The sequence below is a fragment of the Hyla sarda genome, chromosome 3, assembly GCF_029499605.1.
Source record: "Hyla sarda isolate aHylSar1 chromosome 3, aHylSar1.hap1, whole genome shotgun sequence".
Lineage (NCBI taxonomy): Eukaryota > Metazoa > Chordata > Amphibia > Anura > Hylidae > Hyla > Hyla sarda.
The window spans coordinates 441,520,777-441,592,865 of record NC_079191.1 but is presented as its reverse complement, the minus strand read 5'-3'; the positions used below and the strand labels follow the sequence as shown (position 1 = coordinate 441,592,865).

Sequence of the window (72,089 nt, the reverse complement as noted above, 5' to 3'; positions counted from 1 at the left end):
AAGGTGCCCTCTGTACACTATTACCCACACGGTGCCCTCTGTACACTATTACCCACACGGTGCCCTCTGTACACTATTACCCACACGGTGCCCTCTGTACACACTATTACCCACACGGTGCCCTCTGTACACACTATTACCCACACGGTGCCCTCTGTACACTATTACCCACAAGGTGCCCTCTGTACACTATTACCCACACGGTGCCCTCTGTACACTATTACCCACACGGTGCCCTCTGTACACACTATTACCCACACGGTGCCCTCTGTACACACTATTACCCACACGGTGCCCTCCGTACACACTATTACCCACAGGGTGCCCTCCGTACACACTATTACCCACATGGTGCCCTCTGTACACTATTACCCACACGGTGCCCTCCGTACACACTATTACCCACAGGGTGCCCTCTGTACACACTATTACCCACACGGTGCCCTCTGTACACACTATTACCCACACGGTGCCCTCTGTACACACTATTACCCACACAGTGCCCTCTGTACACTATTACCCACACGGTGCCCTCTGTACACTATTACCCACAGGGTGCCCTCTGTACACTATTACCCACACGGTGCCCTCTGTACACTATTACCCACAAGGTGCCCTCTGTACACACTATTACCCACAGAGTGCCCTCTGTACACTATTACCCACAGGGTGCCCTCCGTACACTATTACCCACAGGGTGCCCTCTGTACACACTATTACCCACAGGGTGCCCTCTGTACACTATTACCCACAGGGTGCCCTCCGTACACTATTACCCACACGGTGCCCTCCGTACACACTATTACCCACAGGGTGCCATCCGTACACATTATTACCCACACGGTGCCCTCTGTACACACTATTACCCACACGGTGCCCTCCGTACACACTATTACCCACACGGTGCCCTCTGTACACACTATTACCCACACGGTGCCCTCTAAACACACTATTACCAACAGGTTGCCCTCTGTACACACTATTACCCACACAGTGCCCTCTGTACACACTATTACCCACACGGTGCCCTCTGTACACACTATTACCCACACGGTGCCCTCTGTACACACTATTACCCACACGGTGCCCTCTGTACACACTATTACCCACACGGTGCCCTCTGTACACGATAACCCACACGGTGCCCTCTGTACACACTATTACCCACACGGTGCCCTCTGTACACTATTACCCACACGGTGCCCTCCGTACACACTATTACCCACACGGTGCCCTCCGTACACTATTATCCACACGGTGCCCTCTGTACACTATTACCCACACGGTGCCCTCTGTACACTATTACCCACACGGTGCCCTCTGTACACTATTACCCACACGGTGCCCTCTGTACACACTATTACCCACACGGTGCCCTCTGTACACACTATTACCCACAGGGTGCCCTCTGTACACACTATTACCCACAGGGTGCCCTCTGTACACACTATTACCGACATGGTGCCCTCTGTACACTATTACCCACATGGTGCCCTCTGTACACTATTACCCACATGGTGCCCTCTGTACACTATTACCCACACGGTGCCCGCCGTACACACTATTACCCACACAGTGCCCTCTGTACACTATTACCCACAGGGTACCCTCTGTACACTATTACCCACACGGTGCCCTCTGTACACACTATTACCCACAGGGTGCCCTCTGTACACTATTACCCACAAGGTGCCCTCTGTACACTATTACCCACACGGTGCCCTCTGTACACACTATTACCCACAGGGTGCCCTCTGTACACACTATTACCCACAGGGTGCCCTCTGTACACACTATTACCGACATAGTGCCCTCTGTACACTATTACCCACATGGTGCCCTCTGTACACTATTACCCACATGGTGCCCTCTGTACACTATTACCCACACGGTGCCCTCTGTACACTATTACCCACAGGGTGCCCTCTGTACACACTATTACCGACATGGTGCCCTCTGTACACTATTACCCACATGGTGCCCTCTGTACACTATTACCCACATGGTGCCCTCTGTACACTATTACCCACACGGTGCCCGCCGTACACACTATTACCCACACAGTGCCCTCTGTACACTATTACCCACAGGGTACCCTCTGTACACTATTACCCACACGGTGCCCTCTGTACACACTATTACCCACAGGGTGCCCTCTGTACACTATTACCCACAAGGTGCCCTCTGTACACTATTACCCACACGGTGCCCTCTGTACACACTATTACCCACAGGGTGCCCTCTGTACACACTATTACCCACAGGGTGCCCTCTGTACACACTATTACCGACATAGTGCCCTCTGTACACTATTACCCACATGGTGCCCTCTGTACACTATTACCCACATGGTGCCCTCTGTACACTATTACCCACACGGTGCCCTCTGTACACTATTACCCACAGGGTGCCCTCTGTACACACTATTACCGACATGGTGCCCTCTGTACACTATTACCCACATGGTGCCCTCTGTACACTATTACCCACATGGTGCCCTCTGTACACTATTACCCACACGGTGCCCGCCGTACACACTATTACCCACACAGTGCCCTCTGTACACTATTACCCACAGGGTACCCTCTGTACACTATTACCCACACGGTGCCCTCTGTACACACTATTACCCACAGGGTGCCCTCTGTACACTATTACCCACACGGTGCCCTCTGTACACTATTACCCACATGGTGCCCTCTGTACACTATTACCCACAGGGTGCCCTCCGTACACCCTATTACCCACACAGTGCCCTCCGTACACACTATTACCCACAGGGTGCCCTCTGTACACACTATTACCCACACAGTGCCCTCTGTACACACTATTACCCACATGGTGCCCTCCGTACACACTATTACCCACAGGGTGCCCTCTGTACACACTATTACCCACACGGTGCCCTCTGTACACTATTACCCACAGGGTGCCCTCTGTGCACTATTACCCACACGGTGCCTTCTGTACACTATTACCCACAGGGTGCCCTCTGTACACACTATTACCCACAGGGTGCCCTCTGTACACTATTACCCACACGGTGCCCTCCGTACACACTATTACCCACACGGTGCCCTCTGTACACACTATTACCCACACGGTGCCCTCTGTACATTATTACCCACACGGTGCTCTCCGTACACACTATTACCCACACGGTGCCCTCCGTACACACTATTACCCACAGGGTGCCCTCTGTACACACTATTACCCACAGGGTGCCCTCTGTACACTATTACCCACACGGTGCCCTCTGTACACTATTACCCACACGGTGCCCTCTGTACACTATTACCCACACGGTGCCCTCTGTACACACTATTACCCACACGGTGGCCTCTGTACACACTATTACCCACAGGGTGCCCTCTGTACACACTATTACTCACAGGGTGCCCTCTGTACACACTATTACCCACAGGGTGCCCTCTGTACACACTATTACCCACACGGTGCCCTCTGTACACACTATTACCCACACGGTGCCCTCCGTACACACTATTACCCACAGGGTACCCTCTGTACACACTATTACCCACACGGTGCCCTCTGTACACACTATTACCCACACGGTGCCCTCTGTACACACTATTACCCACATTATGCCCTCTGTACACTATTACCCACATTGTGCCCTCCATACACACTATTACCCACACGGTGCCCTCTGTACACACTATTACCCACATTGTGCCCTCCATACACACTATTACCCACACGGTGCCCTCCGTACACACTATTACCCACACGGTGCCCTCCGTACACACTATTACCCACAGGGTGCCCTCCGTACACACTATTACCCACACGGTGCCCTCCGTACACAATATTACCCACAGGGTGCCCTCCGTACACACTATTACCCACACGGTGCCCTCCGTACACAATATTGCCCACACGGCGCCCCCCGTACACACTATTACCCACATGGGGCCCTCAGTACACACTATTACTCACAGGGTGCCCTCCATACACTATTACCCACACGGTTGCCCTCCGTACACACTATTACGCACACAATGCCCTCCATACACACTATTAATATTGAGAATAAACCACGCCCTGGCATCACGAACTTAATGCCATCTGCCCCTCGGGCCATTCCATCTGCCATCATCACACCCTCTACCACAATTACCCACACGGTGCCCTCTGTACACACTATTACCCAATACATCTCCCATCCTCCTGCACCTACTACACCACCCATCCTCCTGCACCTACTACATCACCCATCCTCCTGCACCCACTACATCACCCATCCTCCTGCACCTACTACATCACCCATCCTCCTGCACCCACCACATCACCCATCCTCCTGCACCCACCACATCACCCATCCTCCTGCACCCACCACATCTCCCATCCTCCTGCACCCACTACATCTCCCATCCTCCTGCACCCACCACATCACCCATCCTCCTGCACCCACCACATCTCCCATCCTCCTGCACCCACTACATCTCCCATCCTCCTGCACCCACTACATCACCCATCCTCCTGCACCTACTACATCACCCATCCTCCTGCACCCACTACATCTCCCATCCTCCTGCACCCACCACATCACCCATCCTCCTGCACCCACCACATCTCCCATCCTCCTGCACCCACCACATCTCCCATCCTCCTGCACCCGCTACATCTCCCATCCTCCTGCACCCGCTACATCTCCCATCCTCCTGCACCCACTACATCACCCATCCTCCTGCACCCACTACATCTCCCATCCTCCTGCACCCACTACATCTCCCATCCTCCTGCACCCACTACATCTCCCATCCTCCTGCACCCACTACATCTCCCATCCTCCTGCACCCACTACATCACCCATCCTCCTGCACCCACCACATCTCCCATCCTCCTGCACCCGCCACATCTCCCATCCTCCTGCACCCGCTACATCTCCCATCCACCTGCACCCGCTACATCTCCCATCCACCTGCACCCGCTACATCTCCCATCCTCCTGCACCCGCTACATCACCCATCCTCCTGCACCCGCTACATCTCCCATCCTCCTGCCCCCGCTACATCTCCCATCCTCCTGCACCCGCTACATCTCCCATCCTCCTGCCCCCGCTACATCTCCCATCCTCCTGCACCCACTACATCTCCCATCCTCCTGCACCCACTACATCACCCATCCTCCTGCACCCACTACATCTCCCATCCTCCTGCCCCCACTACATCTCCCATCCTCCTGCACCCACTACATCTCCCATCCTCCTGCACCCACTACATCTCCCATCCTCCTGCCCCCACTACATCTCCCATCCTCCTGCACCCACTACATCACCCATCCTCCTGCACCCACTACATCACCCATCCTGCACCCACTACATCACCCATCCTCCTGCACCCACTACATCACCCATCCTCCTGCACCCACTACATCTCCCATCCTCCTGCACCCACTACATCACCCATCCTCCTGCACCCACTACATCTCCCATCCTCCTGCACCCACTACATCTCCCATCCTCCTGCACCCACTACATCTCCCATCCTCCTGCACCCACTACATCACCCATCCTGCACCCACTACATCACCCATCCTCCTGCACCCACTACATCACCCATCCTCCTGCACCCACTACATCTCCCATCCTCCTGCACCCACTACATCACCCATCCTCCTGCACCCACTACATCTCCCATCCTCCTGCCCCCACTACATCTCCCATCCTCCTGCACCCACTTCATCACCCATCCTCCTGCACCCACCACATCTCCCATCCTCCTGCACCCACCACATCTCCCATCCTCCTGCACCCACTACATCACCCATCCTCCTGCACCCACTACATCTCCCATCCTCCTGCCCCCACTACATCTCCCATCCTCCTGCACCCACTACATCACCCATCCTCCTGCACCCACCACATCTCCCATCCTCCTGCACCCACTACATCTCCCATCCTCCTGCACCCACTACATCTCCCATCCTCCTGCACCCACCACATCTCCCATCCTCCTGCACCCACCACATCACCCATCTTCCTGCACCCGCTACATCTCCCATCCTCCTGCACCCGCTACATCTCCCATCCTCCTGCATCCGCTACATCTCCCATCCTCCTGCACCCACTACATCTCCCATCCTCCTGCACCCACTACATCACCCATCCTCCTGCACCCACTACATCTCCCATCCTCCTGCCCCCACTACATCTCCCATCCTCCTGCACCCACTACATCTCCCATCCTCCTGCACCCACTACATCTCCCATCCTCCTGCCCCCACTACATCTCCCATCCTCCTGCACCCACTACATCACCCATCCTCCTGCACGCACTACATCTCCCATCCTCCTGCACCCACTACATCTCCCATCCTCCTGCACCCACTACATCACCCATCCTCCTGCACCCACTACATCTCCCATCCTCCTGCCCCCACTACATCTCCCATCCTCCTGCACCCACTACATCACCCATCCTCCTGCACCCACTACATCACCCATCCTGCACCCACTACATCACCCATCCTCCTGCACCCACTACATCACCCATCCTCCTGCACCCACTACATCTCCCATCCTCCTGCACCCACTACATCACCCATCCTCCTGCACCCACTACATCTCCCATCCTCCTGCACCCACTACATCTCCCATCCTCCTGCACCCACTACATCTCCCATCCTCCTGCACCCACTACATCACCCATCCTGCACCCACTACATCACCCATCCTCCTGCACCCACTACATCACCCATCCTCCTGCACCCACTACATCTCCCATCCTCCTGCACCCACTACATCACCCATCCTCCTGCACCCACTACATCTCCCATCCTCCTGCCCCCACTACATCTCCCATCCTCCTGCACCCACTTCATCACCCATCCTCCTGCACCCACCACATCTCCCATCCTCCTGCACCCACCACATCTCCCATCCTCCTGCACCCACTACATCACCCATCCTCCTGCACCCACTACATCTCCCATCCTCCTGCCCCCACTACATCTCCCATCCTCCTGCACCCACTACATCACCCATCCTCCTGCACCCACCACATCTCCCATCCTCCTGCACCCACTACATCTCCCATCCTCCTGCACCCACTACATCTCCCATCCTCCTGCACCCACCACATCTCCCATCCTCCTGCACCCACCACATCACCCATCTTCCTGCACCCGCTACATCTCCCATCCTCCTGCACCCGCTACATCTCCCATCCTCCTGCATCCGCTACATCTCCCATCCTCCTGCACCCACTACATCTCCCATCCTCCTGCACCCACTACATCACCCATCCTCCTGCACCCACTACATCTCCCATCCTCCTGCCCCCACTACATCTCCCATCCTCCTGCACCCACTACATCTCCCATCCTCCTGCACCCACTACATCTCCCATCCTCCTGCCCCCACTACATCTCCCATCCTCCTGCACCCACTACATCACCCATCCTCCTGCACGCACTACATCTCCCATCCTCCTGCACCCACTACATCTCCCATCCTCCTGCACCCACTACATCACCCATCCTCCTGCACCCACTACATCTCCCATCCTCCTGCCCCCACTACATCTCCCATCCTCCTGCACCCGCTACATCACCCATCCTCCTGCACCCGCCACATCTCCCATCCTCCTGCACCCGCCACATCTCCCATCCTCCTGCACCCGCTACATCTCCCATCCTCCTGCACCCACTACATCACCCATCCTGCACCCACTATATCTCCCATCCTCCTGCACCCACTACATCTCCCATCCTCCTGCACCCACTACATCACCCATCCTGCACCCACTACATCACCCATCCTCCTGCACCCACTACATCTCCCATCCTGCACCCACTACATCTCCCATCCTGCACCCACTACATCACCCATCCTCCTGCACCCACTACATCTCCCATCCTGCACCCACTACATCTCCCATTCTGCACCCACTACATCACCCATCCTCCTGCACCCACTACATCTCCCATCCTCCTGCACCCACCACATCTCCCATCCTCCTGCACCCGCCACATCTCCCATCCTCCTGCACCCGCCACATCTCCCATCCTCCTGCACCCGCCACATCATCCATCCTCCTGCACCCACTACATCTCCCATCCTCCTGCACCCACCACATCACCCATCCTGCACCCACTACATCTCCCATCCTCCTGCACCCACTACATCTCCCATCCTCCTGCACCTACCACATCACCCATCCTGCACCCACTACATCTCCCATCCTCCTGCACCCACTACATCTCCCATCCTCCTGCACCCACGACATCTCCCATCCTCCTGCACCCACGACATCTCCCATCCTCCTGCACCCACGACATCACCCATCCTGCACTCACGACATCTCCCATCCTCCAGCACCCACCACATCACCCATCCTCCTGCACCCACTACATCTCCCATCCTCCTGCACCCACCACATCTCCCATCCTCCTGCACCCACTACATCTCCCATCCTCCTGCACCCACTACATCTCCCATCCTCCTGCACCCACTACATCACCGATCCTCCTGCACCCACTACATCTCCCATCCTCCTGCACCCACCACATCTCCCATCCTCCTGCACCCAACACATCTCCCATCCTCCTGCACCCACTACATCTCCCATCCTCCTGCACCCACTACATCACCGATCCTCCTGCACCCACTACATCTCCCATCCTCCTGCACCCACCACATCTCCCATCCTCCTGCACCCAACACATCTCCCATCCTCCTGCACCCACCACATCACCCATCCTCCTGCACCCACTACATCTCCCCCTCCTTCAGTCTCCTTCTTCCTCTGACCAGCTGGGCCTCATTCCCGCAGTCCTGGCCGTATCTCAGGGCATCTTTTTCCACTGGAATGTGACTCTATTAAAAAACAAATAAACAGTAAATTTTCTAAGCTGCAGAATCCAAAAACCACAGAGCAAAACAGGCGCAGACTGGGCTTAATATCAGCGAGCGAGCAGAGGGACCGGAGCCAGTGCCTAATAATCTGGGGGTCCTAGGACTGAGGCGCAAGACACACATAGTGACACCCGCTCCCTGTCCTGACCTGCTGCCTTCCCTGACCTGCTGCCTTCCCTGACCCGCTTCCTGTCCTGACCTTCTGCCCTCCGTGACCCGCTTCCTGTCCTGACCAGCTCCCTGCCCTGCTCTGACCTGTCCTTACTGGCTGCCTGTCTTGATCCCTTCCCTGACCCGCTCCCTGTCCTGACCTGCTGCCTGTTCTGACCTGCTGCCTTTCCTGACCCGCTTCCTGTCCTGACCAGCTCCCTGGCCTGCTCTGACCTGTCCTTACTGGCTGCCTATCTTGATCCCTTCCCTGACCCACTCCCTGTCCTGCCCTGCTGCCTGCCCTGACCTGCTGCCTTCCCTGACCCGCTTCTTGTCCTGACCAGCTCCCTGCCCTGCTCTGACCTGTCCTTACTGGCTGCCTGTCTTGATCCCTTCCCTGACCCGCTCCCTGTCCTGACTTGCTCCCTTCCCTGACCCACTCCCTGTCCTGCCCTGCTGCCTGCCCTGACCTGCTGCCTTCCCTGACCCGCTTCCTGTCCTGACCAGCTCCCTGCCCTGCTCTGACCTGTCCTTACTGGCTGCCTATCTTGATCCCTTCCCTGACCCGCTCCTTGTCCTGATCAGCTCCATTCCCTGACCCACTGCATGCCCTGATCTGCTGCCTGCCCTGCTAACAACAACATGTATTGGAAGAACTCAGTCTCTTCTGACCTTGCACCTCCTTATAGTGTGTGTGTTCCCCTTTAAGACACCTCAGTTTGTTTGCCCTTTTCTGACCTCAGCTGAAGGTAGATGATGAAACATTTTTGGAAATATGTGACGTTTCCAAGAACAGGAAGAAGATGGAGATGATCCTGATTTATATAACTTTTATTTCATCCCGTATAATTATCTGCCGGACGCCGCTATCCAGTGGGCAGCAAAACCGGAATAACAGGGGCAAACAAAGGGCGACTTGTGACCAAAATAAACTTCACAGGAGCAGCGTCCGGTCTTATCCCTGTCCAGAAATGGAAATAAAGTCCAAGAATGACCTGAAAGAAATGTTCTCTGCGCCAGAAACGTGACCCAGAAAAGCAGTCGCTAAATCTGATCTGTGGTTTCTGTCGCATCAGCTAAAAAAAGAAAACATGAAGCTCAAACTCAAACCCTTTCACCCTCCAAATATAAAAATGGCCTCAGAGCTTGAGCCAAGTTTTCTGTATGGGAGGACTGGAAGGGGGAGGAGCCAAGATGTGACATCACTGCTCTTAAGGTTCCTCGAGGGCGGGGCTAATGCAGGTGCAGGGATATATCGAGCCTCTCTGCTGCCGAGTGAAAATTTTCTATCTGTAACAATTTTGTGTAGTTTTGAATTTTTTATCAATTTTTTTTTTTTTATTTAACAAAAAATCAGCTATTTTGGCCTTTGGAGTTTATTTGCGTCCACTCTATTGACCGTGCGGGATCAGGGACGTAATATTTAATAATTTAGACAATTTTTTTAAATGTTTTTCTTAGCCTCCTCCTAGAGGCTATCAGATTAGGGCTCTGTGGATACAGCCTACCTATGCATTACATTACTCTATTAGATCAGGGCTCTATTAGTACAGCCTGCCTATGCTTTACATTAATCTATTAGATCTGGGCTCTGTGTGTACAGCCTGCCTATGCATTACATTAATCTTTTAGATCAGGGCTCTATTAGTACAGCCTGCCTATGCATTACATTAACCCCTTAAGGACCAATGACGTACCGGTACGTCATTGGTCCTGCTCTTCTGATATAACGCGGGGTTACACAGTAACCCCGCGTCATATCATGGCGGGCCCGGCGTCATAGTGAAGCCGGGACCCGCCTCTAATAGCGCGCAGCGCCGATCGCGGCGCCGCGCGCTATTAACCCTTTAGCCGCGCGCTCAAAGCTGAGCCGCGCGGCTAAAAGTGAAAGTGAAAGTTCCCGGCTAGCTCAGTCGGGCTGTTCGGGATAGCCGCGGCTAATCGCGGCATCCCGAACAGCTGACAGGACAGCGGGAGGGCCCCTTCCTGCCTCCTCGCTGTCCGATCGCCGAATGACTGCTCAGTGCCTGAGATCCAGGCATGAGCAGTCATGCGGCAGAATCGTTGATCACTGGCTTCTTATGAGAAACCAGTGATCAACATAGAAGATCAGTGTGTGCAGTGTTATAGGTCCCTATGGGATAACAATGATCAGTATAAGAGATCAGTGTGTGCAGTGTTATAGGTCCCTATGGGATAACAATGATCAGTGTGTGCAGTGTTATAGCTCCCTATGGGACCTATAACACTGCAAAAAAAAAGTGAAAAAAAAAAGTGAATAAAGATCATTTAACTCCTCCCCTATTAAAAGTTTGAATCACCCCCCTTTTCCAATAAAAAAAAAAACACAGTGTAAATAAAAATAAAAATAAACATATGTGGTATCGCCGCGTGCGGAAATGTCCGAATTATAAAAATATATCATTAATTAAACCGCTCGGTCAATGGCGTGCGCGCAAAAAAATTCCAAAGTCCAAAATAGTGCATTTTTGGTCACTTTTTATATCATTTAAAAATGAATAAAAAGTGATCAATAAGTCCTATCAATGCAAAAATGGTACCGTTAAAAACTTCAGATTACGGCGCAAAAAATGAGCCCTCATACCGCCCCATACACGGAAAAATAAAAAAGTTATAGGGGTCAGAAGATGACAATTTTAAACGTATTAATTTTCCTGCATGTAGTTATGATTTTTTCCAAAAGTCCGACAAAATCAAACCTATATAAGTAGGGTATCATTTTAATCGTATGGACCTACAGAATACATATCAGGTGTCATTTTTACCGAAAAATGTACTACGTAGAAACGGAAGCCCCCAAAATTACAAAACAGCGTTTTTTTTTCAATTTTGTCGCACAATGATTTTTTTTCCCGCTTCACCATAGATTTTTGGGCAAAATGACTGACGTCATTACAAAGTAGAATTGGTGGCGCAAAAAATAAGCCATCATATGGATTTTTAGGTGTAAATTTGAAAGAGTTATGATTTTTTAAAGGCAAGGAGCAAAAAACGAAAATGCAAAAACGGAAAAACCTCCGGTCCTTAAGGGGTTAATCTATTAGATCAGGGCTCTATTAGTACAGCCGCCTGCTTATGCATTACATTAATCTTTTAGATCAGGGCTCTATTAGTACAGCCTGTCTGTGCATTACATTAATCTATTACCTCAGGGCTCTGTGTGTACGGCCTGCCTATGCATTACATTAATCTTTTAGATCAGGGCTCTATTAGTACAGCCTTCCTATGCATTACATTAATCTATTAGATCAGGGCTCTATTAGTACAGCCTGCCTATGCATTACATTAATCTTTTAGATCAGGGCTCTATTAGTACAGCCTGCCTATGCATTACATTAATCTTTTAGATCAGGGCTCTATTAGTACAGCCTGCCTATGCATTACATTAATCTTTTAGATCAGGGCTCTATTAGTACAGCCTGCCTGTGCATTACATTAATCTATTAGATCACTGCTGTATTTGTTACACCCTGCCTATGCATTACATTAATCTTTTAGATCAGGGCTCTATTAGTACAGCCTGCCTATGCATTACATTAATCTATTAGATCACTGCTCTATTAGTACAGCCTTCCTATGTATTACATTAATCTATTATATCACTGCTCCATTAGTACAGCCTGCCTATGCCTTACATTAATCTATTAGATCACTGCTCTATTAGTACAGCCTGCCTATGCATTACATTAATCTATTATATCACTGCTCTATTAGTACAGCCTGCCTATGCCTTACATTAGTCTATTTGATTACTGCTGTATTTGTTACAGCCTGCCTATACATTACTTTAATCTATTAGATCAGAGCTCTGTTAGATTAATGTAATGCATAGGCAGGCTGTACTAACAGAGCTCTGATCTAATAGATTAATGTAAGGCATAGGCAGGCTGTACTAATAGAGCAGTGATCTAATAGATTAATGTAACACATAGGAAGCCTGTACTAATAGAGCAGTGATCTAATAGATTAATGTAATGCATAGGCAGACTGTGCTAATAGAGCCCTGATCTAAAAGATTAATGTAATGCATAGGCAGGCCGTACACACAGAGCCCTGAGGTAATAGATTAATGTAATGCACAGACAGGCTGTACTAATAGAGCCCTGATCTAAAAGATTAATGTAATGCATAGGCAGGCTGTGCTAATAGAGCCCTGATCTAAAAGATTAGAGTAATGCACTGGCAGGCTGTACTAATAGAGCCCTGATCTAATAGATTAATGTAATGCATAGGCAGGCTGTACTAATAGAGCCCTGATCTAAAAGATTAGAGTAATGCACAGGCAGGCTGTACTAATAGAGCCCTGATCTAATAGATTAATGTAATGCATAAGCAGGCTGCACTAATAAAGCCCTGATCTAATACCCTGGTCTAAAAGATTAATGTAATGCACAGGCAAATACACACAGAGTCCTGATCTAATAGATTATTGAAATGCATAAGCAGGCTGTTCTAATTAAGCCCTGATCAAATAGATTAATGTAATGCACAGACAGGCAGTACTATTTGATCAGGGCTTTATTAGTACAGCCTGCTTATGCATTTCATTAATCTATTAGATCAGGGCTCTATGTGTACAGCCTGCCTATGCGTTACATTAATCTTTTAGATCAGGGCTCTATTAGTACAGCCTGCCTGTGCATTATATTAATCTATTAGATCAGGGCTCTATTAGTACAGCCTGCTTATGCATTTCATTAATCTATTAGAACAGGGCTCTATTAGTACAGCCTGCCTATGCATTACATTAATCTATTAGATCAGGGCTCTATTAGTACAGCCTGCTTATGCATTTCATTAATCTATTAGAACAGGGCTCTATTAGTACAGCCTGCCTGTGCATTATATTAATCTATTAGTTCAGGGCTCTATTAGTACAGCCTGCCTATGCCTTACATTAATCTATTAGATCACTGCTGTATTTGTTACACCCTGCCTATACATTACATTAATCTATTAGATCAGAGCTCTGTTAGTACAGCCTGCTTATGCATTACATTAATCTAGTTTAGGGCTCTATGGGTACAGCCTGCCTATGTGTTACATTCATCTTTTAGATCAGGGCTCTATTAGTACAGCCTGCCTGTGCAATACATTAATCTATTTGATCAGGGCTCTATTAGTACAGCCGCCTGCTTATGCATTACATGAATCTATTCGTTTAGGACTCTATGTGTACAGCCTGCCTATGCATTAAATTAATCTATTAGATCCGGGCTCTGTGTGTACACCCTGCCTATGTGTTACATTAATCTATTAGATCAGGGCTCTATTAGTACAGCCTGCCTATGCATTACATTAATCTATTAGATCAGGGCTCTATTAGTACAGCCTGCCTATGCATTATATTAATCTATTTGATCAGGGCTTTATTAGTACAGCCTGCCTATGCATTACATTAATCTATTAGATCAGGGCTCTATTAGTACAGCCTGCCTATGCATTACATTAATCTTTTAGATCAGGGCTCTATTAGTACAGCCTGTCTGTGCATTACATTAATCTATTACCTCAGGGCTCTGTGTGTACGGCCTGCCTATGCATTACATTAATCTTTTAGATCAGGGCTCTATTAGTACAGCCTTCCTATGCATTACATTAATCTATTAGATCAGGGCTCTATTAGTACAGCCTGCCTATGCATTACATTAATCTTTTAGATCAGGGCTCTATTAGTACAGCCTGCCTATGCATTACATTAATCTTTTAGATCAGGGCTCTATTAGTACAGCCTGCCTATGCATTACATTAATCTTTTAGATCAGGGCTCTATTAGTACAGCCTGCCTGTGCATTACATTAATCTATTAGATCACTGCTGTATTTGTTACACCCTGCCTATGCATTACATTAATCTTTTAGATCAGGGCTCTATTAGTACAGCCTGCCTATGCATTACATTAATCTATTAGATCACTGCTCTATTAGTACAGCCTTCCTATGTATTACATTAATCTATTATATCACTGCTCTATTAGTACAGCCTGCCTATGCCTTACATTAATCTATTAGATCACTGCTCTATTAGTACAGCCTGCCTATGCATTACATTAATCTATTATATCACTGCTCTATTAGTACAGCCTGCCTATGCCTTACATTAGTCTATTTGATTACTGCTGTATTTGTTACAGCCTGCCTATACATTACTTTAATCTATTAGATCAGAGCTCTGTTAGATTAATGTAATGCATAGGCAGGCTGTACTAACAGAGCTCTGATCTAATAGATTAATGTAAGGCATAGGCAGGCTGTACTAATAGAGCAGTGATCTAATATATTAATGTAACACATAGGAAGCCTGTACTAATAGAGCAGTGATCTAATAGATTAATGTAATGCATAGGCAGACTGTGCTAATAGAGCCCTGATCTAAAAGATTAATGTAATGCATAGGCAGGCCGTACACACAGAGCCCTGAGGTAATAGATTAATGTAATGCACAGACAGGCTGTACTAATAGAGCCCTGATCTAAAAGATTAATGTAATGCATAGGCAGGCTGTGCTAATAGAGCCCTGATCTAAAAGATTAGAGTAATGCACAGGCAGGCTGTACTAATAGAGCCCTGATCTAATAGATTAATGTAATGCATAGGCAGGCTGTACTAATAGAGCCCTGATCTAAAAGATTAGAGTAATGCACAGGCAGGCTGTACTAATAGAGCCCTGATCTAATAGATTAATGTAATGCATAAGCAGGCTGCACTAATAAAGCCCTGATCTAATACCCTGGTCTAAAAGATTAATGTAATGCACAGGCAAATACACACAGAGTCCTGATCTAATAGATTATTGAAATGCATAAGCAGGCTGTTCTAATTAAGCCCTGATCAAATAGATTAATGTAATGCACAGACAGGCAGTACTATTTGATCAGGGCTTTATTAGTACAGCCTGCTTATGCATTTCATTAATCTATTAGATCAGGGCTCTATGTGTACAGCCTGCCTATGCGTTACATTAATCTTTTAGATCAGGGCTCTATTAGTACAGCCTGCCTGTGCATTATATTAATCTATTAGATCAGGGCTCTATTAGTACAGCCTGCTTATGCATTTCATTAATCTATTAGAACAGGGCTCTATTAGTACAGCCTGCCTATGCATTACATTAATCTATTAGATCAGGGCTCTATTAGTACAGCCTGCTTATGCATTTCATTAATCTATTAGAACAGGGCTCTATTAGTACAGCCTGCCTGTGCATTATATTAATCTATTAGTTCAGGGCTCTATTAGTACAGCCTGCCTATGCCTTACATTAATCTATTAGATCACTGCTGTATTTGTTACACCCTGCCTATACATTACATTAATCTATTAGATCAGAGCTCTGTTAGTACAGCCTGCTTATGCATTACATTAATCTAGTTCAGGGCTCTATTAGTACAGCCTGCCTATGCCTTACATTAATCTATTAGATCACTGCTGTATTTGTTACACCCTGCCTATACATTACATTCATCTTTTAGATCAGGGCTCTATTAGTACAGCCTGCCTGTGCAATACATTAATCTATTTGATCAGGGCTCTATTAGTACAGCCGCCTGCTTATGCATTACATGAATCTATTCGTTTAGGACTCTATGTGTACAGCCTGCCTATGCATTAAATTAATCTATTAGATCCGGGCTCTGTGTGTACACCCTGCCTATGTGTTACATTAATCTATTAGATCAGGGCTCTATTAGTACAGCCTGCCTATGCATTATATTAATCTATTTGATCAGGGCTTTATTAGTACAGCCTGCCTATGCATTACATTAATCTATTAGATCAGGGCTCTATTAGTGCAGCCTGCCTATGCATTACATTAATCTATTTGATCAGGGCTTTATTAGTACAGCCTGCCTATGCATTACATTAATCTATTAGATCAGGGCTCTATGGGTACAGCCTGCCTATACATTACATTAATCTATTTGATCAGGGCTCTATTAGTACAGCCTTCCTATGCATTACATTAATCTATTTGATCAGGGCTTTATTAGTACAGCCTTCCTATGCATTACATTAATCTATTTGATCAGGGCTCTATTAGTACAGCCTGCCTGTGCATTATATTAATCTATTTGATCAGGGCTTTATTAGTACAGCCTGCCTTTTTATTACATTAATCTATTAGATCAGGGCTCTATTGGTACAGCCTGCCTTTTTATTACATTAATCTATTAGATTAGGGCTCTATGGGTACACCCTGCCTATGCGTTACATTAATCTAGGGGCTATTAGATCAGGGGTCTGGGGGTACAGCTTGCCTATGCACTACATTAACCCCTTAAGTACACAGTTTTTCCGCTATTGATCAAGTGGTTGAAGCAGTTAACTGACCAGCATCGGAGTGAGGTGGGAGACCCTGGCAGGGCACTACCTAGATCTCCCCTATCAAAGTGTCTGCAAAGATTGGAGGCTTGACCAGATGCCAAGTCCTTGTACATGTATGAAGTGCCTCTGTGGGGCGCTCTATTATGCCTTCACCTTGTGGTCATGATTTGGACCACCCAATCTAGAGTTGGAAGGGGGTTCTAGGTGCTGAGACCTCCACCGATCCTTAGGGTCACCGGGCCGCCTCTCCGGTATTCGCGTGCAGTCCGCTCCGTCGTATAGAAGCAGATATAGGATTTGTGGTCTTCTGAAAACCATGAGGGATCGTGTTCTATAAAGGATCCATATATCATGTGGTCCTCACAGGGACCGGCTCCAAGCTCCAGTCATTTATCCTCCACCGCAAAAACCCCGAATGTAAATTTCCAGACGTTATTCCGACTTTTATGGCCGTTATTACATATCAAGATTTTGGCCGTCGGAGGAAATCTGTTCTGGCCACTGGCAAGAGCGAAGTGAGGGGGGGGGGAGCCCAAAACCCACAGATGATTCCTACATCGCGCAGGCGTGAGCGAACGGCATGCTCCACATCTACGGTGGTCTCCAAACTGCGGCCCTCCAGATGTTGCAAAACTACAACTCCCAGCATGCCCGGACAGCCGTTGGCTGTCCGGGCATGCTGGGAGTTGTAGTTTTGCAACATCTGGGGATCACAGTTTGAAGGCCACTCATGTATACTAAGACCCAACCACAGCTTATCTCCCTCAGGGGACATGAATTCGGGATGGTCACTATCAAATGATTCATATATTTGTAAGTCCCCTCAATAACCAAAAAATGGCTCCTTACCCCAGAAAAAAAAACAAGAAAAACTGCACTAAAGTCTTGGCCACCAGGTGTCTCCCTTCTTTGCAATCTGCTGTTCACTGTCGGCTGTCAGAGGAAATTTGTCTCTAGTAACAGCAAGACAGAACAGGGGCGGGTCTTAGCTTGTGCTCTGTGCAGGTTAGAGAGAGTAAAAAAAGAGTGAGTCTGGACTGCGTGCCTGCAAACTGAGCCAGTCTGCCTGCTGAAGAGGATCCACACTGTTTCTGAAAGGTAAATCAAGGCTTCCCTCTCATTCCGAAAGCGGAAATTCAGAAGGGTGAATGGGAGTGCTGAATCCGATAGAAGTCTATGGGCTTTAATCTGAAGCAGAAATTTTGCCGTGTGATAAGACCCTTAGAATCTTTCTCCAGTTTTGTAGGTTGAACCTATTCAATTTCTTCTCCATTTTCGAATGTTTTGTTTTAGTGAATGACCCCCGCCCCCCCCCCTCCCCGTGCCACCCACCACGTTCTTACCCACAAGTCCCATCATACTTCCATCTGTTCTCTTTCTAGGTGATCGGACACAACCCTGGAATCGCTCCAGGTAAATCCCCATATTTCACATTTTGGAAGGCGATATTTCGGGTTTTATGTGACGCTTCGCGGCTCAGGCTGCGTTATACATGAACATATATTGGTATTAGGCAGCGCAGACATCACGTCCGCGGCGGCCATGTTAACACACGATCATGTGTCTGTGGCTCCTGGCTTCAGAGCCGTATTATTCACCGTATCTAATGAACCCAAATCGTATTTCCTCCTGTTTGGATACCGAAGAAGGGAAATCATGATGCAGAAACGCTGCGGATCCAGACGGAAGGGTCTGAGGTGCGGAATTCTTTGGTGTTACCACAGGCCCCCGATTATTACTGATCTATTCTGCAGAGAGAGAGGCGGAAAATACACAAAAATGTTACAAGGAAGACGGGACTGCACCACTTCTTACCAATACGGCACTAATGGAGTTGGTGCCCGACTGTCTACAGACCGAGTTACATAAATCTTCAATAATCAACTGGTTAAGGACAAAATGCGCGTAGGCTCAGATGTCAGCGCTGATCAACGTTGTGTGTCCCAGTGGTTGGGAGATCAATGATGAACTGGAACGACAATGAGAAGAGCAGAGAGGAGAACAGGGGAGCAGAGAGGAGAACAGTGGAGGACAGAGGAGCACAGAAAACCGAGGAACACGGAGGAACACAGAAGCACAGAGGAGAATAGAGGAGCATAGAGGAGAACAGAGGAGGAGAAAGGACAACACAGGAGCGGAGAGGGGAACGGAGGACAGAGGAGAACATAGGAGCAGAGAGGAAAACAGAGGTGAACAGAGGAGCAGAGAGTACAACAGGAGCAGAGAGGAGAACAGATGAGCACAGAGCAACACAGAGGAAAACAGATGAGAACAGATGAGCAGAGGGGAGAACAGATGAGCAGAGGGGAGAACAAATGAGCAGAGGGGAGAACAAATGAGCAGAGGGGAGAACAAATGAGCAGAGGGGAGAACAGAAGAGCAGATGGGAGAACAGAAGAGCAGAGGGGAGAACAGAAGAGCAGAGGGGAGAACAGAAGAGCAGAGGGGAGAACAGAAGAGCAGAGGGGAGAACAGAAGAGCAGAGGGGAGAACAGAAGAGCAGAGGGGAGAACAGAAGAGCAGAGGGGAGAACAGAGGAGCCGAGAGGAGAACAGAGGAGCAGAGAGAAGCACAGAGAACAGAAGAGCAGAAAAAAGAACAGAGGAGCAGAGAGGAGCACAGAGAAAAGAGGAGAACAGAGGAGCAGAGAGGAGAACAGAGAACAGGGGAGCAGAGAAGAGGACAGGGGAGCAGAGAAGAGGACAGGGGAGCAGAGAAGAGGACAGGGGAGAACCGAGGAGCACAGAGGAGCAGAGAGGAGAACAGGGAAGCCCAGAGGAGAACAGAGGAGCACAGAGGAGAACAGAGGAGCACAGAGAAGCAGAGAGAACAGAGGAGCAGAGGGGAGAACAGGGGAGTAGAGAGAAGAACAGGGGAGCAGAGAGGACAGAGGAGCACAGAGGAGACAAGAGGAGAATAGGGGAGCACAGAGGAGAACAGAAGAGCAGGGAGGCGCACAGAGGAACAGGGAGGAGCACAGAGGAAAACAGAGGAGCAGGGAGGAGAACAGGAGCAGAGAGGAGAATAGAGGAGCACAGATGAGAACCGAGGAGCACGGAACAGAAAGGAGCACAGAGGAGCACAGAGAACAGAGGAGCACGGAGGAACACAGAAGCACAGAGGAGAATAGAGGAGAACAGAGGAGGAGAAAGGACAACACAGGAGCAGAGAGGGGAACGGAGGAGGACAAAGGAGAACATAGGAGCAGAGAGGAAAACAGAGGTGAACAGAGGAGCAGAGAGGAGAACAGATGAGCACAGATGAGAACAGAGGTGCAGAGAGGAGAACAGAGGAGCAGAGGGGAGAACAGAGGAGCAGAGAGAAGCACAGAGGAGAACAGAAGAGCAGAAAAAAGAACAGATGAGCAGAGAGAACAAATAACAGAGGAGCAGAGGAGCACAGAGGAGAACAGAGGAGCAGAGAGGAGAACAGAGTAGCAGAGAACAGAGGAGTAGAGAGGAAAATAGAGGAGCAGAGAGAACCGAGGAGCAGAAAAAAAAACAGAGGAGCAGAGAGGAGCACAGAGAAGAGAGGAGAACAGAGACGCAGAGAGGAGAGCACAGGAGAGCAGAGGAGCAGAGAGGAGAACGGAGAACAGGGGAGCAGAGAGGAGAACAGGGGAAGACAGAGGAGAACCTCTACATGGATGGGTCATCAGATGAGAAGAATAAAGCCTAGTGATCTATTCTGTCTTGTGAGTAAATTGGCATCATACACCAGGCCTAGGGTGTCACATAAACCATCAGAAGACCTGCACAACATTGGGCTATGACCCAGACGTCTATCTACAGGTGTCCTTTGACCTCACTCCTCCGATCTCACAGGCCATCATGGTGCAGAGCAAGACGGCAACGGAGGCTGGAATGGAGGTCTATCCTCTTCAGTGATGAAGGTTGGAATGGAGGTCTATCTTATTCAGTGATGGAAGATGGAATGGAGGTCTATCCTCTTCAGTGATGGGGGCTGGAATGGAGGTCTATCCTCTTCAGTGATGAAGGTTGGAATGGAGGTCTATCCTCTTTAGTGATGGAGGCTGGAATGGAGGTCTATCCTCTTCAGTGATAAAGGCTGGAATGGAGGTCTATCTTATTCAGTGATGGAAGATGGAATGGAGGTCTATCCTCTTCAGTGATGGGGGCTGGAATGGAGGTCTATCCTCTTCAGTGATAAAGGCTGGAATGGAGGTCTATCTTATTCAGTGATGGAAGATGGAATGGAGGTCTATCCTCTTCAGTGATGGGGGCTGGAATGGAGGTCTATCCTCTTCAGTGATAAAGGCTGGAATGGAGGTCTATCCTCTTCAGTGATGAAGGTTGGAATGGAGGTCTATCCTTTTCAGTGATGGAGGTTGGAATGGAGGTCTATCCTCTTCAGTGATGGAGGCTGGAATGGATGTCTATCCTCTTAGTGATGGAAGTTGGAATGAAGGTCTATCCTCTTCAGTTATGGAAGATGGAATGGAGGTCTATCCTCTTCAGTGATGGAGGCTGGAATGGAGGTCTATCCTCTTCAGTGATGGGGGCTGGAATGGAGGTCTATACTCTTCAGTGATGAAGGTTGGAAAGGAGGTCTATCCTCTTCAGTGATGAAGGTTGGAATGGAGGTCTATCCTCTTCAGTGATGGAGGCTGGAATGGAGGTCTATCCTCTTCAGTGATGGAGGTTGGAATGGAGGTCTATCCTCTTCAGTGATGGAGGCTGGAATGGAGGTCTATCCTCTTCAGTGATGAAGGTTGGAATGGAGGTCTATCCTCTTAGTGATGGAAGTTGGAATGAAGGTCTTTCCAGCTTCAGTAAAGGAGGCTGAAATGAAGGTCTATCCTTTTCAGTAATGGAGGCTGGAATAAAGGTCTATCCTCTGCTCTTGTCTCAGATCCAACAATAACTATAGATTGTTCTGGACACCATCACGACGAGGCCTTTACGAGGGAACGGTCCTACTCCTGGGATATTGGTGTGGAGTCAGATTTTATGTGCGGACATTCCGGACGTGTGAACATTACACAGGGTTACCTGTTGTACTATAGGAGATGTTTTTCAACACAATGCCACTTGTTGCTTGCTCCTCGTTCTACTGCGAGCAGCCTCCGAAACCTGCTACCATGGCCTGCATGTCTCTCCACTAACACAATTGGGACGTCATTGGTCGTGAATTGCACAGCGAGCCGCCAGCAAAGGATCATGATGATGTAAAGAAAGATATGAGTCTCAGGAGCCCAGATAACCTACGAGAGAGGTGGCACAGCTGTAAGAACCAGCAGAACAGTGATTACAGTGCTGTTACCCTCAGTGACTCACAGGTGACGTCTTCTCTCATTGGAGTTCTTCTCTTCCCTTTTCTTCTCCATCTGGCCCAGGCCGCCATGATGATTTTTTTTTTCTAGTCACGTTTTCAAATGCAATCACCTTTTCCCCAACTGCAATGTCCCAAATGGTAATGCCCACCTTGGTGGGTAGATGTCTACAGTAGGTAGTTGCCCCCCCCCCCCCCCCCCCCGAGGCTAGAAGGTTATCCCCCAGCAAGTACATAATAGCTCCCCAATGTGTGTAGAGAGTTATCCCTACTAGGTAGATAGTCCCCCACTAGGTAGACCAGTGTTTCCCAACAGTGTGCTTCCAGCTGTTGCAAAACTACAACTACCAGCATGCCTGTTGGAGAACACTGAGGTAGACAGATACCCCCAGTAACTAGTTGTTTTCCACTCAGTAGATAGTTGACCTCTAGGAGTCGGTTGTCCCCCAATAGGTAGATAGCCACCCCCTAAGAGTCAGTTGTCCCCCACAATGTAGTTGTGTCACCTTGCAAAAAAAAAAAAATAAAAATAAGGAAACTGCAAGGTGTGAGCGCTGTAGGTACGCTTACGAAAATCTTAGTTATTGTGCGCAGCAATTGTATCCAGAGGCCTCAAGTTCGACAGTCAGACTTTCACTTTCACCTCTAATCCCCGCAATTGCCTACAGTCACACAGGGCAGGTGCGATGGCGCAGCACTCACACTCTGTAGGTGAGTCAGTGCAGGAGATGTGTATGTGGTAGATGGGAGAATCATAGGCCCAAGGATGTGTTATAGTGGGGTCACTACTATCTGAGCTTGGCCCCCCAGGATGTTATAGTGGGGTCACTACTATCTGAGCTTGGCCCCCCAGGATGTGTTATAGTAGGGTCCCTACTATCTGAGTTTGGCCCCCCAGGATGTTATAGTGGGGTTACTATTGTCTGAGTTTGGCCCCCTAGGATGTGTTATGGTGGGGTCACTATTGTCAGAGCCCGGGCTGGGAGGACCTGTTATAGTCACTACTGTGAGGGCTCGGCCCCCGAGGATATGATATAGTAGGGACACTACAATGTGAACCTGGTCCCGAGAATGTTATAGTGGGGTCACTACTGTCTGAACTTGGCCCCCAGGGATGTGGTACAGTGGGGTCATTACTGTCTGGGCTCTGCCTCCGAGTATATGTTATAGTGGGGTCACCCCCAAGGGATGTGTTATAGTGGGGTCACTACTGTCCAAGCTTGCTCCCCCCAGGATGTTTTAGGTGGGTCACTACTGTCAGAGCCCGGGGCTGGAGCACCTGTTATAGTGGGGTCACTACTGTATGAGCCTGGCCCCCAAGGATGTGTTATAGTGGGGTCACTACTGACTGAGCCTGGCCCCCGAGGATGTGTTATAGTGGGGTCACTACTGACTGAGCCTGGCCCCCAAGGATGTGGTATAGTGGGGTCACTACTGACTGAGCCTGGCCCCCAAGGATGTGCTATAGTGGGGTCACTACTGACTGAGCCTGGCCCCAAGGATGTGGTATAGTGGGGTCACTACTGACTGAGCCTGGCCCCCAAGGATGTGGTATAGTGTAGTCACTACTGACTGAGCCTGGCCCCCGAGAATGTGGTATAGTGGGGTCACTACTGACTGAGCCTGGCCCCCAAGGATGTGGTATAGTGTAGTCACTACTGACTGAGCCTGGCCCCCGAGAATGTGGTATAGTGGGGTCACTACTGACTGAGCCGGGCCCCAAAGGATGTGGTATAGTGGGGTCACTACTGACTGAGCCTGGCCCCCAAGGATGTGTTATAGTGGGGCACTACTGACTGAGCCTGGCCCCCAAGGATGTGGTATAGTGGGGTCACTACTGAGTGAGCCCGGCCCCCAAGGATGTGGTATAGTGTAGTCACTACTGACTGAGCCTGGCCCCCAAGGATGTGGTATAGTGTAGTCACTACTGACTGAGCCTGGCCCCCGAGGATGTGGTATAGTGTAGTCACTACTGACTGAGCCTGGCCCCCGAGGATGTGGTATAGTGTAGTCACTACTGACTGAGCCTGGCCCCCGAGGATGTGGTATAGTGTAGTCACTACTGACTGAGCCTGGCCCCCGAGGATGTGGTATAGTGTAGTCACTACTGAGTGAGCCCGGCCCCCGAGGATGTGGTATAGTGTAGTCACTACTGACTGAGCCTGGCCCCCGAGGATGTGGTATAGTGCAGTCACTACTGACTGAGCCTGGCCCCCAAGGATGTGGTATAGTGTAGTCACTACTGACTGAGCCTGGCCCCCAAGGATGTGGTATAATGGGGGTCACTACTGACTGAGCCTGGCCCCCAAGGATGTGGTATAGTGGGGTCACTACTGACTGAGCCTGGCCCCCGATGATGTGTTATAGTGGGGTCACTACTGACTGAGCCTGGCCCCCAAGGATGTGGTATAGTGGGGTCACTACTGACTGAGCCTGGCCCCCAAGGATGTGGTATAGTGGGGTCACTACTGACTGAGCCTGGCCCCCAAGGATGTGGTATAGTGTAGTCACTACTGACTGAGCCTGGCCCCTAAGGATGTGGTATAGTGGGGTCACTACTGACTGAGCCCGGCCCCCAAGGATGTGGTATAGTGCGGTCACTACTGTCGGAGCCTGGCCCGAATTTCTCTTTAATTGACCCCCTCCCCCGTCATACATAATCTGTATACTCAGATAATTACTACATCATTTATTATTGTACAGAGTAACAATGTGGTTACAATGTATCCGATCATCATAGAAAAAGCAACATTATCATAAAAAAATAAGAAAACTGCTGCCAGTAGGAAAGTGAGGATGAGATGAGGTCGTGCCGGGAAGGCGGTGACGTCACAGGGAAGTCATGTAACAAGATTCTTCTGTCCTTCCACATTGCTCTAAGGTGAGGCTCACGTTTCAGTAACTTCACACCATAAGCTGCAAAGTCCAGTTACCTCCAGAGCTGTATTCACTATTCTTATACTCCAGTCACCTCCAGAGCTGTATTCACTGTTCTTATACTCCAGCCACATCCAGAGCTGCATTCACTATTCTTATACTCCAGTCACATCCAGAGCTGTATTCACTATTCTTATATTCCAGTCACCTCCAGAGCTGTATTCACTATTCTTACACTCCAGTCACATCCAGAGCTGCATTCACTATTCTTATACTCCAGTCACATCCAGAGCTGTATTCACTATTCTTATCCTCCAGTCACCTCCAGAGCTGTATTCACTATTCTTATACTCCAGTCACCTCCAGAGCTGTATTCACTATTCTTATACTCCAGTCACCTCCAGAGCTGTATTCACTATTCTTATACTCCAGTCACATCCAGAGCAGTATTCACAATTGATCCAGAGGCGGCTGAACTTACAGCAGTCGATCTCGCTCTGCTGGTTCAGTGTCTGTAGAGCAGTCTCTGCTGTGATGCATTCTGGGAAATGTAGTGTTTCTCAGTGCAGATTGATCCTAAGGTTTTCCATACACTTACTGTTGGCCAACTGACAGCTATTCCTCCCAACTCCCTTACATATGCACGCTCATATGAGCCAAGCATGCTTATATGTTACCAATGGGGGAGAAGACAGAAAGACGCTGCCAGACACCTATGGATCAGACATATTGAAATCCAATGGACTGGAAGGTTGGGACCCTGAACATAATATCTGGCAAAAAATTGTCGTTTGTAAACTTTCATCTTATGTGTATAAACAAGAAGACAACAACATTTTGTGCGCAGCTCCGGATGTGAATATAGAGGAATAAGGCGCTGCCAGATCCCAAAATTGGCGGGCAGGTTGGGCCGGCGTTCAGCTATCGTGTAGGGGGCATTACAGAAATCGCTGCCCCTTTCCTGGAGTTGATGGTGGCTGCCAAACTTATAAAATCTTCTATTTATTTCTTAGCCAAGTGTCTTGGAGGAGGAGCTGGGCTGCTCAAGTGCCACAGCCTGGCACGCCTCCTCACTCACCCTCACCTCCCTGCCCCTCCTAGACTGACATACAGGGCTTAGCTTATAATCAAAAAGGGTCCGAGAGGTAATGATGAATGAGGAGGCGAGACCGGTAGTGGCACCTGAGCTGCTCGGCTCCGCCTCCTCGACACTTGACTTAGATCAAAGTGGATTTTATAGTTTTGGGAACCACCATGGGTCACGAGGGGCGTGGTATGACATCACAACTATCACCCACACCCAACGTTCCCTGGAGAGTACCCCTTAAAAGAGGTCTTTCTTGTTCTATAATATTAATGGATACTCCTTAAATGGCTGAATTTTGAATGCAGCTCTGGAGGTGACTGGAGCAGTTTACATGATTGAGAATCCTTAAAGCGCAAAAAAAATTAATGAGTTATCGCCCTTCGCCGCGCTGAAAGTCTCCTCGCTGCCCCCCGGTTTTGCGGACAAGCTTGACCTCTTCGATCACCATATCGTGGGTGACAGCCTTACACATGTCGTAGATTGTTAAAGCCGCCACGCTCGCCGCGGTCAGCGCCTCCATCTCCACTCCGGTTTTACCGTGAGTGCGACACTCCGCCGTGACTACGGCTGCAAAATTGGGGGCATCAAGCTCCAGAGACACCTTGACCTGGCTCAGGGAAATGTTATGGCACAGAGGAATCAGCTGACTGGTCAGTTTGGCACCCTGGATGCCGGCGATCTGCGCCACGGTGAGAACATCGCCCTTCATGATTTGGTTGGACTGAACCAAGCTGAAGACTTTCGGCCCCAGGCGGATGACGGCCGTGGCAATGGCGGAGCGGCCGGTGCTTGACTTCTCCCCGACATCGACCATGTGAACCTTCCCGGCTCGGTCAACGTGCGTCAGGTATTCGGAGGCCCCCGATAAAGGGGAACCATTGTGCGTATCAGTTAAGGTCTCAGTGGAAGACGGTGGGGTATTAAGGCACTGTGATGGGGGGGCGGAAGGATCGGGGCCACTGCACAAACCGCGCAGCGGAAGCACCAAATTATTCACTATAGTTCTCCTAAAATCAAACACTAGGAAGTCCTTATATCCGCTCCTCGTGCTCCATAACGACCAGAGAGAACGCCACCCAGTGGCAAGTCTACGAACAGCAGCAAAGGATCGGATTTGTTCCTTATTATAGTAAAAGCCACGAGAAGTTCTCCCATATGGAAGGTGCAACGAGGGAGGGGAGTCTGGAAAATACGGAAAACAAGAGTTATAATCCATCATAACAAAAGGCAGTATTATAGTAGTTATATTCTTGTATATAGAGCAGTATTATAGTAGTTATATTCTTTTATATAGGAGCAGTATTATAGTAGTTATCTTCTTGTATATAGGAACAGTATTATAGTAGTTATATTCTTGTATATAGGAGACAGTATTATAGTAGTTATATTCTTGTATATAGGAGCAGTATTATAGTAGCTATATTCTTGTATATAGGAGCAGTGTTATAGTAGCTATATTCTTGTATATAGGAGCAGTATTATAGTAGCTATATTCTTGTATATAGGAGGCAGTATTATAGTAGCTATATTCTTGTATATAGGAGCAGTATTATAGTAGTTATATTCTTCTATATAGGAGCAGTATTATAGTAGTTATAATCTTGTATATAGGAGGCAGTATTATAGTAGTTATATTCTTGTATATAGGAGGCAGTATTATAGTAGTTATAATCTTTTATATAGGGGACAGTATTATAGTAGTTATATTCTTCTATATAGGAGCAGTATTATAGTAGTTATATTCTTGTATATAGGAGGCAGTATTATAGTAGTTATATTCTTGTATATAGGAGGCAGTATTATAGTAGTTATATTCTTGTATATAGGAGGCAGTATTATAGTAGTTATATTCTTGTATATAGGAGGCAGTATTATAGTAGTTATATTCTTGTATATAGGAGGCAGTATTATAGTAGTTATATTCTTGTATATAGGAGGCAGTATTATAGTAGTTATATTCTTGTATATAGGAGGCAGTATTATAGTAGTTATATTCTTGTATATAGGAGGCAGTATTATAGTAGTTATATTCTTGTATATAGGAGGCAGTATTATAGTAGTTATATTCTTGTATATAGGAGGCAGTATTATAGTAGTTATATTCTTGTATATAGGAGGCAGTATTATAGTAGTTATATTCTTGTATATAGGAGGCAGTATTATAGTAGTTATATTCTTGTATATAGGAGCAGTATTATAGTAGTTATATTCTTGTATACAGGAGCAGTATTATAGTAGGTATATTCTTGTACATGGGAAACAGTATTATAGTAGTTATTGTCTTGTATATAGGGGCAGTATTATAGTAGTTATAGTCTTGTATATAGGAGCAGTATTATAGTAGTTATATTCTTGTATATAGGAGCAGTATTATAGTAGTTATAATCTTGTATATAGGAGGCAGTATTATAGTAGTTATATTCTTGTATATGGGAGACCGTATTATAGTAGTTATATTCTTGTATATGGGAGACCGTATTATAGTAGTTATATTCTTGTATATGGGAGACCGTATAATAGTAGTTATATTCTTGTATATGGGAGACCGTATTATAGTAGTTATATTCTTGTATATGGGAGACCGTATAATAGTAGTTATATTCTTGTATATGGGAGACCGTATTATAGTAGTTATATTCTTGTATATGGGAGGCAGTAGTATAGTAGTTATATTCTTGCATATAGGAGTAGTATTATAGTAGTTATATTCTTGTATATAGGAGTAGTATTATAGTAGTTATATTCTTGTATATAGGAGCAGTATTATAGCAGTTATATTCTTGTATATAGGAGCAGTATTATAGTAGTTATATTCTTGTATATAGAAGCTGTATTATAGAAGTATTATAGTAATATAAAATAATGATAGTAACTACATTCTTCTGTATGGGGGAGCAGTATTTGTTATTCATTTATGCCATTTATTGGACAATCTAACCTAAGTGATCTGTAACATCTACTACATTTTGTACACGCACATGTAACCAGGCTGCACTTATCAGGTCTGACACCTCCTTAACAGCTAATTCCTATACTCTGCTATTAGACATTCTGGGAGATGTATTGTCATCTAGACCAGGATGTGAATACTGTGAAGCATCTTGTACAAATCACTACATTCTCCACCATACACTGCTAGACATATTTTCAACAAGAGTGCCATGTTTTTCAACCAGAGTGCCTCCAACTGTTGCAAAACTACAACTCCCAACATGCTGAGAGTTGTAGTTTTGCAACAGCTGAAGGCACTTTGGTTGGGAAACACTGCACTCGAGGAATTAAATTCTGTGATGATAAGAGACCCATAATATATATATATATATATATATATATATATATATATATATATATATATATATATACATACATACATTATATATATATATATATATATATATATATATATATATATATATATATATATATATATATATACACACATATACACACACACACACACACACACACAGTCATGGCCGTAAATGTTGGCACCCCTGAAAATTAACAGTAACACATGTTTTGCTATACACATGTTTATTCCCTTTGTGTGTATTGGAACTAAACCAAAAAAGGAGGAAAAAGAAGCAAATTGGACATAATGTCACCAAACTCCAAAAATGGTCTGGACAAAATGATTGGCACCCTTAAATTAATATTTGGTTGCACACCCTTTGGAAAAAACAACTGAAATCAGTCACTTCCTATAACCATCAATAAGCTTCTTACACCTCTCAGCCGGAATGTTGGACCACTCTTCCTATAGCCATTAATAAGCTTCTTACACCTCTCAGCCGGAATGTTGGACCACTCTTCCTATAACCATCAATAAGCTTCTTACACCTCTCAGCCGGAATGTTGGACCACTCTTCCTATAACCATCAATAAGCTTCTTACACCTCTCAGCCGGAATGTTGGACCACTCTTCCTATAACCATCAATAAGCTTCTTACACCTCTCAGCCGGAATGTTGGACCACTCTTCCTATAACCATCAATAAGCTTCTTACACCTCTCAGCCGGAATGTTGGACCACTCTTCCTTTACAAACTGCTCCCGGTCTCTTATTGGAAGGCGCCTTTTCCCAACAGTAATTTTAAGATCTCTCCACAGGTGATCAATGGGATTTAGATCTGGACTCATTGCTGACACTTCAGAACTCTCCGGCGCTTTGTTGTCATCCATTTCTGGGGTCTTTTTGACGTATGTTTGGGGGTCATTGTCCTGCTGGAAGACCCAAGATCTCCGACACAAACCCAGCTTTCTGACACTGGGCTGTACAGTGCGACCCAAAATCCATTGGTAATCCTCAGATTTCATGATGTCTTGTACACATTCAAAGCCCCCCAGTGCCAGAGGCAGAAAAGCAACCCCAAAACATCACTGACCTCCACCATATGTCACTGTAGGTACTGTGTTCTTTTCTTTGTAGGCCTCATTCCGTTTTCGGTAAACACTAGAATGATGGGCTTTACCAAAAAGCTCTATCTTGGTCTCATCTGTCCACAAGACGTTTTCCCAGAAGGATTTTGGTTGCTCAAGTTTATTTTGGCAAAATGTAGTCTTACTTTTTTTATGTCTCTGTGTCAGCAGTGGGGTCCTCCTGGGTCTCCTCCATAGTGGGGTCCTCCTGGGTCTCCTCCATAGTGGGATCCTCCTGGGTCTCCTCCATAGTGGGATCCTCCTGGGTCTCCTCCATAGTGGGATCCTCCTGGGTCTCCTCCATAGTGGGATCCTCCTGGGTCTCCTCCATAGTGGGGTCCTCCTGGGTCTCCTCCATAGTGGGGTCCTCCTGGGTCTCCTCCATAGTGGGGTCCTCCTGGGTCTCCTCCATAGTGGGGTCCTCCTGGGTCTCCTCCATAGTGGGGTCCTCCTGGGTCTCCTCCATAGTGGGATCCTCCTGGGTCTCCTCCATAGTGGGATCCTCCTGGGTCTCCTCCATAGTGGGATCCTCCTGGGTCTCCTCCATAGTGGGGTCCTCCTGGGTCTCCTCCATAGCGTTTCATTTCATTTAAATGTCGACATATAGTTCGCACTGACACTGATTCTCCCTGAGCCTGCAGGACAACTTGAATATCTGTGGAACTTGTTTGGGGCTGCTTATCCACCATCCGGACTATCCTGCGTTGACACCTTTCATCAATTTTTTTCTTCCGTCCTCGCCCAAGGAGATTATCTACAGGGCCATGTGTTGCAAACTTCTTGATAATGTTCCGCACTGTGGACAAAGGCAAATCTAGATCTCTGGAGATGGACTTGTAACCTTGAGATTGTTGATATTTTTCCACAATTTTGGTTCTCAAGTCCTCAGACAGTTCTCTTCTCCTCTTTCTGTTGTTCGTGCTTAGTGTGGCGCACACACAGACTCACAATGCAAAGACTAAGTGAACTTCTCTCCTTTTTATCTGCTTTCAGGTGTGATGTTTATATTGCCCACACCTGTTACTTGCCCCAGGTGAGTATAAAGTAGCATCACATGCTTGAAACAATCTTATTTATCCACAATTTTGAAAGGGTGCCAATAATTTTGTCCAGCCCATTTTTGGAGTTTGGTGACATTGTGTCCAATTTGCTTTTTTTCCTCCCTTTTTTGGTTTAGTTCCAATACACACAAAGGGAATAAACATGTGTTACTGCAATCCTTTTCTGTGAGAAATACTTCATTTTCTAGAAAAATTTCCGGGGTAACAACATTTATGGCCATGACTGTAGATTATATATATATATATATAGACAAATAATAAGTCAGCCAGCGCTTTAGTTGATACCAAACTATTATATGGACCTGGCCTACAGGTGCACGCTACTAGGCTAGATATACAGCAACAGAAGAATGCAGCAGCACACTGCCAGCACAAGGATATTGGTGAAACATGAACATGCAGATAAAACATGGAGAGCTATACAGCTATGGGGTAATAGATGCAAATGTGAAACTATGAAATAGTGAGGCACTTAGCTCGCAAATTTGTCTCTGCCGGCGGGTGGGACGGTCCAAGCTATTTGACCGCCGGCGGAGACAAATTTGCGAGCTAAGTGCCTCACTATTTCATAGTTTCACATTTGCATCTATTACACCATAGCTGTATAGTCTCCATGTTTTATCTGCATGTTCATGTTTCACCTATATCCTTGTGCTGGCAGTGTGCTGCTGTATTCTTCTGTTGCTGTTGCTATATTATATATATATATATATATATATATATATATACATATATATATATATATATATACACACACACACACACACATTATATATATACACACACACTCTGTATTTATACAGAGTCTCTACTACTAATCTAATTAGAGGCCTTGACACAAGGATGTTTCTAAAAATTGGATTCCTGGAATGATCATTCTTGGGGCCTCGGCGGCAGATTTACGAGCGTCCTCCGTGCCCTCAGCTAAGAGTAAGACAAGACAAGAATTCCAACCCCCCCTCTTATGGGTCCAATAAAAACATCTGACCAAAAGGGAGCACTGGCCGCCCCCCCAGAATGCATGAATGTAAGGAAGGAGGGGTGACCGTCCATTGACAGGGTGGAGAATCGCAGAAAACAAATAATTCCCAGTGATCCCCCCATTATCTTTCTTTATGGGCGCTGGTCTACGGGGATTTACTATAACCAGTTATCTCCACTGTTGTGGTCAGATGGCAGCCCGGGGGGGGGGGGGGGGGGGGGGAGATGGAAGCCGGGGGAGGGAAAAGATGGCAGCAGGGGGGGGATGGAAGATGGCAGCCAGGGGGAAAAAAAAGATGGCAGCCAGGGGGGAAAAAAAGATGGCAGCCAGGAGGGGGGCGGGAAAGATGGCAGCCGGGGGGGGGGGCAAAGATGGCAAAGAAAACAATATATATAATGAAAACATCCAAAGGTTACTCGGCCATGTGACATCCACATCATAACCTTACAGCTATGGCACCATTTGGACACCAGAAACACTTGACATTACCACCACTCACCAGGGACCTTAAAGGGGTACTCAACTTGCCAGCGTTCGGAAGTAAATGTTCCGAACGCTGTTTCCACGCTGCGGGGGTCGGCCACGCCCCTGGTGACATCACGGCCATGCCCCCTCAATGCAAGTCAATAGGAGGTGACGTGACGGCCGTCACACCCCCTCCCATAGACTTGCATTGAGGGAGCGTGGCCGTGATGTCACCAGGGGTGTGGCCAACCCCTGCGAAAACAGCGTTCGGAACATTTACTTCGACATGAGAATCAAAATAATTCCGTCCATCTTGGAATTTTGGCTATTGTTCCGCAATGTTTCTTCCTATACGGCAACATCAAGTGTTTCAGGAGCTGCGGTAATGATGCGATTATTGCAGAAATGGCGACCACCATAGTGTAAACTTGGATTCGCCATAATGTGATTCACATATGTATCAATCTACTAGGATGATAAATTGGCGCGATGTGTAATACGGCGCACTGCTGACCGCCCAAAGCGTTTGCCTATCCCCCCCCCCCCCCCCCCATGCTTCATTGACCACTTTATTTTTTGGTTTTGTGCTAGAGTTTACATTGGAATTTTTAGGACATTGGGCCCCACCCCTGTGATGCCCCGCCCCCTCCAACATCCCTGCGCCGCCCCCCAGTCTCCACCCTCCAAAATAATTTGTTGAGCGCTCGGCCGCGCTGATTCTGCTGTGAGATAATGGATTCTGGGACGTGTTTTTCATTCTCCAAGACCACAAGGTATTTTTAGTGTCAGCGCTGAGATATCATTAAGATAATTCGTGGTCGGGAGTTCAGCGCCTTTCCAAAATATTTAGAAATAAAAGTTTATAGCCCTGAAATTATTCCAAGTGACTGCGAGACTCCAAAGTGCTGGAGTGCAACAGATTACAATATATATGTGACCTGCAGTCCTATGTAACACCACAGATAACAGTGATAACTCTCTGACTACAGATAATGTATAGATGTGACCTGCAGTCCTATGTAACACCACAGATAACAGTGATAACTCTCTGAGTACAGATAATGTATAGATGTGACCTGCAGTCCTATGTAACACCACAGATAACAGTGATAACTCTCTGAGTACAGATAATGTATAGATGTGACCTGCAGTCCTATGTAACACCACATATAACAGTGATAACTCTCTGACTACAGATAATGTATAGATGTGACCTGCAGTCCTATGTAACACCACAGATAACAGTGATAACTCTCTGAGTACAGATAATGTAGTAGATGTGACCTGCAGTCCTATGTAACACCACAGATAACACAGTGATAACTCTCTGAGTACAGATAATGTATAGATGTGACCTGCAGTCCTATGTAACACCACAGATAACACAGTGATAACTCTCTGACTACAGATAATGTATAGATGTGACCTGCAGTCCTATGTAACACCACAGATAACAGTGATAACTCTCTGAGTACAGATAATGTAGTAGATGTGACCTGCAGTCCTATGTAACACCACAGATAACACAGTGATAACTCTCTGAGTACAGATAATGTATAGATGTGACCTGCAGTCCTATGTAACACCACAGATAACACAGTGATAACTCTCTGAGTACAGATAATGTAGTAGATGTGACCTGCAGTCCTATGTAACACCACAGTGATAACTTTCAGTACACTGATCTATGTGTTGCCGTCCTGGGTGTTCACACAAGTTATAATAAGATCTGCTGCTTATTGATTGTTTCCGTAAGTAATAAAATACATTAGATGTCAGATTCTGTAATGTAGCAGATAAGTATGTGACCCCCCCCCCGTACGTACAGGTTTTTTCACCCACCGATCAGGATCATTGGACGATTCTTCATCTGGGAGATGTTGAACATTCCTGCAGGACAGAAGAGGACGGCACCATTATTATTATCAGGGGGGGGGGGGGGGGGCCCTTCCCTGCAGTGTCTCCTCTGATACAGTTTTACCTGCACTAACACATTGCAACAAACCATCCGGACAATGCAGTGGACAGTCAGCTCACCCGCATGTTGCTTCTTCTTACGCCCTACAGCCGCCCCGATGACTTGTTTCAGCTCCTCCTCACTCGCCCCCATACGCAGCCGGTCTCTGAGAGACACCTCCGCGTTCCCAAAGAGACAAACCTGAGAGAGGAGAGTGTAATAAACCTTTACTTATCTCCAGGTATAGTTTATCTAATGCTCTAGATACATCCAGAGCTGCAGTAATATCCAAAGCTGCATTCATAATTTTTACTTTTCGTAGCATTACATCCACACTTACATACTTCTATCTGTTTCCCCAATAATATCCTATGCTCCAGTCACATCCAGAGCTGTATCCACTATTCTTATACTCCAGTCACATCCAGAGCTGTATTCATTATTCTTATACTCCAGTCACCTCCAGAGCTGTATTCATTATTCTTATACTCCAGTCACCTCCAGAGCTGTATTCACTATTCTTATACTCCAGTCACCTCCAGAGCTGCATTCACTATTCTTATACTCCAGTCACCTCCATAGCTGTATTCACTATTCTTATACTCCAGTCACCTCCAGAGCTGTATTCACTATTCTTATACTCCAGTCACATCCAGAGCTGTATTCATTATTCTTATACTCCAGTCACCTCCAGAGCTGTATTCACTATTCTTATACTCCAGTCACCTCCAGAGCTGTATTCACTATTCTTATAATCCAGTCACATCCAGAGCTGCATTCACTATTCTTATACTCCAGTCACCTCCAGAGCTGCATTCACTATTCTTATACTCCAGTCACCTCCAGAGCTGTATTCACTATTCTTATACTCCAGTCACCTCCAGAGCTGTATTCACTATTCTTATACTCCAGTCACCTCCAGACCTGTATTCACTATTCTTATACCCCAGTCACCTCCAGAGCTGCATTCACTATTCTTATACTCGTGTCACCTCCAGAGCTGTATTCACTATTCTTATACTCCAGTCACCTCCAGAGCTGTATTCACTATTCTTATACTCCAGTCACCTCCAAAGCTGTATTCACTATTCTTATACTCCAGTCACATATAGAGCTGTATTCACTATTCTTATACCCAGTCACATTCAGAGCTGTATTCACTATTCTTATATTCCAGTCACCTCCAGAGCTGTATTCACTATTCTTATACTCCAGTCACCTCCAGAGCTGTATTCACTATTCTTATACTCCAGTCACATCCAAAGCTGTATTCACTATTCTTATACTCCAGTCACCTCCAGACCTGTATTCACTATTCTTATACTCCAGTCACCTCCAGAGCTGCATTCACTTTTCTTATACTCGTGTCACCTCCAGAGCTGCATTCACTTTTCTTATACTCGTGTCACCTCCAGAGCTGTATTCACTATTCTTATACTCCGGTCACATCACGAGCTGCATTCACTATTCTTATACTCCAGTCACATCCAGAGCTGTATTTACAATTCATAAGAATATACAAAACACTAACTAAAAGTGCCCTCTCATGTAATAGTGAGTGGAGTAATAAACACGCCCGATCCCTGATGATGGTGAACGCACCTTGAGATTCCCGTCGGCCGTGATCCGCAGCCGATTGCAGGAGCCGCAGAAGTGATCAGACATGGAGGTGATGAAGCCGATCTGCCCCTGGAAGCCCGGCACCCTGAAGGCCTAAAACAGAGCACGGTACACAAATATTATCCAGCAATGCAAGAAGTATGAGATATTGGAAGGGGGGGGGGGGGTTATCCAACTTTCTACAGACCCTGACAACATATAAAGCTATGCTATGACATTGGCCCTGATTCTGCTCTGCCTGTAGAAGTGTCAGTCTTCACTGAATCATTATATTCATGAACCAGGACCCGCAATATATGCTCTATACCAGTGTTACCCAACTAGAGTGCCTCCAGCTGTGGCCAAACTACAACTCCCAGCATGCACGGACAGCCAAAGGCTGTCCGGGCATGCTGGGAGTTGTAGTTTGTCCACAGCTGCAGGCACCCTGGTGGGGAAACACTGCTCTAGGCCTTCTATGGGGAGAAGGAGAATAAACACCCCAGAACAATGTATACACTATAAAGTCACATATTATAGAGGTTACAGCGCCCCCTGTACCTTGGAGGTGCTGTCTATCTCAGTTGGGACCTTCTCTAGCTCCGGCCACTTCTGACGAATTGTGTCCAACATTTCCTGGTAACTCACCATCTTCTTGAAGTTCCACTTGTTGCCTGTAATAGAGGACAGGAATTATATCCTGTATTATACTCCAGAGCTGTACTCACTATTCTGCTGGTGAGGTCACTGTGTATATACATTACATTACTTATCCTGTACTGATCCTGAGTTATATCCTGTATTATACTCCAGAGCTGTACTCACTATTCTGCTGGTGAGATCACTGTGTACATACATTACATTACTTATCCTGTACTGATCCTGAGTTATATCCTGTATTATACCCCAGAGCTGTACTCACTATTCTGCTGGTGTGGTCACTGTGTACATACATTACATTACTTATCCTGTACTGATCCTGAGTTATATCCTGTATTATACTCCAGAGCTGTACTCACTATTCTGCTGGTGAGGTCACTGTGTACATACATTACATTACTTATCCTGTACTGATCCTGAGTTATATCCTGTATTATACTCCAAAGCTGTACTCACTATTCTGCTGGTGAGGTCACTGTGTACATACATTACATTACTTATCCTGTACTGATCCTGAGTTATATCCTGTATTACACCCCAGAGCTGCACTCACTATTCTGCTGGTGAGGTCACCGTGTACGTACATTACATTACTTATCCTGTATTGATCCTGAGTTATATCCTGTATTATACTCCAGAGCTGTACTCACTATACTCCGGCGCCTCTCCTTACCCCTTCGGTGCTTCTCCTCACCCTTCGATGTTTCTGGTGTCTCTCCCTACCCTCCGGTGCCTCTCCTCACCCTCCGGCGCCTCTCCTCACCCTCCGGCGCCTCTCCTCACCCTCCGGCGCCTCTCCTTACCCCTCCGGCGCCTCTCCTTACCCCTCCGGCGCCTCTCCTTACCCCTCCGGCGCCTCTCCTTACCCCTCCGGCGCCTCTCCTTACCCCTCCGGCGCCTCTCCTTACCCCTCCGGCGCCTCTCCTTACCCTCCGGTGCCTCTCCCTACCCTCCGGCGTCTCTCCTTAGCCTCCGGCGCCTCTCCTTACCCTCCGGCGCCTCTCCTTACCCTCCGGTGCCTCTCCTTACCCTCCGGTGCCTCTCCTTACCCTCCGGTGCCTCTCCTTACCCTCCGGTGCCTCTCCTTACCCTCCGGCGCCTCTCCTTACCCTCCGGCGCCTCTCCTTACCCTCCGGCGCCTCTCCTTACCCTCCGGTGTCTCTCCTTACCCTCCGGTGCCTCTCCTTACCCTCCGGTGCCTCTCCTTACCCTCCGGTGCCTCTCCTTACCCTCCGGTGCCTCTCCTTACCCTCCGGTGCCTCTCCTTACCCTCCGGTGCCTCTCCTTACCCTCCGGTGTCTCTCCTTACCCTCCGGTGCCTCTCCTTACCCTCCGGTGTCTCTCCTTACCCTCCGGTGCCTCTCCTTACTCTTCGGTGCCTTTCTAAAGATGCTGACTGCGCCATCTCTGGCCTAGAGTGATGGAAGCCGGCACGGCCTCCTTGTCCTCGGCGCCTCCGGTGACAAGAAGCCTCTGATCCTGACATTGCAGGAAACAGACCCCCGTTAACCCTTCAGGTGCTGTCTCCACTCGTTTACCCCATTAACCCTTCAGGTGCGGTCCCCTCTCTTTTCCCCCCTCTTCACAATGCAGTCCTTACTTCCTCCTGTTAACCCTTCCCTGGTCCCCTTACCCCGTATTTTTTTTTTTTTTTATCGGCTTCATTAATTATTCGTACCAACTAATCGATTTTTACAAATAATCGTTAGTTGCAGCCCTAAGTATGTTCATCTCTTGAACAGAATTTTTAAGGCCTTGTAGCAAAACACATTTAGGAGAAAAAGACATTTAGGAGAAGAAATAATGGCGCGGACTTGTGTTTGTTCCTGAGCCGCTGAAAATACGAAGAAGGATCCAGCTGATCCTCAGGGACAGAAGAGAAGACGCGGTACAACAGACACCTCCCATATCACTCCCTTCTGTATTAAAGGGATGCTCCATTTTTGGTTAAATTTACAACGTCATTGTAAAGAGCAAAACAATATTTATGTAACTGGAAACCATCAACAAGATAATGGAATATTCTAATCATGGACCTTTAGTAAGAATATGTGTATAGAATGGGCTGTGGGTCTGAGAAATTCATTAACCCCTTAGTATCCTCTGCAGCCCATTTAAAGGGGTTCTCTGCCCCTAGAAATCTTATATCCTATACAAAGGAAAGGGAATAAGATGTCTCATCGTGGGGGTCCTCGGCTGCTCACCCCAGACATCCGGTGCACGGAGTGAACTTCGCTCCCTGACGGCGATGCGGGGCGGAGGCTTGTGACGTCACAGCCATGCCCCCTCAATGCAAGTCTATGGGAGGGGGCGTGACGTCAGTCACGCCCCCTCCCATAGACTTGCATTGAGGGGGCGTGCCGTGACATCACGAGCCTCCAGCGCTGCACCCGATGCTGTAAGGAGATCGCGGGGGGTGAAAAAAATCCCACTTCTCTCTGTAGCAGCGGCAGACATTGACCAAACCTTAACTGTAACGTACACACCGCACTCACCATCAAAAGGCATGTACTCAATGAATCGCACGTCAAGCGGCTGCTTCTCCGTGAGCGCGACAAAGTCCAGGAGCTCATCTTCATTTAACCCTCTCATTACAACACAGTTGACCTGCGCCATAAAAAACAAACAAACAAACAGATCAGTCATCTGATCAGAGGTAACATGAAGCAACATGGACTCCTCCAATTATTTCAGTTCTCGGCTGCGGCACCACAGACATCCGGTGCACGGAGCAAACTTCGCTCCGCGCCGGATGACTGGCGATGCGGGGCTGAGGCACGTGACGTCACAGTCACGCCTCGCTCGTGACATCATGGCCACGCCCCCTCAATGCAAGTCTATGGGAGTGGGCGTTGCTGTGAGGTCACGAGCGGGGTGTGACGGTGACGTCACAACCCTGCGGCGCTGCACTCGACGCTCTAAACGAATGCCGGGTGCAGCAGGGAGATCACTGGGGGGCCCCAGTCGCAGGACCCCAGCGATGAGACATCTTATCCTCTATCCTTTGGAAAGGGGATAAGATGTCTAGGGGCGGAGTACCCCTTTAAGGGTGCGTTCATACGGCCGTCTGTCCCGTTTTTTTTTTTTATCCCCATTTCGGTTCCGTTCTTGCAGGCTGTAAAGAGATTAAAAACGGTTTTACAAAAAATCCCATTCATGTCAATGGGAATTTTTTTACAATCCGTTTACATCCGTTTGTACCCGTCTGCACTCATTTCCATTTTTTTGGCAGCAGAAAAAACGGCACATGCGGTATTTTTTCTTCTGTTAAAAAAACGGAAGAAAAAACGGATACAGTAAATTTAACATTGAAGTCTATGGAAAACGGATGAGCCTTTAATGTCATCCGTTTGCATCCACTTTTACTACTGAGCATGCTCAGAACAAAAAAAAACAAACTTATTTTTTGGTTAATTAACTGAACAATAACGGATACAAATGGATGACATCCATTTGCATCCGTTATTGCCCGTTTTTTATTTTTGACGGGAGAAGAACGGGACGGGTCTAGACGGCCGTGTGAACGCAGCCTAAGAGTCTACGTTTGGGAGATACATAGATTAATACAATGTAGCAAACGTGTTAAATAAATTAAAACTAAGAAATGACACACAAAAAATTAAAAAGGAAAATATTGCAGAAAGTGGAAACATCTGCCCGCAAGGAGCCGGGTTTACGAGCGACGCTCTTGGATTATTTATCTTAGCACGTAGTAAAAAAAGCCCTCATTACAGCAGACGGTATAAGGGGCTTGTGGAGAGGCCCCCGCTCTGCTCCCTGCGACGGACCCGAGCCAAGCGCCCAGGCTCCAGACGCGCACAGCGCACGAGGATTCTTGGCGCGAGGACGGATCTTACATTTTATCACATCGTATTGACCGAAAATAATAGCATTTCCAGAGCTTGAAGAGGAAGGCAATAAAAGCTGAGGAACCTATCAAAAAAAAAAAAAATAACAAAAAAAGAGCAAATGCTCCAAAAACAGTGAAATACAGAAATAGAATAAAATTGATAAAAAGAGTGAAAGTGTACCAAAAACAGCAAAAAATAAATAAATAAAAAAAAACAACCCAAAAACAATAAAATTACCCAAAGCTTAAAGAGGAAAGCAATAAAAACAGAGGAATTTATTAAGAAAACAAAAAGAAGCAAAGGGTCCAAAAACACTGAAATATAATAAAATAAAATAAACTGAATTAAAAAAAGAATTAAAAATGATAACATAGAAATAAAATACAATAAAAAAAAATACATAATAATAATTATAAAACACAGTGAATGCTCAAAAAGCAGCAAAAACAACCCAACAAAAAAACAGCAATAAAAAACCCAGAGCAAGAAAGACACAGTAAAAACAAAAGAACCTGAATAGTGAATTACAAAAAAAATTCAAAATATGCATTCAAAACAATAAAAGCAATTAAAGCTAAACAAAGAAAATGAAGTGAAAAAAAAGAGAAAAAAATTGACAAAGGCATAAAAAAAGTGTTAAAATGTTACAAGAAATGCACAAAATTAATATAAAAATAACTGCAAATGCTCCAAAAAACAGGAAAGGAACAAGAATAGAATAAACATAAGCAGTAATAAGATTTTTATAATAGTGCAAAAGCTCCAAAACTAGTCAAATTCCAAAAGAGAATAAAAAAAATATACTAATTAGAAATATAAATAAAATTGTGTAAACACTCCAAAAACTGCAAACTAGGGATCGACCGATATGGTTTTTTTTTAGGGCCGATACCAATAATCGGTGGAGGTTAGGGCCGATAGCCGATAACCTATACCGATATTCCGGTATAAGTTATGGGCTATTTATCCCCCGCGACACCGCTGCAGAGCATTGATTTAAAGCGGGCGCTTTAAATCCATGCACTGCAGTGGCTTTTGTGGTGCCATAGACAGTCGCGGTGCGGGGCATTATCGGCAAGGTAATTGCCAATACCGATAATGCCCAAAATCATGATTATCGGCCGATAATCGGTCGTTCCTCACTGCAAACAAATACAATACTTTAAAGCTTTAAAAAAAAAGGAAAAATATATTTAAAAAAAAGTGTAAAACTTTTAAAATCAGTGACTCCTCCCCTGCCCAGAAAATGTGCCGAAATACTGCAAGTCATAAAAAAATAAAATATAATAGATAACAGTATTAAAGGGGTTATCAAGGAATTTTTTTTTTATTATATATCAACTGGCTTCAGAAAGTAAAACAGATTTGTAAATGACTTCTATTAAAAAATCTTAATCCTTTCATCTTAACCCTTTCAGTACTTATGAGCTGCTGAAGTTGAGTTGTTCTTTTCTGTCTAAGTGCTCTCTGATGACACCTGTCTCGGGAACTGTCTAGAGTAGAAGCAAACCCCCATAGCAAACCTCTTCTACTCTGTGCAGTTCCCGTGACAAGCAAAGATGTCAGCAGAGAGCACTGTTGCCAGACAGAAAAGAACAACTCAACTTCAGCAGCTGATTATTATTGGAAGGATTAAGATTTTTTTAATAGAAGTAATTTACAAATTTGTTAAATTTTCTGGAGCCAGTTGATATGCATAAATTTTTTTTTTCCTGGAATACCCCTTTAAGGGGGCTTCTGGCGCCACCTACAGGTGACACAATGAATTCCTGTCAAACAACATTGCAGGACGCTCAGCTCACCTTCACAGGATTGTAGCCCAGCTCTACTGCTCGCTCAATGCCCTCCATGACTTTATGAAAACCTGAGACAGAGGACGAAAGGAAATAATATAGAAATAATAATTATTTATCATGATATCACCTGTGCCCAGTGACAAATTCGACTCTGCTACATCGAGGCAGGAGGCTCTAGGTCAGTGTTTCCCATCCAGGATGCCTCCAGATGTTGCAAAACTACAACTCCCAGCATTCCCGGACAGCCTTTGGCTGTCCGGGCATGCTGGGAGTTGTAGTCTTGCAACAGCTGGAGGCACCCTGGTTGGGAAACACAGCTCTAGGTCATAAGTTCCATAGAAGGAAGTCAGAGAATACAACAGAACTGCAGAGACCGGTATGTGACACATTGTGAAGCTGCAGTCTGATGCCGCCATCTAGTGGAGAAGAGCGGTACTGTCACAGCCAACCTGTGGTCACACTCACCAGGGACCGCATTGCTTCCAGGAGTAGTGTCATGTGACTCGGATCGGGTCATGTGTTTCGGGTCAGTCTCCTTCTTCCTCTCCCAATGACAATAACATTTTTGTGGAAGAGGAAATATTCTCTAATGTTGATTGACTCTAAGACATGTAGCAGAGTGCATTGTGCGTCTATAGGTCATATTGCTGTTTAATACCAAGCACCAATGTGGAGCAGAATTTGGTGTCTAGATCTTCCCTGACACAGAGGCCTCTTTGTGACACCTAGTGATCCGGCCACACACAGAATACCACCGCCACCTCCCTGCACTATAATAACACAGCAAGGATATCCTGCCATAGAGACCACAGTAACCAGATCACAGCACAGTCACCCGTCTGCAGAATAATGATCAGGCATCTGGAGCGGATCTGAGAAAAAGCATCGCTACAACATACAGTCCTCCTCGCTACACCCACACACTCCTCACCGCTACACCCACACACTCCTCACCGCTACACCCACACACTCCTCACCGCTACACCCACACACTCCTCACCGCTACACCCACACACTCCTCACCGCTACACCCACACACTCCTCACCGCTACACCCACACACTCCTCACCGCTACACCCACACACTCCTCACCGCTACACCCACACACTCCTCACCGCTACACCCACACACTCCTCACCGCTACACCCACACACTCCTCACCGCTACACCCACACACTCCTCACCGCTACACCCACACACTCCTCACCGCTACACCCACACACTCCTCACCGCTACACCCACACACTCCTAACCGCTACACCGCAGTCGCTACACGATGCCGCAGTCGCTACACGATGCCGCAGTCGCTACACGATGCCGCAGTCGCTACACGATGCCGCAGTCGCTACACGATGCCGCAGTCGCTACACGATGCCGCAGTCGCTACACGATGCCGCAGTCGCTACACGATACCGCAGTCGCTGCCACATTTTGCTGACACATATATTGGACAATAACATCCGTAGCCCGTACAGTCAGCGGTCAGCGTCACATGACTGATGAGATCTCCTAAATCCTCACATGACTACATTACACTGCTACCCCCAGTCCTCAGGGGACTCTGTAAAACTCTGGATATATAGAATCCTAATAATGTCAGACGGGGATGTCCCTATTATTTATTCGCCATGTATAACGCTGTGCTCACCTTTCCTGCGCACAATGAACTCGAACTTGGCGGGCACCAGTGTGTCCAGGCTGATGTTCAGGACGTCCAGTCCGGCCTCCTGCAGTTTGGGTAACAGCCGCCCCAGGTTAATGCCGTTTGTGGTCACCGCGATGGTTTTTAACCCTTCCAGTTTTCTCAGTTGTGCTATAAAAGAGGAGAAATAAACACATGGAGGTCGCGGGTTATTAACGGGATGTACAGGCGGTATGTGGCGGGTGATGATGGAGCTTTAATTCTTTATCTTTATTTCTGCTGTGATTGGCCCATTAACCCCTAACAGTCAGGTCAGGATAATTTTTATCATACCGCCAGCTGGTGCAGCAGATCCTCACCTATGATGTCCACCACGTCGGGTCGGATGAGGGGCTCCCCGCCGGTCAGACGGATCTTGTCCACTCCTTCCTGTACGAACAGTCTGGCCAGAGTGATGATCTCCGCTGCGGTGAGAAGGTCGTTCTTCGGGGTCAGCTTCACGCCTTCTTCTGGCATACAGTACTGACCTGCAATAGTGGGTGCATCCAAATATTACCGCCAAATACACTAGAGAAAAAGTATGTGAACCCTAACACAGGACATACATATATATCAGTGTTTCCCAACCAGGGTGCCTCCAGCTGCTGCAAAACTACAGCTCCCAGCATGCCCGGACAGCCAACGGCTGTCCGGGCATGCTGGGAGCTGTAGTTTTGCAACATCTGGAGGCACCTTGGTTGGGAAACACTGATATATATGTCGTATAATATTATAGGATTTTTTTTCTCCATTTTTTTGCCACTGCTGTCACTGTTATTATGTGGGCAGCGTATAGGACTATTATTATATTATGATGCCATTATGTAGGTAATGTGTAGTAATATTATATATGCACTATATGGCGCTATGGCGTGTTCACTGTATGGCCCTACAATGTAGGCAGTATATAGAACTATTATTTAATATCTTATGATGCGATTATGTAGGTACTGTGTAGTAATATTATATATGGATTATATGGTGCTGTGGGGTGTTCACTGTATGGCCCTATAATGTAGGCAGTATATAGAACTATTATTTAATATCTTATGATGCGATTATGTAGGTACTGTGTAGTAATATTATATATGGATTATATGGTGCTGTGGGGTGTTCACTGTATGGCCCTATAATGTAGGCAGTATATAGAACTATTATTTAATATCTTATGATGCGATTATGTAGGTACTGTGTAGTAATATTATATATGGATTATATGGTGCTGTGGGGTGTTCACTGTATGGCCCTATAATGTAGGCAGTATATAGAACTATTATTTAATATCTTATGATGCGATTATGTAGGTACTGTGTAGTAATATTATATATGGATTATATGGTGCTGTGGGGTGTTCACTGTATGGCCCTATAATGTAGGCAGTAAATAGGACTATTATTATATTATGATGCGATTATGTAGGTACTGTGTAGTAATATTATCTATGCACTATATGGTGCTATGGCGTGTTCACTGTATGGCCCTATAATGTAGGCAGAATATAGGACTATTATTTATTATATTATGATGCGATTATGTAGGAACTGTGTAGTAATATTATATTTGCACTATATGGTGCTATGGTGTGTTCACTGTATGGCCCTACAATGTAGGCAATATATAGTACTATTATTTATTATATTATGATGCCATTATGTAGGTACTGTGTAGTATTATTATATATGCACTATATGGCGCTATGGCATATTCACTGTATGGCCCTACAATGTAGGCAATATATAGTATATTTTGGTAATTTTGGAAGGTTTCGTTTTCACGCCGTACAATTTACGGTAAAAATTACGTGTGTTCTTTATTCTTTGGGTCAATACGATTAAAGTGATACCCATGATTATACACTTTTCTATTGTTGCGCTTCAAAAAATTGCAATCTTTTTAACCAAATTACTACGTTTAAAATCTCCCTATTTTGAAGACCTATAACTTTTTCATTTTTCCGTATAAGCGGCGGTATGAGGGCTCTTTTTTTGCGCTGTGATCTGTACTTTTTATTGATACCATATTTGCTTATATAAAACTTTTAATGCATTTTTTATAAATTTTTTTGGGAATAAAATGTTACAAAAAAGCAGCTATTTTGGCCTTTTCTTACGTTCACGCCGTTCACCGTACGGTACCATTAACAGTTTATTTTAATAGTTCAGATATTTATGCACGCGGCGATACCAAATATGTATATATAAACACTTTTTGGGGGTGAAATAGGGAAAATGGGACAATTTACGTTTTTATTGGGGGAGGGCGTTATTCAAATTTTTTTTTACTTAATTTTTTTACTTGTTTTACTTTTATTTTTACACCTTCATAGTCCCCATAGGGGACTATTTATAGCAATCATTCGATTGCTAATACTGTTCAGTGCTATGCATAGGACATAGCACTGATCAGTGTTATCGGTCATCTTCTGCTCTGGTCTGCGTGAAGGCAGATCAGAGCAGAAGACTCCCGGAAGGCAGCGGAACCAGGTGAGGGGACCTCTGGCTGCAATGCTGGATGATCGGATCGCCGCGGCAGCGCTGCAGGCGATCCGATCATGCATTTTAATGACCGCAATGCTGCAGATGCCGTGATCTGTATTGATCACGGCATCTGAGGGGTTAATGGCGGACATCCGCAGGATCGCGGATGTCCGCCATTACTGGCGGGTCCCCGGCTGCGATCAGAAGCCGGGACCTGCCGCGCATGATCCGAGCATCACTCCGATGCTAGCGGTTATGCACAGGACGTAAATGTATGTCCTGATGCGTTAAGTACCGGCTCACCAGGACGTACATTTACGTCCTGCGTCCTTAAGGGGTTAATGGTTGCTTCTACCACCAGCGAAGGGGCACGGCCATGGGGAGCCCCTGTGCCCCCACATATGCAAACCTGCTCCTGGGCTGGTGGGAGGTAAGGCTGGGTTCACATCACGTTTTTGCCATACAGTTTTCAATCAGTTTTTCTAAAGAAAACCGTATGGCAAAAAAAAAAAAAATAATAACTGATGGAACTGAATGGGAAAAAGTAAATCGTACGCGTTAAGTGCATAGGGTTCCGTCCGTTTTTATAAAAACCCATATGTTTTTGAAAATGTTGTAAATTTTTTATGGGAGGGGTGTTGGGTGGGGACTTTAGGATGCAAATGCGCATGTGCAAAGTAAAAACCGTATACATGTGCGTTTCCCATTGACGTCCATGTTAAAAAAAAAAACGCATACGGTTTACTTTTTCCCATATGGTTCCATTTGTTTTTTTGCCATACGGTTTTCTTTAGAAAAACTGATAGAAAATAGTATGGGAAAAAAACAAACGTGATGTGAACCCAACCTGAGGCTGGCTTCACATCACGTTTTTCCCCATACGGGAGCGCATACGGCAGGGGAGAGCTTAAAACTTGCGCTCCCATATCCTGCTGTATGCAGTCCCATATGTAATGAGACGACCGGAGTGAACCAGTCGGCTCATTTTTCCATGGTTGACTACGGTTTTAGGTACGGGTAGAAAACCGCATACGGGGAAAAATGAGCCGACCGGTTCACTTGGGTCGGCTCATTGAAATGAATTCTATACGGGACCGTATACAGCAGGATATGGGAGCGCAGGTTTTTAGCTCTCCTCTGCCGTATGCGCTCCCGTATGGGGAAAAACGTGATGTTAACCCAGCCTGACCCAGGTTTTAACACTGCTCTAAAGGGGCCACAAGTAACCGGTGGTTTAGGACCCCTCCTGCATTGTCTGGGCCTACGTCCATTGTTTTGCAACATAGTGTTGTTACTGCTGCTATGTTTATTTCAAACGGATAAGATGTAATATTTTGATTACAGAGGGATTGTGTAATACTGACGTGTGTAATCTAGTAAGAGGGTTTAAAGGGGTACTCCACTGGAAATTTTTTTTTTTTTTTTTTAGCAACTGGTGCCAGAAAGTTAAACAGATTTGTAAATTAGAAAGTTGCAACAGCACTCTTGGTCAAAAAATGGAGGCTGTTAGCACACTTTTTGATCAAAATGTGTCCCATTTTGATCAAAAAGTGCGCTAAGAGCCTCCATTTTTTGACCAAGAGTGCTGTTGCAACTTTCTTTTTTGTACATTTTGTATTTGCCACAGCAGCGGGCACCTGTGTATTAGGTTGTTGTGCTGGCTATTTTTCCTTTTGTTTTTAGATTTGTAAATTACTTAAAAATCTTAATCCTTCCAGTACTAATCAGCTGCTGTATGCTTCCACAGAAAGTTCTTTTCTTTTTGAACTTTCTGTCTGACCACAGTACTCTCTGCCGACACCTCTGTCCATGTCAGGAACTGTCCAGAGCAGGATAGATTTGCTGTGGGGATTTGCTCCTGCTCTGGACAGTTCCTGACATGGACAGCGGTAGGGCTGGGCGATATACCGGTTCATACCGAATACCGACATTTTTGTGGTGCACGATATGAATTTTAACCCATACCGCAATACTGGTTGGGCCCCTCCCCCTCGGGAATGAATGAATGAGCCCAGCACTGCGGTGTCCCCACATCGGGGAACTAGTCACAAGTCACCTGCGAGCGCTGTTCTGCCCCCCAATTAATTATCAGCCCAGCGCTGTCCCCATCGGGGTAAATACTGATATGTCACCCGCATGCGCTGCCCTCCTCATCCTCATGTTTGTTGCGGCCGCCGGCGCAGACACTCTATACCAGTGGTCTACAACCTGCCGACCTCCAGATGTTGCAAAACTACAATTCCCAGCATGCCGTGGACATCCTTCCAGTACTTATCAGTTGCTGTATGTTCCAGAGGAAGTTCTTTTCTTTTTGAATTTCTTTTCTGTCTGACCACAGTGCTCTCTGATGACACTTCTGTCTAGAGATGGGCGGTATGACCAAATCTGCGTATCACTGTATTTTTGCAACTTTCGGCGGTTCCACGGTATATAACGGTATTTCCTCCCCCCTCCCCCCCCCCCAAATTAATTATCAGCCCAGAGCTGCGCTATTCTGCCCCCCCAACAAAAATTAATTAACAGCCCAGCGCTGCCCCCATCGGGGTAAATACTCACGTCACCCGCTGCCCTCCTCATGCTGTTTGTTGCCGCCGCCGCCGGCGCAGACACAAGGTAAACAAAATAAACTCACGCATGTTCCGACGTCAGCCTTACGCTGGGGACGGGAACGTCGGACAGCCGTCAGCCTATCACCGGCCGCAGCGATGTTCCGCCTCGGCCGCTGATAGGCTGAGCCCACTGTCATGTAAGGAGCTCTGGGCGGCTTCTTACTAGGGATCGACCGATTATCGGTATGGCTGATATTATCGGCCGATAATCACGATTTTGGGCATTATCGGTAATTATCTTGCCGATAAGCCGATAATGCCCTGCCCCCCGCACCGCGACCACCACCCCCTCGACCTGCCGCACCGCACCCCCCACCGTGATGCTAGGCGGTATACCGGTATGGATTTTTGCCCATACCGCTATACCGGTCGGGCCCCTCCCCCACCCTCCGAGACAATAAAAAATTTTTAACTTACCCGTAATGGGGGTGGTCCGGGCCATCCATCCTTCCTGCCTGTAGTGTCCGGGGGCGTTCCGGGTGAAGAGCGAACCGGTACGGGCTGTCCTTCTCCCACGGTCTTCTTCTCCACTCCGGGCAGGCTCCGGCCTAGTACGCTGCATAGACACCGCTACGCCGTGACGTCAGGTGCGTCGCTGCGCACGGGCGTCACTGCGCAGCGGCGTCTATGCAGCGTACTAGGCCGGAGCCTGCCCGGAGTGGAGAAGGAGACCGTGGGAGAAGGACAGCCCGGACCGGACCACCCTCCACCCGGAACGCCCCCGGACACTACATGAACGATGGATGGATGGCCCGGACCACCCTGACAGGTAGGGGGAGAGAAGCGGGTGGTGGCGGTGGCGGTCTATGGCCCCGCAAAAGCCACTGCAGATCATTGATTTAAAGCGCCCGCTTTAAATCAATGATCTGCAGCGGTGTCGCAGGGGGTTAAATAGCCGATAACTTATACCGGAATATCGGTATAAGTTATCGGATATCGGCCCTAACCTGCACCGATTATCGGTATCGGCCCTAAAAAAGCGATATCGGTCGATCCCTACTTCTTACATGACAGTGGGCTCAGCCTATCAGCGGCCGAGGCGGAATATCGCTGCGGCCGGTGATAGGCTGACGGCTCTCCGACGTTCCATTCACTAGGAAGCAGATGAGGCCGGTACCGGACCAACGCGAGGTGAGTTAAAGTTTATTTTGTTTATTTTTTGCCGCCCGGGCATAGGGATACTGCACAGTATAGAGCAGTGGTCTTCAACCTGCCGACCTCCAGATGTTGCAAAACTACAACTCCCAGCATGCCCGGACAGCCAACGGCTGTCCGGGCATGCTGGGAATTGTAGTTTTGCAACATCTGGAGGTCGGCAGGTTGCAGACCACTGGTATAGAGTGTCTGCGCCGGCGGCCGCAACAAACATGAGGATGAGGAGGGCAGCGCATGCGGGTGACATATCAGTATTTACCCCGATGGGGACATTAATTGGGGGGCAGAACAGCGCTCGCGGGTGATTTGTGATTAGTTCCCCGATGTGGGGACACCGCAGCGCTGGGCTCATTCATTCATTCCCGAGGGGGAGGGGCCCAACCGGTATTGCGGTATGGGTTAAAATTCATATCGTGCACCACAAAAATGTCGGCATTCGGTATGAACCGGTATATCGCCCAGCCCTACCTCTGTCCATGTCAGGAACTGTCCAGAGCAGGAGAAAATCCCCACAGCAAATCTATCCTGCTCTGGACAGTTCCTGACATGGACAGAGGTGTCAGCAGAGAGCACTGTGGCCAGACAGAAAGGAAATTCAAAAAGAAAAAAAACTTTCTGTGGAAGCATACAGCAGCTGATTAGTACTGGAATGATTAAGATTTTTAAATAGAAGTAATTTACAAATCTGTATAATGTTCTGGTACCAGTTGATTTAAAAATAAATAAATAAATAAATAAAATAAAAGTTTTCCAGTGGAGTACCCCTTTAAGTATAGTGGTATTTACTATGACTGGGCACATAGGGGATTGTGTAATACTGATGTGTGTAATATAGTAAGAGGCTTTGAGTATCGTGGTGTTTACTGTGACTGGGCACATTGTGTAATACTGATGTGAGCAATGTGTGCCCCGCTTGTGACGTCAAAGCCACGCCCCTCTCAATGCAAGTCTATGGGAAGGGGCGTGACGGACATCACGCCCCCTCCCATAGACTTGCATTGAGGGGGTGTGGACTATATGGCACTGTTATGTATCCACTGTATTTTGCAGACGGTTGTATTACTACGTGGGTAGTGTATGGTACCATTCTTCAGCATCTTATAGTGTAATTACTTATGCACTACGTAGTAGTATTATTATTATTTGTGCACTATATGGCACTGTAATGTGTCCACTGTACGGTACTATTTTGCATACGGTTGAAGTACTATGTAGGCAGCGGTGTGTGGGCAGCGCATGGTACCACTCTCCAGCATCTTATAGTGTAATTACTTATGCACTACGTAGTAGTAGTATTATTATTTGTGCACTATATGGCACTGTAATGTGTCCACTGTACGGTACTATTTTGCAGACGGTTGAAGTACTATGTAGGCAGCGGTGTGTGGGCAGCGTATGGTACCACTCTCCAGCATCTTATAGTGTAATTACTTATGCACTACGTAATAGTAATATTATTATTTGTGCACTATATGGCACTGTAATGCTGGTATCTACAAGCAAATTTGCACTATTACTCATTTACAGCACTTTATTTTGTATCTGTGCAATATTGTCCCATTACAAGGTCTGCCCTGGAGCTCTGCTCACTTAAAGGGGTACTCCGCCCCTAGACATCTTATCCCCTATCCAAAGGATAAGATGTATAATCGTGGGGGTCCCGCCCCTAGGGAACCCTGCAATCTCAGCTGCGGCACCCCAGACATCCGGTGCATGGAGCAAACTTCACTCCGTGTCAGATGACTGGTGATGCGGGGCGGAGGCTCGTGACATCATGGCCACGCCCCCTCAATGCAAGTCTATGGGAGGGGGCATGATGGCCGTCACGCCCCCTCCCATAGACTTGCATTGAGGGGGGTGTGGCCGTGACATCACGAGCGGGGCACGGCCGTGACGTCACGAGCCACCGGCGCTGCACCTGACGCTCTAAATGAACGCCGGGTGCAGCAGGGAGATCGCGGGTTTCCCCAGTGCCGGGACCCCCCCCCCCCCCCCGATCAGACATCTTATCCCCTATCCTTTGGATAGGGGATAAGATGTCTAGGGGCGGAGTACCCCTTTAACTGATGTGAGTTTATATATGATCAGTGGTTTGGATAGCCTCCTTGTGTGATTCAGCAATAGGGAGGAATTTCAAACCCTGATAGCTCTCCCCTGAGGAAGCCAACGAATAGTTGGCAGAAACACGTTGAGAGAATCTGATGTTCTACCATTTATGTGAGAGAATACCTTGGCTAAATGTGCAATCTTACCCCTTACTGTGGAGCACTTTTTCTTTTGTGGTGACTTTTAAAAGAATATTAATACAAACGCACTTTTATAGCACTTCTTTTTTTGTTTGTGATAATGCCATTCATTGCGCTACATAGTGCTGCAGTTGCCTAAAAAAATAGTGGCAAATAGTGAACACAAAAGAGTGTAACACACGTGTTATGGTGCATGATAATACTGCTATTACGCCTAATGCTGCACTATATGCCACTATTTTTTTTCTTTTATTAGGTAACTGTAGTACAATTTAGGCAACGCATAGTATCATTATGTTGGCAGTGTATGGTACTATTAATCAACATGTTATGGCGGCATTATCATTTAAGCCCTATAAGGCACTACTATGTATACACTATATGGCCTTTTTTTCTTTTGTACTGAATTATTATGTAGACACGAAACTGCATTAGTATGTGGGTAGTGTATAGTACTATTTAGCATATTATAGTGTAATTACTTACACTACAGTGTAGTGGAATTACTTGTGTACCATATGGCATTAATATACTGCATGTTCACTATACAGCAGCACTTTTGTAGGCAGTTGCAGTGCTTTGTTGACACTGAATAGCAACAGTATGCGGGCAGTACTATTATATGGCATATTGTGCAATTACTTGTGTTATTGTGTAGTAGCATTATGTGGTACGGCACAGTGCGGTACTACTTTGCAGAAGGTTGCAGTACTATGTAGGCAGCAGTATATGGATAGTGCATGGTACCACTGTTCGTCACGTTATAGTGTAATAACTTAAGCACTATGTAGTAGTATTATTTGTGCACTATATGGCACTGATGTGTGTCCACTGAATGGCACTACTTCACAGACGGTTGCAGTACTAGATAGGCAGCAATATGCGGGCAGTGTATAGCACAGTATCACTGATCAGAATGTTATAGTGTAACTACTTATGCAATATGTAGTAGTATTATTTGTGCACTCTATGGCACTGTTATGAGTTCACTGTATGGCAATATTCTGCAGACAGTTGCAGTACTATGTAGGCACTGGCAGTGGTGTGTGGGCAGTATATGGTGCCACTCTTCAGCATCTTATAGTGTAATCAATGTTCAGAATGTTATAGTGCAACTACTTATGCACTACATAGTAGTATTATTTGTGTACTATATGGCACTGTAATGTTTCCACTGTACGGCACTATTTTGAAGACTATGTGGGCAGTGTATGGTACCACTCTTCAGCATCTTATAGTGTAATTACTTATGCACTACGTAGTAGTATCATTATTATTTGTGCACTATATGGCACTGTAATGGGTCCAATGTGTGGTTCTACTTTGCAGAAGGTTGCAGTACTGAGTAGGCAGCAGTATATGGATAGTGTATGGTACCACGGTTCAGAATGTTATAGTGTAACTACTTATGCAATACGTAGTAGTATTATTTGTGCACTATATGGCACTGTTATATGTCCATTGTACGGCACTATTTTGCAGACGGTTGCAGTACTATGTAGGCAGCGGTGAGATGACAATGTATGGTACCATTTCAGCATCTTATAGTGTAATTACTTATGTTCTACGAAGTAGAATTATTTGTGCACTATATGGCACTGTAATGTTTCCACTGTACGGTACTATTTTGCAGATGGTTGCAGTACTATGTAGGCGGCAGTTTGTGGGCAGTGTATGGTACTACTGTCCACCACGTTCTAGTGTAATTACTTATGCGCTATATGCAACTTTTATGTATTCCCAATAGAGACAGGGGCAGAGCACCGTGTGCACAGTATGGCAGTACAGTATGGCAGACTTCCGGATACTCACATCGCAGGTTACACTTCTCAGTCAGGGAGATCCTCAGGTAACTGTGCTGTCGGCCGAAGCTGTCGGTGAGGAAGGCGGAGAAGGGCAGGGCGTGATCTCGGATGAACTGCGTTCTGTCTGCGCTCGAGGCTAAGCCCTGAAAAAAAATATATATATATTTAAAAAATGCAGATTATTGCACGATTAACACAGCCACTACCTCCGGGGACTGCTTAGTGTGTAGAGGACTTTATGACAGTTCGGCTAGGATTCCACTTGTTTTTTCTTCTGGCAGTTCTTGTGCCAAAGCCAGAAGTGTATTCAAAAGGAATAGGACATATAAAGGAAGGACTTAAACTTCTCCTCCCTTATGGATCCACTTCTGACTTTGGCTCAAAAACTGCAGAGGCAGATCTCCAAAAACTGACAGAAAAAAAAAAACACCAAGTGGAAACCTAGCCTTAATGTATTATATAGACACACACACATACTTTAAACTGCAGTTCTGCTCTATTAACCCCTTAACGACGAAGGACGTAAATGTACGTCCTGGTGAGCTGGTACTTAAATCACCAGGACGTACATTTACATCCTAAGCATAACAGCGGGCATTGGAGCGATGCACGGATCATGCGCGGCAGGTCCCGGCTGTTGATCGCGATCCCGTGGATGTCCGCCATTAACCCCTCAGATGCCGTAATCGATACAGATCACGGCATCTGCAGCATAGCGGTAACTTAAATGGATGATCGGATCGGCCGCAGCGCTGCCGCAGCGATCCGATCATCCAGCACGGCAGACGGAGGTCCCCTCACCTGCCTCCACTGCCTTCCGGGAGTCTTCTGCTCTGATCTGCCTTCCCGCAGACCAGAGCAGAAGATCACTGATAACCCTGATCAGTGCTGTGTCCTATGCAAAGCACTGAACAGGATTAGCAATCAAGTGATTGCTATAAATAGTCCCCTATGGGGACTATTAAAGTGTAAAAATAAAAGTAAAAAAAAAATGGGAAAAAACCCCTCCCCCAATAAAAATGTAAATTGCCCCATTTTCCCTATTTCACCCCCAAAAAGTGTTAAAAAAAAATATTTTATACCGTACATATTTGGTATCGCCGCGTGCTTAAATATCTGAATCATTAAAATAAAATGTTAATGATACCGTACGGTGAACGGCGTGAACGTTAAAAAAAAAAAAAAAATCAAAACAGGATTAGGAAAACTTCAAAACAAAAAACTTTCTTTCAGGAACAGTGCCACCCCTAGCTGTGTCTCGTATTGCAGCTCATCCCTGTTCACTTTAAAGTGGTACTCCGGTGAAAAACAATTTTTTTTTCCATATCAACTGGTTCCATAAAGTTAATCAGACTTGTAAATTACTTCTATTAAAAAAATCTTAATCCTTCCAGTACTTATCAGCTGCTGAAGTTGAGTTGCTCTTTTCTGTCTGACCACAGTGCTCTCTGCTGACACCTCTGTCCGTGTCAGGAACTGTCCAGAGTAGGAGCAAATCCCCATAGCAAACCTCTCCTGCTCTGGACAGTTCCTGACACGGACAGAGGTGTCAGCAGAGAGCACTGTGGTCAGACAGAAAAGAGCAACTCAACTGCAGCAGCTGATAAGTACCGGAAGGATTAAGATTTTTTTTTTTTAAATGGAAGTAATTTACAAGTCTAATGAGAGAGGACGGGGGTCACAAGGAGCCCAGGAGCTGCAATACCAGACACAGCTAGGGGTGGCACTGTTTCTGAAAGAAAGTTTTTTTTAAGTTTTCCTAATCCAGAACAACCCCATTAATTTACCTGCAATTTCTATTGACGCCACTTGTCTCATCAGAGTCGAAGGCTAAACTGTTTCGTGTCCCCCATGCTTTACACTGCAGTTCTGCTTCACTAGAGACACCATTATGATCAATGACTTTTGTTTAGCCACATTATTGTCTATCTGTATCGGAGTTCTTCTCAATTCCACCTCTCTTGTCTCCCCAGAGGCCGAGGCTACTATTCTGTATCCCCCTCATGCTTTACCCTGCAGTTCTGCTCCCCCGGGGAACCATTATGATCAATGACTTTTGCTCAGCCACATATTGAGTTCTTCTGGATTCCACCTCTTCACCTCTAAGCACAGGCTCTGACCCCCATGCTTCACACTGCAGCTTGGCTTTTCTCCCCAGCTAGTATCAATGCAAGGATAGCCGATCCCTATTACAGCAAGATTGTAAACTAAGTAGCTATAACCTGCAGAAAATTGGCACAAAGTTCGAGGGGAGGAGCTTATACAAGAGGGCGGAGCCTTAAAAGTACCTTCAATTATTGTACAAGACGCATTGTGCAATGTTCTGCCTGTTTTTCTTACAGAACAGCGAGTACCTGGGGGGAGGGGGGGGGGGGGGGGGGGGGGAGAGAGGCCTCTCAACGATTTAAGTATGTAAGTGTAATGATAAAATAATTATAATGCTCAGACTGTTATTGACCTCAATGCTTTATACTGCAAATCTACTTGTTAAAAAATAAAATAAAAAGAATAAATTATTATTATTATAATTTTTTTTTAAAGTTTTTTTTAAACAAGTAAATTTGCTGTATAAAGCATGGGGGCAGCTAATTAGCAGTGTGAGCATTTATTTGTATTAATTATTATTATCACCAATGCTCAGACTGCTATTTAGCTTCCCCCATTCATTATATATCATTTTTATTTCTAATTATTATTGTTTAATAATATTATATATGTGGAATTGCAGTATAAAGCATTGAGGAAGCTTAATAGCTGAGTATTATTATGAAGAATTATTATTATTAATGCTTAGACTGCTAATTTAAATATATATATATATATATATTTATTATCATTATTAGTATATATAATTTTATTTATTTTAACAAGCAGAATTTCAATTTAAAGCTCGAAGCTCAATAGCAGTCTGAGCATAATTATTATTATTATAATTATTTTATTATTAATAAAAATAATAATAATTCATAATAATACTCTGCTGTTGAGCGTCCTCAACACTTTATACTGCAATTCTACTTCTAATAATTAAGAATAAAAATTATTTATATATTTATTTATTATTTTTTTTATTTTTTTAGAAGCAAAATTGCAGTATAAAGCATGGAGGAAGCTAAATCGGAGTCTGAGCATTATAACTATTATTTATATTATAATTATTATTATTGCTTTATACTTCACTGCTAGTTGTTTAAAAAAAATGACTATATATATATAATTTCTAATATATTATAAATAAAAATGCCTGTGGTGACCACTAGGGGGCACAAATTACAGCACATATCACCTAAATGAGTATTTCCAATCCTTGTGCCTCATGCTGTTGCACAACCCTTTTACAACAGCTGGAGGCACCACATGGGTTATGGTGGATTCTGGACTATTAGATTTACCGTTTACCTCGTATTGTGAAAGTTTAAATAAATCCACAGGGATTCTGAGAATTTACATTAGGAAAATAAAATCTAAAAATGTGGTATCCCTGTATGTATATATATATATATATATATATATATATATATATATACATACACACCGGAAGTCGCCACATAATGGCCGTAGTTATTGCATTATGACGGTCACTGACTATAAAGATGCTGCGTCCTGTATGACAACGAGTCACATGACCGGTCATCCGGAGCACAGAATGCAGCAGGGGTCGTCACATTGTACACAGCCGTATAATTCGTGTAAATCTCAAGGGCATGACGATACGAAAACAAGCGCGAGACGACAACACCGGACCGTGTCAGATCAGATTATATATGGGGCGTCAGATGACGGGGATTATTACAGACACTAAAAACGTAATTCTATTCATCCGGCATCTTATTATACTATTCTGGGGAGACTCAACACGGAGGTCATTTTTCTATTAATTCACCATGTAATTAATTATTAATTATTATTATTATTATTATTTTTTATATGCTGGATTAGTAGGATTTCCAGGGTACGGATTTAGTGGAATTTCCATGAGCAAATATGATCCAGAAGGGTCCGTACAGGATAAGAAAATCACGGATACAATGTATCAATCGCTTTCTGACAGTTGTATCATTCATGTCTGTTAAATTAAAGGGGTACTCCGCTGCTCAGTGCTTGGAACAAACTTGTGATGTCATAGCCACGCCCCCTCATGACGTCATGCCCCGCCCCCTCAATGCAAGTTTATTGACGTCATGCCCCACCACCTCAATGCAAGTCTATGGGAGGGGGCGTGACGGCAGTCACGCCCCCTCCCATAGACTTGCATTGAGGGGGCAGGGTGTGACATCATGAGGGGGCGGGGATATGACGTCACGAGCTCCCTGCGTCGGCTCAGTAGGCGCGGGGCGTGATGTCAATAGACATGCATTGAGGGGGCTGTATGTGACGTCATGAGGGGGTGGGGCTATGAAGTCACGCCCCCTCCCATAGACTTGCATCAAGGGGGCGGGGTGTGATGTCATGAGTGGGCGGAGCAATGATGTCACGAGCTCCCGGCGGCGGCTCAATAGGTGCGGGGCGTGACGTCAATAGACTTGCATTGAGGGGGCGGGACATGATGGCATGAGGGGGCGGGGCTATTACATCACATGCCGCCCCCTCAATGCAAGTCTATTGATGTCACGCCCCGCCCCTCAATGCAAGTCTATGGGAGGGGAGCGACGGCTGTCATGAGGGGGTGTGGCTATCACATCACAAGCTCCCGTCGCCGGCTCCAGCGTTCAGAACAGTTTGTTCCAAATGCTGAGCAGCGGAGTACCCCTTTAAGTAAACATCCACAAAGCAGGAAGAAAAAAAAAGTAAACAATCCGACTATTATCTGTCACAATCATTAGCTTAGTTATATTTTGTTTGTCTATAATTGCGACAGATAACAGTCAGACCGCATCCTCTTAGTCCTAAATGCAGAAATCTGGGAAATTCCAGTGGGTTCACTTACCTTTTCCCCCTACTCCGTGGATTTTTACTCATTGTGATCATAAAAAGGCCTGAAGAATACAACTGTCTGTGTTTTTAGTTTAGTTACATTGTTTTTGTCTGTAAGACAGACACAGTTGTGTTGTATTAAGCACATAGCGTAAACATCCACATTGCAGGGAGAAAGAGTAAGTGAACCCTTTGGAATTTTTTATTAAATTTTTGAATTTAGTACCAATAGGATTTGATCTATTATAGGTCACAATTACATACAAATACAATGGAACTAAACTAATAACGCAAACACTGTTGTATCGTTCATGTCTTTTCTTGAGCACATTGAGAAAATATCCACAGTGCAGGGAGAAAAAGTAATTGAACCATCTGGAATTTCGCATTTAGTGCTAATAGGATTTGATCTCTCAGAATTATAGACAAAAACACAATGGGGGAGATTTATCAAAACCAGTGCAAAGAAAAAGTTGACCAGTTGCCCATAGCAACCAATCAGATCGCTTCTTTTATTTTACAGAGGCCTTTTCAAAAATGAAAGAACCGATCTGATTGGTTGCTATGCGCAACTGGTCAACATTTCCTCTGCACTGGTTTTGATATGGTTTTGATGTATTGTTTGTGTCTATAACTGAGCACATGGAGTAAACATCCACAGTGCAGGGAGAAAAAAAAAAGTAACTGAACCCCAATGTTATTGACTTATCCAAGAGCTGATTGGTAAAAGGTGTATTCCATCTTTATATATCTTATCCAAAGGATAGGGGATAAGATGTATGATCACAGGGGTCCCGCCGCAGGGGACCCCCCAGCCTCTAGCATTCTCTGCTGGGCGCTAACTCCGAGACGGGAACGTGACATCACAGCCACGGCCCCTGGTGATGTCACGCCATGCCCCCTCCATTCATGTCTATGAGGGGGCTGGAGGGGACGTGGTGTGACGTCACTAGGGGCTTCTGCAATCATACATCTTATCCCCTATCCTTTGGACTGGAGCCAGAATACCCCTTTAAGAGAGGAGATGTGAAGTGTGGGGGTCACAGGGGCTTTACCCATCACATAAAGGCATATACAGTCTGGATAACGACAGTTCAGTTCTTCTTAAAGGGGTAGGCCGCTGCTCCGTGTTTGGAACAAACTGTTCCGAACGCTGGAGCTGGGAGCTCGTGACGTCATAGCCCCGCCCCCTCATGACATCACGCCCCGCCCCCTCAATGCAAGTCTATGGGAGGAGGCGTGACAGACGTCACGCTTCCTCCCATAGACTTGCATTGAGGGGGCGGGCGTGACATCATGAGGGGGCGGGGCTATGACGTCACGAGCTTCAGCGTTTGAAACAGTTAGCAGCGGAGTACCCCTTTAAGAAAGACGCTTCGTGTGAACAACGCCGCAATAAAAAAAAATGCGTTAGAGGGACACAAGAATCTGGATTGGCTACAGGAGCATTAAAAACCAAAGAATATTTTAGTTTGAAAAAAAAAAAAATATTAGGATATGCAAAAGAAAAAGAACAACAAAAATAAAATAATAATGATAATAATAATAATGATAATAATAATAATTATAATGATAATAATGATAATAAGTATGATGAAAATAATGATGATAATTATGATAATGATAATAATAATGATAATTATAATGCTAATAATAATGATAATAATAAGTATGATCAAAATAATAATAATAATTTTTTTTTTTTATTATTATTATTATTATTATAAAAGCAGAGATTAGAATAAGCAAATGTTTTGAAGAGAAAAAAAAATAAACTAATAAACAAACAAGTAAAAACCAAAAGTGAGAGAAGATTTGTTACAATGTTGTGGGGGTCGGATCAGGTCCAGATGTGCTTGTTGTACATGACAATACCTGCGCCCTCCCCCCGCCTTGGTTTCGGGGGTCAGCGGCGTCTTGTCTCCTCTCAGAACAATTTGTAATCATCTCGTCCCCCGCCACAATCTTCTGATTAATTCCCCGATAAATCCCTCAATAATCCACTCACCGCTCCGTGTTACAGGACAGTGGGATTAATATACCGGGGGGGGGGGGGGGGGGGGCGCAGGAGATTAGGAGCCACAATGTATCCGCTGATCATCCTGTGACACTATATGTGCCCCAGTATATGGCTTGTCCCATCCAGAATCATATCTGAATCTGGGAAAGTTGGGTGACTACCAACAGGGGCCACAGCGCTGCTGAGATGAGGGGCTGCAAGAATGAAGAAGATCTGGAGACCAGCCGCATGCAACCGTCCACTCCCTCCCCACTACATAGCCTGCCATTCAGGAGCCTGGGAAAGATGGGTTCGTAATGGAGGCCACAATTGCTGTCACCCAACTTTCCCAGAAGGAGTTAACCAAGAAACGGCCAAACACTAGAGGATAGGGTTAACTCCTCAGTGAGTAGTGGCCTCTCCGCTGCAATCATTATTGGAGTAGTATTTTTGTAGGTAGGTAGGAGGCCACTGACACTTCTCTCTAGAGCAGTGGTCTTCAACCTGCGGACCTCCAGATGTTGCAAAACTACAACTCCCAGCATGTCTTGACAGCCAAATACCTGTCAACCTCCTCCAGAGGATCCACACTGGTCAAGAAAGGTAAATTAAGGCTTCCCTTTTGCAAAACTTCAACTCCCAGCATGCCCGGACAGCCGTTGGCTGTCCGGGCATGCTGGGAGTTGTAGTTTTGCAATATCTGGAGGTTACGCAGGTTGAAGAGCACTGCTCTAGAGGCTTCTGGGCTGCGCTTATCACGTGTCCCCACAAGGAGAGAAACAAGAGGCCGAGGAGAGGGAGAGAAAATATTTAACAGCCGCCGGATACAATGTAACCAGATAAACAGCGCTGGGATCCAAAGGTCTGTGTGTAAAGTGCGCTGGGCAGAGCAATGGGGGAAAGAAGCACAGAGTATTTCAGGGGAGGAGGGCGCTGCTCTTGGGCTGCTCTTATTTCTACATTTTGCTTTGTTGCTCTTGAGAACAAGCCGGGTAATGTAAAAAAAAAAAGGGAGGGATGATATATATACTGCATATATATACACGTGCCCAGGGGGATTGGAGGGGGGGAGAGAAGTAATGGTAAAAGGGGATCAGAGGGAGGGAGGAATTATTGTCATCATTGGAATGATTATCTCCCTCCATCTTTAACCCTCTGTGCCATACTTTCAGCCTTTGGGGGTACAGTCGCCAAAAAGGTTGAGAACCACTGCCGTAGAGCTGCACTCACTATTCTGCTGGTGAGGTCACTGTGTACATACATTACATTACTTATCCTGTACTGATCCTAAATTATATACTGTATTATACCCCAGAGCTGTACTCACTATTCTGCTGGTGAGGTCACTGTGTACATACATTACATTACTTATCCTGTACTGACCCTGAGTTATATCCTGTATTATACTCCAGAGCTGTACTCACTATTCTGCTGGTGAGGTCACTGTGTACATACATTACATTACTTATCCTGTACTGATCCTGAGTTATATCCTGTATTATACTGCAGAGCTGTACTCACTATTCTGCTGGTGAGGTCACTGTGTATATACATTACATTACTTATCCTGTACTGATCCTGAGTTATATCCTGTATTATACTCCAGAGCTGTACTCACTATTCTGCTGGTGAGGTCACTGTGTATATACATTACATTACTTATCCTGTACTGATCCTGAGTTATATATCAGACAGGAGGCGAGTATCTTGCATTAAACCTTTCTTTTAATGCCCATAGCAGAAAAAATTACAGAGAATTCATTTCATTAACATTAGAAAAAATGTCATTAAAACTACAACTCCCAGCAGCCCCTGGACTCCCCTCCCCTGGGTCGGAGACCCTATATAAGGGGCTGGCTGGACCTCCACTTTTTCTTTCTTTCTGCTCATGGCAGATAAGTATTGTCTTCTATATTTCATTATATATATATATCTTATTGTGTTGTACTGTTCGCTGATTCTGAGGTGTGGCAGTTTTTACAACTGTTCACCCCAGTCTCTTTGAGATAACTTCTTGTTCTTTTCTTATTATTTTTTCTGAATTTCTTCATTTTTTTCTCCCTACACAAGACCACCAAACCAGCAGTTCACTCCTGCTCACAACAATATGCCCTACCCATGGCCCAACCGGCACCTTTTTTCCCTCCTCGAGGACGACCCTGGAGGGGACGCGGAGGTCGCGGATTCCCTAAATCTCGGCCACCGACCGGTGAGTACATTCCCACTTTCAATTCCACACACGTTAGTGGGGGGCAGGCTAACGTATTTTTCCAACGTCTGGTCCACGATTACGGCAGACGCGTGGATCCTCAATACGGTAACCGGATAGAGTTCCAATCTCTTCCCGAACTGAATGTTGTACCTCATCCCATTCGGTTCTCTACTCAAAACATGGAGCGCATAGACAACGAGCTCCAAGAGCTTTTGTCCAAAGGAGCGGTGCTGGAGGTAGACCCCCTTTCACCCGGGTTTGTCAGCAACATCTTAGTGAAGAAGAAAGATGGCGGCTATTGCCCAGTGATCAATCTGAGGGACCTCAACCAACACGTGGTTTACCGCCATTTCAAAATGGAGGGAATCCATCTATTACGCGATCTTCTCTGGCCAGGGGACTGGCTAGTGAAAATCGACTTGAAGGATGTATATCTTACCTTCCCCATACACTACACCTCTCATCCTTTCCTAAGGTTTCTGTGGAGGGACCGAATGTGGCAGTTCACCTGCCTTCCGTTCGGATTGTCATCAGCCCCTTGGTGTTTCACCAAACTGCTCAAACCAGTGATGGCTGTTCTTCGGAGCAGAGAAGTACGCCTTATCATCTATCTGGACGACCTACTTCTTATGGCACGTTCCAGAATGCAGGCCTGGCTGCACAGCCAGTGGGCAATTTCATTGATAGAGGAACTTGGTTTCCTCATCAATCGCAAAAAATCGGTGCTGATACCCTCGCAAGAGATGGAATTCCTGGGTTTCCTAGTGGATACCAAGAGAGCCATCCTGCTGTTACCAAAATCCAAGTTGGCCCTGATCCGCAAAGAAATCAGGGCGACGTTACGCAAGGGTCGGGTATCCTTGCGTATGATTGCTCGCATAGTCGGCCTGTTGTCGGCCTCAATTCAGGCAATTTTTCCAGCTCCACTTCACTATCGAGCCCTGCAAAGACTCAAGGCCCTCCATCTACGCCAGGGGCTCATATGCGGACGAGGTTCCCCTCTGTCCGGAGTCGGTAGAGGAGCTGTTGTGGTGGCTTCGTCACGCCGTCGAATGGAACGGCAGAACAATTTTCAACTCCTGCCCGGACGTTATTATAGAGTCCGATGCGAGTCGCCAAGGATGGGGTGCTCGTTGCGGGCAAGACACTACCGGAGGGAGATGGTCCGTAGAGGAATCTCTCCTCCATATCAATGCTTTAGAACTCCTGGCGGCATTCTTTGCTATCAGGAGTTTTCTCCCTCACACTTCCAACAAGTGTGTGCTTTTGCGTATGGACAGCGTGGCAGCGGTTCAGTAGGCCAGCCGCCTTGGGGACACGAGGTCCAAGGTGCTGGCGGACATTGCGTCCGAGTTTTGGCACTTTTGTCTGTCCCGGAATATCATTCCAGTGGCGGAATATCTCCCCGGCATATCCAATACTGTGGCAGATTGGAATTTGCGCTACCTGACGGATTCCAGCGACTGGTCACTGGCCCGTCCGATTTTTCTGGCATTACGAGACCTTTGGGGTCCGTTACATATGGACCTTTTTGCCTCTCATCTCAACCGGCAATTACCCCGCTTTTACAGCTGGAGGCCGGATCCGGAAGCGTCAGCAGTGGACGCGTTCCGTCAGATATGGTCACGGGGGACGCATTATGCGTTTCCTCCGTTCAATATGATTACCAGAGCCCTTCTCCAAGTAGCGAGTCAGAGGGTGACGGTAGTGCTGATCACCCCTTGGTGGCCAACGCAACCGTGGTTTCCCCTACTGCTGGGGATGGCGATCGATTATCCATGATTGATCCCCCACTCACCTCAACTTCTCTCAAACCCGATCAAGGGTTTTCATCCTCTAATATGGACGGCAATCTTCCACTCCTAGCATGGTTGGTTTTGGGGTCTCGGACACCGGTAACGATCTTTCACAATCGGCTAGAGACCTTCTCGCCTTGGCCTGGGCCCCAGGGACTAGATCGGCATATCGATCTGCCTGGGCCCTGTGGGTTCGTTGGTGTGATCAACGGCAAATTGATGCTGTTCAAGCACCTGTTTCAGTCGTAGTGAACTATTTAGCGGACTCTTTTGAGTCTGGAAAGTCTTATAGTTCGCTGAATGTCTATCGTTCTGCCATATCGGCATATCATTGCCCGGGGGATGCGTTACCTGTAGGTAAACATCCTCTGGTATGTAGGCTTTTACGGGGAGTAAAATTTAAACGTCCTCCTCGTCCTAGATACCAGTCGATTTGGGATGTCTCCCGTGTGCTAGAACTTTTTTCCGCTTGGGAGGACAATGATGTCCTTTCCTTGAAAAACTTATCTATTAAACTTACGACCCTTTTGTGCTTGGTGTCCATAAAAAGGGTATCGGACGTAAAAGTGTTGGATATATCCAGGTGACAATTTTCGCCTGATGGGGTACGGTTCTCTGTGGTCCGCAGAACTAAGACAAGACTTCAAACAGTCTTCTATCCCTTTTTTCCCGACCACCCACGCCTTTGCGATGTCTGCAACGGTATGAGGAGCGGACTGCAATATTGCGGTCTGTTGGTCATAATCAATTATTAGTTTCCTATGTCAAGCCTCATCTTCCGGTAACCTCGGCTACCTTAGCCAGGTGGGTGAGGGCGGCCATGGATATGGCTGGAATTGACGTTTCTCTTTTTGGTGCCCACTCTTCTATAGGGGCTATGGCCACTAAGGTGGTCACGTCAGGGGGTTCGCTCTCGGACCTTTTATTAGCTGCTGATTGGTCGTTGACCTTTAGGCAGTTCTATTTTCGGCCGCAGGAACATGTTTCTGTGTCTGTCCTCTGAACGTGTATGTTCGCATGTTTTCTGATTAAACTTGTTTAGCTTTAAACTTGCAAGATATGAGCCTCCTGTCTGATATATAAATCGGGATTTTCCTAGCTAACGTGACGGAAAATCTAAGTTATATGAAGACAGGAGGCGAGTATCTTCCCTCCCTTCCCACCCTGTTACGGTGTGTTTTCTCGTTTCAGGATATTGAAGAGTGGATCCTGCATCTACGCAGCAGAGTATGAGAAGTCCCTGAGTGACAGCTGTTCTGTTTTGTTCCAGTTGAAACACAGTTGCTGGGGCCCAGTTGGCCCTGACGTCCAGTTCCGGAGGTGGAATTCGTTTGCCGTCGGAGTGTATCCGGGGTATCAAGATGCTGTGCGCTGTTTCGGAGTTCGCACGAAAGAAAGATGAAGAGGAGGTCCAGACAGCCCCTTATATAGGGTCTCCGTCCCAGGGGAGGGGATTCCAGGGGCTGCTGGGAGTTGTAGTTTTAATGAAATTTTTTCTAATGTTAATGAAATAAATTCTCTGTAATTTTCTGCTATAGGCATTAAAAGAAAGGTTTAATGCAAGATACTCGCCTCCTGTCTTCACATAACTTAGATTTTCCATCATGGTAGCTAGGAAAATCTCGATTTATATCCTGTATTATACTCCAGAACTGTACTCACTATTCTGCTGGTGAGGTCACTGTGTACGTACATTACATTACTTATCCTGTACTGATCCTGAGTTATATCCTGTATTATACTCCAGAGCTGTAATCACTATTCTGCTGGTGAGATCACTGTGTACATACATTACATTACTTATCCTGTACTGATCCTGAGTTATATCCTGTATTATACTCCAGAGCTGTAATCACTATTCTGCTGGTGAGGTCACTGTGTACATACATTACATTACTTATTCTGTACTGATCCTGAATTATATCCTGTATTATACTCCAGAGCTGTACTCACTATTCTGCTGGTGAGGTCACTGTGTACATACATTACATTACTTATCCTGTACTGATCCTGAGTTATATCCTGTATTATACCCCAGAGCTGTACTCACTATTCTGCTGGTGAGGTCACTGTGTACATACATTACATTACTTATCCTTTACTGATCCTGAGTTATATCCTGTATTATACTCCAGAGCTGTACTCACTATTCTGCTGGTGGGGTCACTGTGTACATACATTACATTACTTATCCTGCACTGATCCAGAGTTACATCCTGTATTATACTCCAGAGCTGCACTCACTATTCTGCTGGTGAGGTCACTGTGTATATACATTACATTACTTATCCTGCACTGATCCTGAGTTATATCCTGTATTATACTCCAGAGCTGCACTCACTATTCTGCTGGTGGGGTCACTGTGTACATACATTACATTACTTATCCTGCACTGATCCAGAGTTACATCCTGTATTATACTCCAGAGCTGCACTCACTATTCTGCTGGTGAGGTCACTGTGTATATACATTACATTACTTATCCTGCACTGATCCTGAGTTATATCCTGTATTATACTCCAGAGCTGTACTCACTATTCTGCTGGTGAGGTCACTGTGTATATACATTACATTACTTATCCTGCACTGATCCAGAGTTACATCCTGTATTATACCTCCGTCAGTCCCTCATATATCCAGTGACGATTCGTATTATTTGTGGATTACTCCTGAGAACATTCTGTATGAGCTTTAGGCACATTTGGCGCCCGGTCGGGTCACATGATATAAACATCACAAATATTTTCTACTTGGCAAATAAAGCAGCAAAACAGGACTAATACTATAATAACAGCGGATCATGGAGAGGAGTATACAGGACATATACATGGTATATACACAGTGATTACAGAAGTATTCACACCCCCTGCAGCACTGGAGGTGGCACTGCTGCCGCGATTACACTTCTATAGGAGACCAGAGCTGGAGGGCGATCGGAATCATTTACACTGAGGATTTCACGGAGAGAACTCAAGTATTTCAGTCATTGTGATAGAATATGTGGGACTGAGCCAACCGCAGGGACAGGGGAGAGAGAGGAGCTGCAGGGACAGAGGAGAGAGAGAGAGGAGCTGCAGGGACAGAGAAGAGAGAGAGAGAGAGGAGCTGCAGGGACAGAGAAGCGAGAGAGAGGAGCTGCAGGGACAGAGAAGCGAGAGAGAGGAGCTGCAGGGACAGAGGAGAGAGAGAGAGAGAGAGGAGCTGCAGGGACAGAGGAGAGAGAGAGAGAGAGAGGAGCTGCAGGGACAGAGAAGAGAGAGAGAGAGAGGAGCTGCAGGGACAGAGAAGAGAGAGAGAGAGAGAGGAGCTGCAGGGACAGAGAAGAGGGACAGAGAAGCGAGAGAGAGAGAGGAGCTGCAGGGACAGAGAAGCGAGAGAGAGAGAGGAGCTGCAGGGACAGAGAAGCGAGAGAGAGAGAGGAGCTGCAGGGACAGAGAAGCGAGAGAGAGAGAGGAGCTGCAGGGACAGAGAAGCGAGAGAGAGAGAGGAGCTGCAGGGACAGAGAAGCGAGAGAGAGAGAGGAGCTGCAGGGACAGAGAAGCGAGAGAGAGAGAGGAGCTGCAGGGACAGAGAAGCGAGAGAGAGAGAGGAGCTGCAGGGACAGAGAAGCGAGAGAGAGAGAGGAGCTGCAGGGACAGAGAAGCGAGAGAGAGAGAGGAGCTGCAGGGACAGAGAAGCGAGAGAGAGAGAGGAGCTGCAGGGACAGAGAAGCGAGAGAGAGAGGAGCTGCAGGGACAGAGAAGCGAGAGAGAGAGGAGCTGCAGGGACAGAGAAGCGAGAGAGAGAGGAGCTGCAGGGACAGAGAAGCGAGAGAGAGGAGCTGCAGGGACAGAGAAGCGAGAGAGAGAGGAGCTGCAGGGACAGAGAAGCGAGAGAGAGAGGAGCTGCAGGGACAGAGAAGCGAGAGAGAGAGGAGCTGCAGGGACAGAGAAGCGAGAGAGAGAGGAGCTGCAGGGACAGAGAAGCGAGAGAGAGAGGAGCTGCAGGGACAGAGAAGCGAGAGAGAGAGGAGCTGCAGGGACAGAGAAGCGAGAGAGAGAGGAGCTGCAGGGACAGAGAAGCGAGAGAGAGGAGCTGCAGGGACAGAGAAGTGAGAGAGAGGAGCTGCAGGGACAGAGGAGAGAGAGAGAGGAGCTGCAGGGACAGAGGAGAGAGAGAGGAGCTGCAGGGACAGAGGAGAGAGAGAGAGAGAAGAGGTGCAGGGACAGAGGAGAGAGAGAGAGGCGCTGCAGGGACAGAGGAGAGAGAGAGAGGCTGCAGGGACAGAGGAGAGAGAAGCTGCAGGGACAGAGGAGAGAAGCTGCAGGGACAGAGGAGAGAAGCTGCAGGGACAGAGGAGAGAAGCTGCAGGGACAGAGGAGAGAAGCTGCAGGGACAGAGGAGAGAAGCTTCAGGGACAGAGGAGAGAAGCTTCAGGGACAGGGGAGAGAAGCTGCAGGGACAGGGGAGAGAAGCTGCAGGTACAGGGGAGAGAAGCTGCAGGGACAGAGGAGAGAGGCTTCAGGGACAGAGGAGAGAGGCTGCAGGGACAGAGGAGAGAAGCTGCAGGGACAGAGGAGAGAAGCTGCAGGGACAGGGGAGAGAAGCTGCAGGGACAGGGGAGAGAAGCTGCAGGGACAGGGGAGAGAAGCTGCAGGGACAGGGGAGAGAAGCTGCAGGGACAGGGGAGAGAAGCTGCAGGGACAGAGGAGAGAAGCTTCAGGGACAGGGGAGAGAAGCTGCAGGTACAGGGGAGAGAAGCTGCAGGGACAGGGGAGAGAAGCTGCAGGGACAGGGGAGAGAAGCTGCAGGGACAGAGGAGAGAGGCTTCAGGGACAGAGGAGAGAAGCTGCAGGGACAGAGGAGAGAAGCTGCAGGGACAGGGGCGAGAAGCTGCAGGGACAGAGGAGAGAAGCTGCAGGGACAGAGGAGAGAAGCTGCAGGGATGAGCAGGGGGACAGGAGCTGCAGGGAGTAGACTGTGAGATGTCACCTGTGCAGTACTCGGCACCTCCACCGCCGTCACTCCGGACACACATCCCCGCCTGGCGCCTTCTAGCGGTCTGGTGTGTAGGAGAGTTTTCCGCAGCAGCCCATACACCCGCCCTCCGCTCGCTGCCATGTCCCGGGCCGTGCTGGAGCCGAGCGGCCGATCCTCAGCCCTCACTCCACACTACCAGCCTGTCACGGAGCGCGCTGTCCCCCCAGCCAATCACAGCCTGGCCTGTCACTCCCCTAGCCAATCACCGCCCGGCCTGTCACTCCTCCAGCCAATCACCGCCCGTCCTGTCACACCTTCAGCCAATTACCGCCAAGTCTGTCATTCCAACAGTCAATCACCGCCAAGCCTGTCACAGTTTCAGCCAATGAGAATCTAGCCTGTCAGAACCTCATCCAATGAGCGGCGGAATGCACTTTCGGGTTGCGGTGGTTTTCGGGAGTTGTAGTTTCTCGTATGTTGTGCTTATAATTCGGCCGCATGTTTGTTGTGTGCTGGATAAAGTGTGTGCGGGCTCCCCCTGCTGTCTGCTGGCCTAACTGCAAGAAGCTGTGTGTCAGGGACGGTCGGGTCTGTCCCAGGACATGATTTGGTCCCTGATCTAGGGCCGGTTTTAGACTTTATGTGGCCCTGGGCAAAATTAAAAGTGGGGCCCCTAGAGCCAGTCACATTTAGTTAATTCAGGTTGTAACATGCCAAGAGTGTTGCAAGTTTATTAACCTCTTAACCCCTTAAGGACTCAGGGTTTTTCAGTTTTTGCACTTTCGTTTTTTGCTCCTTACCTTTTAAAAATCATA

General features: G+C 46.6%; 1 protein-coding gene across 2 annotated transcripts; it reads right to left on the bottom strand.

Annotated features, from left to right (window-relative positions):
• Positions 1-25,349: 25,349 nt before the first annotated feature.
• Positions 25,350-71,478, bottom strand: MOCS1 (molybdenum cofactor synthesis 1). Of its 2 annotated transcripts, none has more exons than XM_056568631.1 (11): positions 71,287-71,478; positions 55,402-55,537; positions 45,423-45,590; positions 45,070-45,234; positions 43,428-43,489; positions 40,270-40,381; positions 37,676-37,788; positions 37,118-37,228; positions 35,596-35,716; positions 35,401-35,448; positions 25,350-27,814 (listed from the first exon to the last, which is right to left on the bottom strand). In XM_056568631.1, the coding sequence occupies exons 1-11, from the start codon at positions 71,413-71,415 to the stop codon at positions 27,003-27,005; spliced, it is 1,977 nt and encodes a 658-aa protein (XP_056424606.1). In that variant the 5' UTR covers positions 71,416-71,478; the 3' UTR covers positions 25,350-27,002. The 2 variants fall into 2 exon arrangements, with proteins under 2 accessions (XP_056424606.1, XP_056424607.1); XM_056568632.1 differs by having other exon boundaries at positions 27,677-27,814; positions 35,385-35,448; positions 71,287-71,477.
• Between the last annotated feature and the right edge of the window lie 611 nt (positions 71,479-72,089).

Bases quoted from the DNA above. Each gene is read 5' to 3' on its own strand.
- MOCS1 (XM_056568631.1), bottom strand. From the start codon at position 71,415: ATGGCAGCGAGCGGAGGGCGGGTGTATGGGCTGCTGCGGAAAACTCTC. The intron at 40,382-43,427 runs GTGAGCTGAGCG...TTTATGGCGCAG, and splicing joins TGGGCTACAATCCTGTGAAG to GTCAACTGTGTTGTAATGAG. The intron at 35,717-37,117 runs GTGCGTTCACCA...CTCCTCTCTCAG, and splicing joins CGGCCGACGGGAATCTCAAG to GTTTGTCTCTTTGGGAACGC.